The sequence below is a fragment of the Nicotiana sylvestris genome, chromosome 11 (genome assembly GCF_000393655.2).
Source record: "Nicotiana sylvestris chromosome 11, ASM39365v2, whole genome shotgun sequence".
Lineage (NCBI taxonomy): Eukaryota > Viridiplantae > Streptophyta > Magnoliopsida > Solanales > Solanaceae > Nicotiana > Nicotiana sylvestris.
Genome location: NC_091067.1, coordinates 160,051,203 through 160,123,291, shown reverse-complemented (window position 1 = coordinate 160,123,291; position 72,089 = coordinate 160,051,203). Strand labels below are relative to the sequence as shown.

The window sequence follows — 72,089 nt, the reverse complement described above, 5'->3', positions numbered from 1 at the left end:
TAAGGTAGGTCAAGAGTAAATTGGAAGAAGTGGGATCGGATAGTAATGGATTAAACGAGCATGATTGCGGCAATGATCAGTTCCTTCGGCGTGTTGAGTTATACATGTGATTTGTGATTGTACATATGGGCTTAATAGCCACCATAATTTGATTGATTTTGGAGGTATTTGATTCAAATGGCCTTGTTATGTGTAAATGGATCCCGAAAGAATTATGGCGGTTTATACCACGACTTGAGGTTTTTATTTTCTACGGTTATAGAAATTCAATTGCGGGTTGCAATGGTTCCTCTGAAATGGGTTAAGTAAAAGTGTTCTAGCCAACAAAGTGTTTATTCTACTAGTAGTTCAGGGGTTATAATGAATTATTGTACTCTCGTGTAGCGGCATGATAGGTGCAGTGGGAGACATAGGAATTGGAAGTTGAGGATCAAGTTTGAGGCTCGGTGTTGATAAGAATGTCACTAGCTCAGATGAGCAGGGAAGTATTCAGATGTTAAGAGTAAGATGGCATTATCTTAGTGTCGCCTGAGGATGGTGTTCTGTGGAAGAGTCATTGTGTATTGATTTGCGGATTCTTGATTTGCTTTACAGAATTAGAACGGTTGAAGGTACAGATGGGTTGGCTTTGCTACCTGGTGCGGAAGGTCATGGGAGTGTAGCCCACGGGAAGATCGTAAAAGCATGACATGTTATCCACTTGATTGTTATAGTTTGAAACCAAGTATGGAAATTCTGGTACTGTCACTAATGTGAGAGTTTATGCCTGAAAGGCGCTCTATTCCTTTGGTTGTGGACTGTGGGAATTTGTTTCGGATTGGACGGCTGCTAGTGTGTGTCGTGAATAGGACCATTGTGGATCCTTGAAAGGCTATTGTCACGACCCAAAATCCAACTAGTCGTGATGGTACCTAACCCATCCCGCTAGGTAAGCCAACTCATCAAGTCCAATACAAATATAACTTACTGAAGAAAAATAAATGATCTCTTATACACCTCTCAAGGACTGGTAGTACAAATCATGAGCTTCTAATAGTTTGCAAAACTGATATAAAACAAATACATCTTCTGTTTGAAAAGTTACATAAACAGAGTTTAGTGAATCTAAGGTTACCATGAACAAGAGGCAGCTACAACAGGGACACCGGTACATTTTCCAAGTCATCTCTTATCGAACACAGCAACGTCGAGATCCAAAATCTGTACGCAATGTGCAGGAAGTGTAGTATGAGTACAACCGACCCCGTGTACTCAAAAAGTAACAAACCTAAACTTAGGTTGAAAGTAGTGACGAGCTTGTAGTAAGGTCAGAGTCCACACCAATATCCAGTAACATCTCATAACAATATAATTAAAGCATCACAAGGAATAACTCAATAACAAAATGATGCGCTCGTTTACAGTTCCAAAAAAATATTTTCTTTTCAAGTATAATAGTAAAACTCAATTCTTTTCACTGAAATCACCACAATATGAGTAAGTCTGAAAATTATGATCTTTCCCATAAAACTTTCTTTCAAAATAGGAGATTTCGTTTTTCAAATGGCTTGAGAAAAGTACATCTCTATGCATATATTCCAATGTGCATGCCAATGCAATGCAAAATAGTGACAAAACCATATGCATACTCTCAGAGTATCAATTCACTTAGTCCTCCATGTCACTCAATCCTCTCAGTCACTCAGTCCTCCCAGTCACTCAATCCTCACAGTCACTCATGCCTCACAATCACTCAATCCTCCCAAGTCACTCGGCACTCGCACTCGCACTCAGTAGGTACCTGCGCTCATTGGGGGTATGTACAAACTCCGGAGGGGCTCCTTCAGCCCAAGCGCTATAACAAACCATCTCATGGCATAAATCAATCAGGCCCTCGGCCTTACACAATCATAAATCAGTAACAACATGTTGTGGCGTGCAGCCCGATCCCATAATCATCCTCACAATTAGGCCCTCGGCCTCACTCAGTCATCAATCTCTCCAGTCTCTCAGGCTCAAAATGTCATGAAAATCAGCCCAAAAATGATGATATAATGTATCAATATAAACAACTGAGACTGAGATATTATATGAATAAATGAATATGAATGAGTATGAAATATCAATGAAATCAGTGAGATGACAGCAATAAACAACCACTATGGGTCCCAACAATATCGGCATAAAACCTAAACATGATATCTACATGATATACAACACAATTTACTTATCACATGGTGAAAACACAGATATCAACAAAGTAGGACCACTACACAGTGTCCTGGAAACAACAGAGTCACCATTCACAGGGTGCACGCCCACACGCCCGTCACCTAGCATGTGCGTCACCTCAACATCAATCATATAACACATAATTCGGGGTTTCATACCCTCAGCACTAAGTTTAAAAGAGTTACTTATCTTGAACAAGCCGACTCCAATGCCGAGTAAGCTAACAATACTCCGGAAATTCCATTATATGCGTATCAACCTTTGAACGCCTTCCAATATCCTCAATTCCAAGCCAAACAATTCAAAACTAGTCAAACAACGTGCAAATTAATCAAAACATACACCAATTCTTACAATTTAACCATTTATGAAAATTCCCAACTCCGCTCAAAAATTTGATAGTGGGGCCCACGTATCGGAATCTGATAAAACTTACAAAATCCAACAACCCATTCAATTATGAGTCCAACCATACTAACTTTACTCAAATCCGACTCTGGATCGATGTTCAAATCTTGAAAATTCATTTTTATGGAATTTTAGAAAATTTCTCCATTTCTCTTGAAATATCAATAATCTAACTCCAAAAATGAAGATTAATTCATGGAATATAATCACAAGGGAGTCAATAACACTTACCCCAAGTTTTGTGGTGAAGTTTGCCTCTGAAAATCGCCCAAACCGAGCTCCATAGCTCCAAATGTGTAAAAATGGTCGAAACCCCCGTTTTATAGCATTTTACCATTCAGGCGCCACAGATGGCGCCGGGAACTGCCTGTGACGCTGGTTCCAGTAGCTAAAAAAATCTAGGCGCCAGGGATAGCGCCCAGCGCTACCCTGGGCACTGGCGATGAGAAATTATTTTTCCCCGACACGAAATGGGCATAACTCTCCCATACAATATCCGAATTCGACGATTCTTTTTGCTATGGCTCTGAAATTTTGATACGGATCTAATGCTTCAGTCAAAACAGAATTTGGAGCTCGTTTGCTTAATGTGATACCACTTATTCTTGAAGAAACGCGTTGAAACGTTCTTGAAATGCCCAAATCCAACCCTGTTACCCATCTGAAGTTCACCTGAGGCCCTCGGGACCTCAACCAATTATACCAACAAGTTCTAAAATATCATACAAACTTAGTTGATATCTCAAATCACATCAAAACCCAATAAAGCACAAATCACACTCCAATTCAAGCTTCACAGAAACTAACAAATTCCAACTTCTACATTTGATGCCAACACCTATCAAATCAATCCGGAATTGCATCAAATTTTGTACACAAGTCATAAATGACATAACAAAGCTATTCCGATTTTTGGAATTGAATTTCGATCCCGATTTTGAAAAGTCAACTCTTGGTCAAACTTCCGAATTTCATTTTTCCAACTTTTGCCATAATGATTCAATTTATTCTACGGTCTTCGAAATAAATATCCGAACACACTCCTAAGTCCAAAATCATCATATAGAGCCATTGAAACCATTAAAACTCCATTCCGGTGTCATTTACACAAAAGTCAAACTCCAGTTAACTCTTTAAACTTAAGCTTTGAACCTTAAATTTCATTCTTTCAAACTAACTCTGAAATTACTGAAAATCAAAATTGACAATTCTCACAAGTTATAATACATCATTGGAGGATATTTAAGACTTAAAATGGTTGAAAGGAGTGTAAATGTCCGAAACAATTGGTTGGGTCGTTACAGTTATTGGCCTAGTATGGGATGATCGGAATCAACTTGAGGTCTATTGGTGGGTCTACTGTGAATGTGTGCTCTACATATGGTCAAATGTTTTTATTCAGCATAGCGTCATTTACGGTAGAACCTTCGAGCATTGAATGTTATGCCCATCGTTAGCTATTCTATGCAATGCTCTATTGTGCTATGTGGGTTGTGAGACAACTTGATTATTCGCACATGTGTTTCCCGTGTAGCTTGTGGTGTTATATGAGCAAGATGGCTCTCGAGATGTAGGTTATTTATTGCACCTTTGTCTTGCTTGGGTTTTTGTAGCGTATGACACTATCCATCTCCCCAGGGTTGTATTATGAACTTGGCGTGCTTAAGGTCTACATTCGGGCATTTCATAAGTATAATCATTACGGCTTGATGGGTGTTTTCTTCTTGATTGTTATGTGTTGTCGGGTGGCATGCCTCCACGAGTATGTTGTTTGGATTGAGTGGCACGCCGCCATGGGTACATTGTTTGGATCAAGTGGCATGCCGCCATGGGCATATTGTGTGGATCAGGTTGCACGCCATAATAGAATCATATTTGAATTGGGTTGCATGCTGCAACATTGTCATATTTGAATCGGGTTTCACGCCACAATAGTGAGATATTAAGTACTGTTCCTTATTCTTATATTGTGTGCCTTGTTTCTCATCCTTGAGTTTAGGCCATAACATCGGTTTGGCAGTTTTATTCGTTACGCGGGCTGGATGGTTCTTTGCCAGAGTTCGTTCTTCCCTATGGGTCATATTCAAGTTGTAGCTTGTTGGTGCTTTGATAACGCTGTATGAGATTTTTAATGTTGTTTGAGGTAGCTTATTTCTCGAGTAGCTTGTATTGGGTGAGACGAGGTTATTGGATCTGAGATCAGTGAGATTGGATATAGGCAGGGTATATTAAAGAGATAATATCATTATTTAGTTCAGAATGAGCTAATGGTTCTTGTCAGGTGGAGAGACTCCATGATTTATTGATTTGGTACGTGGTTATGAGTTTTTACACATCTCTTTCATCGTAATAGTGTTTTGAGAGTTAGAACAGGGCTTGTATATGTTATGAGGTGTATTGCAGGCATCAGATTCGTGAAATTGCAGCTATTTCGGTCGGATGGTGGTATTATGGGCAAATGACATATGTGGTGCATGGTGTGATTTCAGCATAGCTCCATGATCATTTTTTGGTACAATGTGTGGTGATTGATGCGGTGTTCGTAGGTTAGAATCAGGTCTCGTGGAGAATTTCGGATGCTGGAATTTGGTTATAAGGCTTGTGGTCTAAGGTAGTAGGATGGATATTCAGTCTAGCGTGAGATAATGTATTCCCATGGGTTGTGGTGGCACAAGTAGGTGCACATGGTGTTAAAAACGGTTTTGGGCAATTCCGAAACTGTTCTTAGCACGTTCGAGGATGAAGGTATGTTTAAGTGAAGGTAAATGTAACGGCCCAACATTTCATTTTGAGCTATAGCGCATTGTTTGGCAATTTGAGGCAATGAGTAGCTTTACTTTAGGTATTATGACTTGTACGTGTGGTCGAAATTGAATTTTGGAAGGTTCAGAGTTGTTTCGGAAGAAAAATTCTCAATTCAGAAGCCTTAAGTTAGAAGAGTTGGCCAATGTTTGACTTTTGAATAAACGACCTCGAAATCGAGATATATAGGTTCTAATAGGTCGTATAATGATTTTGGACTTGGGAGAATATTCGGGTTGAGTATCGGTTGGCTTGGGAGCATTTCAGCCCTTATTATGGAGAGTTGACATTTTGAAGGATTTAGAAATTCTTAAGTTTGGTTTGAAGTAGACTTTGGTGTTATCTATATCCGTTGGGGGTTTCGAGCCTTAAAATAGGTTCGTATTGTGATTTGTAATTTGTGCATAAAGTTTGGCATCATTCCCGAATGTTTAAGTATGAATCGAACGTGTTCGGTGAAGTTTAAAAGTTTAAAAAGGTTTTCGATCGTCAATTTGTAATTTTGATATTTTTTGACGTGATTCGAGGCTTCGACTAAGTCTGTATCGTGTTTTGGGATGTGTTGGTATATTTGGATGCGGTCCCGAGGACCTCAAGGGTGATCCGGTTTGACGACGGGTTAAAATTTGGACTTGAGGGAATGTTGTTGCTGCAGAAGGAGTGGCCGCAGGTTCGGTCACGCAAGTGCGAAGGGGTCGTAATAGGTGCAAAATTCGTGGAGGAGACTTGGGAGCACAGACCCGAGGAATCTTCCGCACCTGCGAGGTCGCAGATGCGGGCAGGCGGTCGCAAAAGTGGACTTTGATGGGGACGTTGTTGTTGCAGAAGCGGAGGGTTCTCCGCAGGGATGGTCCCACAGAAGCAGACCCACATAAGCGGGATTTTTGGCCGCAGAAGCAGCTGGTAGGATTCTTAGTGACCTCCACAAAAGCGGAACCACAAAAGTGTCAGAAAGTTCCGCATGTGTGAAAAGTCATCTAGGCAGATTGTATTTTAGCCAAGATGGGATTTGCTCATTTCATCTCATTTTTCTCTCTTGGATCCGACTTTGGGGTGATTTTTGGAGGGCTAATTCATCCATCTCTTGGGGGTAAGTGTCTCTAAAATACTTTTGATTATATTTCATGAATATATGTGGGGGTTTTACATGAAAAATTAGGGAAATTGTGGGATTTTAAGAGAAAACCTAAAATTAGTATTTTTGAATTTTGACCATAAAATTGGATGTGAAATTTGGAATAAATTATTTATTTAGATTCGGGGTGTTATGGATAATGATTATCTTCAAGAATTTTCAGAATCCGGGCACTTGGGCTCGGGGATTTGCTTTGTTTATTTTCGAGTGGAGTTGAGAATTATTATAAATTATTAAATTATACGTATTGGTGTCACGACCTAAATTTTCCACCGTCGGGACCGTGACGGCATCTAATATTGTACTCGCTAGGCAAGCCAACGTTACTGATATATTTATCTTTTTCTTTTATCTTTTAACAATTTACAAGTTAACATAAGAAAAACAGCGGAAAAATAAATGTGGAAGAACAGAGTTTAACAGATTAACTTAATACACATACGAAACCGAAATAAAACTCCACCTAGAACTGGTGTCACAATCTCACGGACGGTTTACGAATACTACAAACAAAGGTCTAAACAAGGAAATGTACTTCCGTTCGAAAGTAGATAAACAGAAAAGAAATATGATAGAAGGGGACGCCAAGGCCTGCGGACGCCTGCATGACTACCTTGGGATTCCACTGGAATGAAGGCAACAACCTCGAACTACAGTGCATAGGGTCCAATACCGAGATCTGCACAAAAAGTACAGAGTGTAGTATCAGTACAATCGACCCTATGTATTGGTAAGTGCCGAGCCTAACCTCGACAAAGTAGTGACAAGGTTAGGACACGACAAACATCATGAACCCGTGCAGTTAAGCAGTATAATAACAGAGTCACAAGTAATAAAAACTAAGCAGAATGTATGGGAAGGAGAAACATACTATGGGGGTTCCAACATAAAGAATTACAGCAGTAAAGGAATTTAAACAGTTAAAACACTTGAACCGATAACAACAAATGAACTCAGCAAACAGAAAATGCACGACATCACCCTTCGTGATTTTACTTTCAATCCTCACTATGCAATAAATAATAGAAATGTGCACGGCATCACCCTTCGTGCTTTATCACTCTTCCTCACCATATGAATAGTATATACGTGCACGACATCACCCTTCATGCTTTATCGCTCTTCCTCACCATATGTATCAATATAAATGTAAATGTGCACAGCATCACCCTTCGTGCTATTACTCTTTCCTCACCCAAACAGCAGAAACAATAACATCCTGGGAAGGGAATCAACAATAGAAACAAATACATCCCGGCAAGGGAATCAGCTATAACCAATCTCGTTCCAACAATTAACTTCACAAATTAGATCTCAACTTGAGCCAATACTCAACAATGTTCGATTACCAAGAAATTATCATAAGTATTGTTCAACATGGATAATCATCAATTTAAGCATGGACAATACATAATAAGAGTCACAACAGTCATGGTATAAGACTCATGGGCATGCTCGACACCAACGTATAGATACTCGTCACCACACCTATACGTCGTACACAACACTAACACGTAGCAAATAAGACACAACACATATTCCCTCAAGCTAAGGTTAGGCCAAACACTTACCTCAAATTCCACGGCCAAACTCAAGCCTCAAATACCGCTTTTCCTTTAGATTTTGCCTCCAATTCACTTGTATCTAGCCATAATTAACTTAACAACATCAACAAATGCTAAAGAATTCAACTCCGATGCTTAATTATAGGTTTTCTATCATTTTCCCTAAAAATTCAAAAATCGAACCCAGGCCCACTTGGTAAACACTCGAGGTTCGGACCAAAACCCACTCACCTATTCACCCACGAGCCTGAATATGTAATTAGTTTTGGAATTCGACTCCAAATCAAGGTCTAAATCCCCAAATTTCTAAAATTCTCAATTCCCCTAAGATCCCTGATTTCTACCCTTAAAGAACAAGATTTTTGGTTGAAAGTTGATGAAATACAATGGGTAATTGATAGAAAATGGTTTAGAATCACTTACCAATACTTTGGGGAAGAAATTGTCTTTTGAAAATCGCCCCTAGGCCGTTTAGCTTTTGAAAATTTGAAACAATGACCTAAGTCCCGATTTGGGACTGTTTATGAATTGGGCGACAGTGTTCATCGCGTTCGCGAGGACAGTGTCACATTCACTAAGAGCTACCTTGCTAGGCTTACGTGATCGCAAAACTCCCGTCGTATTCATGAAGTCTTTGCCCACTGGCCTTCGCGTTCGCAAGACCAGCTCGCATTCGCGTAGAAGGAAGTCTGACCCCTACCCCAGGTTCCCAATGTTTTGCATTGGCGATTAGCCGGTCGCGTTCACGAAGGATAAAGCCCCCATCACTCTGCGTTCGCGACCAGGCCTTCGCGTTGGCGAAGCAAAAAAACACACCCGACCAGCCCTCCTTTCGTGTTCACGAGAGTAGCTTCGCGAACGCGAAGAAGGACACACCAGAACACCTGTTGCAGCAAAAATTACTAGATTTTCTAAATCTAAAACATCCGGTAGCATATCCAAAACTCATCCGACCCCCCAGGGCTCCAAATCAAACATGCACACTAGTCTGAAAATATCATACGGACTTGCTCGTGCGATCAAATCGCTAAAATAACACCTAAAACTATGAATTTAGCATCAAAATAAGAAAAATCTCAAAAACTCTTAACATTACTATTCCACAACTGAGGGTCCGAATCACGACATATAAACTCCGTTTCTTACCAAATTTTACAGACGTAACTTAAATACAATAATTAAATCTGTGTCGGGCTCTGGAACCAAAATACAAGCCCGATACCATCATATTCAAACATTATTCAATTTCTAAACTCCTTATATCTTTCAGTTAAATAATTTTCTTCAAAAATTTATTTCTTGGGTTAGGGACCTCGGAATTCAATTCCGGGCATATACCCAAGTCCGTCCGGGACCGTCAAATCATCGCTCCGGGTCCGTTTCGCCCAAAATATTGACCGAAGTTAACTTAATTTAATTTTAAAGGCAAAATTTAGCATTTTCTCAAATTTTCACATAAAGGCTTTCTAGATATACGCCCGGATTGTGCACGTAAATCGAAGTGAGACAAAAAGATGTTTTTAAGGCCTTGAAACATAGATTTGACTTCTAAAATAATAGATGACCTTTTGGGTTATCATAATTGGAGTATATTTTGATTGATTTGCTTATTGTTTGACTAGTTTCGGATCGTTTGACTTTTAATTGAAGAGTAAAGAGTCATTTGGAGCCGGTTATGGAACTTCGGAGCGAGGTAAGTCTCCTCTCTAACTTTGTGAGGGGGAAACTATTCCCCTATGTGTGATATAGTTATTATATGTTACTAGTTATGGGTGTTACGTACGCACGAGGTGACGGGAGTCCGTACGTAGCTAAAGCATATTTCTGTTCAGGTAGACTCAGGATTCTATTATGTAATATTTGAACTATTTGAACTCCATTTACTAGCTTAATTAATTGAAATTATAATTGAAACTGATTTTAGAAATATATATATATATATATATATATATATATATATAACACCTTGAGTTGTTGGCAAATTATTTGAGAAACGGTAAGGGTTATATCCATTTTATGCTTATGTAAATGTATTGTGAGCACGTGACTTGTAATTCAAGAAGTTTCTTCTTTCTTGTGGACCAGGCCGAATGCCTCGGCAATATATTGAGATGCATCTCTTCTTCTCGTCGGTCGACCCTCGGCGGTGTACATACCACTCTAGATCGGGTCGTACGACCTCAGCATAATCGTGCGTATTACCGCTAAGAGTCCTAATAATTGTGAGATTCCCTTTTATTGAGACCCGACATTTATGTGGTGTTCCTTATCCATTTGAGAATTCATTTGATATTTCTGATATGATGAGATAACATATGACCTTCGAGAGATTTATATTGCCAAATGAAATGTTGGAAGATTATGTTAGTTATCGTTTTACCTCATTATTACTGTTGTGCTTCATATCTGTTTATGATTTATTGGACCACTAGTAAGTGTCGATGTCGACCCCTCATTACTACTTCTTCGGGATTAGGATAGATATTTATTAGGTACGCGTTGATTTACGTACTCATACTGCACTTCTGCACTAAATGTGTAGGATCTGACAGGTTCATTTGGTGGTTATCTTGGCGCATAGGCGCAGTTGCCGAGGAGACTTTATGGTGAGCTGCATTTCAAGCTATGTATCACAGCCCACAAAGTCCCTATCGTACTATTTACTTTATCCTATCTTATTTACATTCCAGACAGATGTTGTATTATTATTGTACTCTTTAGTAAATACTCATACACTTGTGACACCAGATTTTGGGATACTCTAGTGGTTGTTGTGGTTCATCTTGGTATTGTCATCTTTTATTTTTATATCTTACTAATAGTTTAAGTATTCATATTTTTTTAAACGCATTGAATCCTTTACTTAATAAGACTTATGATTTTAAAAACAATAAAATGACTAATTGAACTGATAGTCCACTGTTGGCTTGCCTAATAGTGTCGTTGAACGCCATCACGACCTATAGTGGAAAATTAGGCTGTGGCACAACCCTTTGGTGATGAACCAGTTGGTTTGGAGTGTGGTCATTCATACAGATGACCTGGAGTCGATCCCCCCTCAATACCTTCTGGGTCGAGTATGTCGCACGGGGTTTGCCTAGTACAGTTTACATCCCCTATGTGGTTTGCAGGCTATTACTCAGTGAGGGATTTATCTAGTGTGCACAGAGTGCTTTGCGGGTTTTCTTGGGATTTCATTTTAACCATTTTGCCTCCACTATCACAAAAGAAAGAACTGCGATCCTAGTCTTGATCAAGAAGGTCAACTCCATGAGTACGAAGTTGTGGCTCGCGATAGAGGCAGACATACCTTATACAATAAAGGGTCATCGACACTCCTAAATTTCGATAAAAATTATATATATACATGTATATGTTGTTAAAAATGGTAATATATTAGTTGTGGCACCCTATATATAAAGCAAATTTTGGTTGAATGCATATGTGCACCCACTATTTCTAAATCCTGGGTCCGCCTCTGGCTCGAGACTGAAGGGGTTCGACAAAGCCTAAGTTTGCGATTAGAGAGTTGTGGATCGCGATCATGGAGGTCAATTATTTATGCATATATAGTACAAATATATATCAGTACGGTAAACAAAGTATGGATTGTTATGAAATAAAAGCAATTTAGTAAAACATGAGCAAGAAATATAGATAGAGAGAAGGAAGAGATTTTCTTCTTCAATTGTGTGTATCTTTCCATTGCAATTACATAGCCTTTTATAGGCATAAAGAGAAAAGATGATGGACATAAAGTAGGAGATTTAATCTTTAAGCTATTCACAACATGAGCATCCAATGTAGCATCCAATGTACAAACTATTCATAACACTCCCCCTTGGATGTCCATGTAAGATAATGTGTCTCATTAAGAACTTAAAAAAATATTGGGATGTACATAGTTATTTATAATATGCATTGCTTGCTGCCTCATTAAAAACCTTACCAGGAAAACCCAGTGGGACAAAATCTTGGTTAAGGAAAAGAGTGCATCGTGTAGTTACTCCCCCTGATGAAAAATCACTTAATGTCTCTTACATGATGCATTTCAATCTTATATATCAGTTTTTCAAATATTGAGGTTGGTAATGCCTTAGTGAACAAATCAGCCAAATTATCATCTGAACGAACTTGTTGTACATCTATTTTACCATTCTTCTGAAGATCATGAGTGGAAAAAAATTCGGTGAAATGTGTTTTGTTCTATCTCCTTTGATATATCCTCTTTTCAATTGAGCTATGCATGCAGCATTGTCTTCATACAATATTGTTGGAATATTCTCTTTCGAAAAAAGACCACATATTTGCTAAATGTGTTGAGCTATCGATCTCAACCAAACGCATTCTCGACTTCCTTCGTGAAAGGCTATTATCTCTGTATGATTTGAAGAAGTAGCAACCATAGTTTGTTTTGTTGAACGCCGTGATATGGTTGTACCTCCACTTGTAAATAAATAGCCTGTCTGAGATCAACCTTTGTGTGGATCAAATAAATATCCTGCATCTGCATAACCAATCAATGATGGCTTGGATTTATTTGAATAAAATAAACTCATATCAATGGTCCCTTGGAGGTATTTGAATATATGTTTAATACCATTCCAGTGTCTTTGTGTTGGCGAAGAACTAAATCTTGCCAATAAGCTTAGGAAGAAAGCTATATCTGGTAGGGAATTATTGGCAAGATACATTAATGCCCCAATTGCATCAAGATATGGTACTTCGGCACCAAGAAACTCTTCATCATTTTCATGAGGTCGAAATGGATCTTTCTTTATATCAAGTGATCTCACAACCATCATGGTTCTCAATGGATATGTTTTATCCATATAGAATCGCTTTAAAAACTTTTCGGTATATGTTGATTGATGGACAAATATTTCATCTTTCATATACTCAATTTGTAGACCAAGACAAAATTTTATCTTTCCAAGATCTTTCATTTTAAATTCTTTCTTCAAACAGTCTACTATTTTTGGAATCTCCCCAGGAGTTTCAATGATATTTAAATCATCAACATACATGGCGATTATAACAAATTCAGATCCAGACCTTTTTATAAAGACACAAGGACAAATTGGATAAGATTTCTTTCAACAGGTATTCACTCAGGCGATTGTACCCCATACGACCTGATTGTTTCAATCCGTATAAGATTTCTGAAGCTTTATTGAACAAGTTTCTCGAAAACTTTTATATGCTTCTGAACAATTTAAATCCTTCAATAATTTCCATTATACGCATATCAAGTTTTTCATGTATTGCCAGATTAAAATCTTAAATGACTACATCCACCACACGAGAACATGTCTCTATATAATCAATGCCAGGATATTTACAAATATTCTTGTGACACAAGTCGTCTTTATGTCTATCGACTTGACCTTTTTCGCACAAGAACACATTTACCTCCACTGGATTTATACATTCAGGTGTTGGGACTCCATCCAACTTTATATTTTTCAAGTGAAGTCAATTTTCATTGCGTATTTTTCATTTGGCCAATTATTTATCTGTCCAAATTTCATGACAGATTTGAGCTCAAGATCCTCGTCAATATTAATAATATTGAGCGCTACATTATGTTAACAATATCGTCGACGATCATGGTTCAATTATTACACAATAAAGACATAACTTATTGAGATCTCTTTATCTCATTATTTTTCAGGTACCTGAGCCTCTCACATGAGGTTTTACGAAGTGTTATGTCGTGGTGCTCTTCTAGAGCACTTGCCTCCTTATTATGACCATTTTGAATATTTGCCCTTCTCCTTCTTCAAGGAGTTTTATCTTTGGAACCGATTGGTTTGTTACGCTTCATGCGTACCATAGACTCTGTTCCTCATGGACTTTATTCTATTTGGAGCATTAACAGTTGAAATATGACATTTAGCTTTGGGTCAGCAAATGCGTCTGGCAATAATTTGTAAATGAATTATCACTTGAACTTCAAGTTCATATTTTCTTGTACGAGGATCTATATGTATTCATAATAATTCATTTCACGTATCACTTTCTCAACTGCCCATTTTCTCCCCCTAATGTTGGGATCACCAACACATTTTCCAACCTTCTTTGGGAACTCATCTTTGTGCATTTTGTGGCATAATTAAATCATATAGTACATATATATTTCTATATAGAAATTATTTGGTTTCTGACCCTGAACCGATTGTGATAGGGAGATTTTTTTTTATAACTTGGCTAGATGCGTACTAGTGCTGTTGTATATTATATAATGCATCTCATATCAAATTTCGTTTTTGGGAGTTTTGTTCTCATAACCAATGATTTAGCTATAAATGGAGGCATACAATTTCTGCTAAACCAACTTGGATTTAAACCAGTATTATTAAGATAAATCGTTATAATTTATATTCTAGAACTGTGCTCTAATAACTTGAGCAAGCAATCTTGCAAAAGTTAAACTGCAAGTTGATAACAAATGCACATGTGACCAGATAATAGATGCATATATTAAAATCATATAATAGTAAACGGTCCACATGGCAGGTGACTGGGCCCATATTTATCACCTTTTAATTTTTCTAGAAATCAAGGGATTCAATCCCAACCTTAACTGGTATATCATGAGAATAAGCAGCACAAGATAATTCTTGAAGAATCTTTCTATTCTTCAATATATGTCAATGTAATTCTCAATTAATTTTTCGCATCATAATTGAACCAGGATGGTCAACCGGTTATGCCAACTAATATTTGTTTTAGTAAACCTCTAGTTTACTTGTGGCATATTATTCCATCATCATGCTTTTATTTGTGTAGTATAAATAGAAATAAAATCGGGTAACCTTTCATATTTACCCAGTATGATTATAGAAATATGAAGATATTAAATCTTCCTTTCATTTATAGTCTCAATATGCCAAAATTCGGGTAGTAACAAATTAGTTTTTCCGGAGCTCTTAATAACTTTTGTACTACAAGATATTTTATCATACCATTCATATGGTAAATGTATCCTTCACGGAGAAACTTATATCATAATAAATTGTCATGGTCAAAATCATCATAAGCAAAATCATTTCTTGCTTTAATTTTGCCTTTAATAACTTTTATAAGGCATGACAAAATAATATTTGGCGTATCACATGTACGTGACCAATGACATATTCATGTAACCACACAATAATATTTATTCTCTTTATTCATCATTATATCATCGGTATGGTACAATGGGACACAAAACCCAATGTCCTGCCTCTATAAAGGCATGTTAGGCGATAATAAATTGGGATCCAAACTCAACTCTTATTATTATGGAGCATCAAGACTTGATCTCGATGTCTTACCCTCAATCAATGGTATAATAGGCTAAACAATATTGAGATTCACTCTCAAGCCTTAATTTTAATAACATGCCAAGAAAGTTGTACACAACTACATTTGCAACTTAGCAAATCAAATTTGCTTTCTTAGATAAGTGTACAAATCTCAAATCAGCGTAAAGCTTTATTAATTATTTGTAGCATCTGTATGAAATACAATTGTTTGTAGTCAGAACATTTCTTCTAAATTCTATTAGAGTTTAAATGGATCATAAAATCATTGTCATAATATGTCAAAGTGCAGTATGACTAACCCTTGAGCCTTTATGAAAAATATCAATTATCAATCTTGTGGTCATCAGTAGAAGCGGGATTATTTATAAGTATATAATCACTTTTACAAGTCATGTATATCATGAAACTTTGCTATAATTCAATTGTTATTTACTAATGCAAGATTTTCAATTTTAAATAACTATTATATAATAAATTTTAGGTCGTGATAAACTATCAGCAAAGTAGTAACAACCATATAGAAATCGATTAAGAAATTATTATGATCCATTGACAATTAAATCTCATAATTAAGCATTGACATCTGTCAGTTACCACTTTCCAAATAAAATGAATCTTAAAATCCTCTTTTCTAAAAGAGAGAGAGAGAGACATCTTCAAAATTATCAATATATTTATAGGTTGCAAATTTACATGCAATAACTTGTAATAAATCATGATAGTGTTTGATAAATATTATAGAACACATAAAAAATCACTAAGTGTTTACATGATATATTAGTAGCCAAATTAATAATGTATGCATGTTCAGTATTTATTGAATAAGTCAACACACTTGATCAAGCTATTTCAATTACACAAAGACTAAAATAGTTTAAAGTGATCAGAGAGGTTCAAAAGAAATCCAAATTGATGAAAAATTCAAACAAAAATTAAAGTACTTAAAAAAACTGAATATTCAAACCACAGTAAGCAAGTTCTGTTTTGAAAGCTTACATATGAAAAGCTTAGCTATTATTAAAAATCAATGTAACTAAGAATATTATTAATAAATGATGATATAAGAATTCCAAAGCGGACCACATATACTTGTTAGGCTAAGAAGATTAAGTGAAGGAATCATATCTCACATATTTTACAGAGAAGAATCACATCCTTGAAAGCTTTGGAAAATTTTCAAGTTCAATAAATGAAAATTAGTAAACTGTAAACTTACATATGTTTCTTCTTGATTCAACCCGCTTATTTTCTGATTTTAGGTATTCAATATTTTGTAGTTCAACGATGAACTTGGTTATCTTCGTACTTTATAAGATGATGGCTGAAATAAAAATTAGAGTTTCGTACTGATAACGTGTTATGAAATAAAAGCAATTTAGTAAAACATGAACAGGAAATATAGATTGAGAGAAGGAAGAGATTTTCTTCTTCAATTGTGTGTATCTTTCTATTGCAATTACATAGTTTTTTATAGGCATAAAGAGAAAAGATGATGGACATAAAGTAGGAGATTTAATCTTTAAGCTATTCACAACATGAGCATCCAATGTACAAATTATTCATAACATGGATGCATTTGTTTGCATAGCATGATAATTTAGATTGACTATGGATGGCTAGTGTTTCACCCAATATTTAATGGTTTTTTTTTTCTGTTGTCAAAGATTTGAAGAATAAAAATAGATAATAATTGGTCAGGTCATATAGGCCATAGTACGTTGAGTTATTTTTTTTTTTTATTAAATTCCGCTATGAAGACTGTTTTATTAGTATATCCTTTTCTGTTAGGCTCTAAGGTCAAACAATTTTGCCACCAAGTTAATTCCTCCTGAAATCAATCGTACATACCTTTGCTTAATCCCTAAAGTTAAGAATGCGCACACCATCCAGCAATACCGGCCAATTAGTTTGTGTAACACTATATACAAGCTTATCACAAAGATTATTGCTAATAGACTAAAGTCTATAATTTCTAAAATAATAGGCCCAACTCAAGCAAGATTCCAACAAGGAAAATGGGCTTCGGATAATGCTATAATAGTTCAAGAAACTCTTACACACTTTCAAAAATGAAAGGAAAAACTAGTAACACGCTTTTAAAATTAGATCTTGAAAATCCTTTGATCGCCTAGAATGGTCCTCTATCCGAAAAGCTCTTCTATAATTCAATTTTTCAAATTCCTTAATCAATTTAATAATGTCTTTTATTACTACTTTTGCTACTTCTATTTTAATAAATGGAACACGTAGTTCCTATTTTAACCCCTATAGAGGCATTCGCCAGGGGAACTCTCTATCCCCGTACCTTTTCATAATGTGTATGAAAATATTTGCACGAAGCATTACCCTATTAGTGGAATGTCTCAGCCGGCAACCTATCCGTTTTTCGAAAATGGGCCTCGAACTTTTACATCTCTTTATTGTCGACGATATAATACTGCTTTCTAAGATTACTACCAAAAGTTGTCATGCTATTATCTATGTAATTGACCACATTACAAAACATTCAGGCCAAAAAATAAATTTTTAAAAATCGAAGATCTTTTTCTCTAAAAATTGTTCGCAAACTAACAAGAACTTTGTTCTTTAATCCTTTCCAATCAAGGAAGGGAACACCTTTGGTAAATATTTAGGCTTTCCTATATTTCATTCCTGTCCAGAAAAGAGTGACTTTCAATTTCTATTGGATAACTTCAAAAATAGATTAGCTGGTTGGAAAACAAAATTCAAGACCTTGGCGGGGAGAACTACCCTCATCAAATCAATCCTGAATACTCTCCCCAACCATGCCATGCAATGCATCCATATTCCTACGACTATCAAAATAAAATAGAATAGTACCAACACAATTTCCTTTGGGGAACAACTGTTGCAAGGAAAAAATTACATCTTCTTCAATGGAAGCTGGTTACATCCCTACGGAAAGGGGACGACTGAATATTCAACCACTGAGAACTAAGAATAACACTTTGCTTGCTAGCTTCGCTTAGCAACTTTTTCCCTCTCATAATCTCTATGGACTAAGACTTTATTACACAAATATCTTCCTCTCACCTCCGTCACTAACCAATCTCTAATTTGGCGCAATATTTTCAAAGGGTGGGACCATTGTCAACTTGGTCTCCAATGGAAAATAAGGACAGGACAACATATTAACTTATGGACAGATTCTTGGATTAAATCAGGGACGCCTTTTGGGCACACACTAATAATGGACAGTTTACTGTCCAAACTATGTATAAGGCCCTAGTCAATACCAAGACTCACATCACTATTTCTTCACCCAACCTCTTCACAACACTAATATGGATGGAATAGAAGGAGTCATTCGAAATCACCTAGGTAATTGGATAGTGGGATTCGCCGGTCTCGTCACACATTTACATTGGATCACAGCAGAATCGCAGGCCCTCATACGAGGCCTAAGTCTAATAGTGTGCACGAGGTAATAACACTAATAGCTACGAATAACATTAGATATACTAATATGATTTTTGCTTGCAGGCACCTCCTCAAGAATCTCTATTATCCAGTAGTTTTACATGCGTACATGAACAAAATAGTATAGCAGATCAACTTGCAAAGTGAGATAGTAGGATGTAATGCCTCTACAAGTTTTTGTTGAACCACCACTTTTTGTATCAAGTCAACTTCAAGCAGATCAAATAGGAGCCACCACTCAATGCACAGTTACAGTCACAGGAGCATATGAAGAGGGCTGTCAGAGTACCCAACCACATTTTGTTAGTAACTTGATAGCTCAAGATACTCTTCAACCTACTATTTTGAATACGGAAAAGGGTCGGCCTTGCCCCTAAACTATCAAATTTGGTCTAAAGTTGCCCTCTTCCCATTTTGGCTCACAACGGTCCTTATAGTTAACAACCCATATCAGATAAAAGATTAATATTATTTTTAATGACGTGGCATTATCCTATTGGTTGATTTAAAACTCATCCCAAATATGTCTAACCCACCCATTCTACCTGACCCATCAGACCATTACCCATTAAACTCTCTAACCCACCGATGATTTCTAAACCTATCGTTAAGATATCTAATTTCTTGATGATCAGTTAACCATTCCTCCAATAGTTAAGATTTCTCTGGTATGTGTAGATTTCTGTGAATCAGTTTTTTGAAGCACGCAACAGAAGATTTCACCAAATTAGATGTTCCATTATGCTTCTTTGGTTCATTAAATTAACGTCATTTTTCAGTGTGCTTTTTTGGTTTTTAAAGTTATAAAGAAAGAATGTTGGGATACAAATTCCAGTTTTTCTAGTGTGATTCTTTGGTTTGAAGTTTTTCCTTTTAACTTAGTATATAAAATTCTGCAAACATGGTTATTCCTTTAACCATTCCTTTAAATTTTTTCCTTTAGCTGGGTTTTTCCTTTGACCAAGCGTGGTTATTACAATTCAGTAGATTTTTTTCAATTGACAATCAAAACAATTATTCTAAAACAGCTAAAATCTACAAATTTCCTTTTATTAACCAACCAAAATAACTGATCTAAACAACTAAAATTTATAGATTTTCTTCATTTAACAACCAAAACAACCAGTTTAATTTCTTCAATTTCTGCAAATCTTTTCCATCGCTTCAATTTCTGCTCTAATTTTAATAGATGGAGAATTTTGAAGCTAGAAATAGAAGATTCAGACCATATCGCAAGTCTTTAACAAGATAGATTCTGACCATATTGCAAGTCTTTACAAGATGGAAACCACATCGCAAGTCTTTAAAGACCATATTGCAAGTCTTTGCAAAAATAGAAGATTCAGACATTTTAAAGCTAAAACAAGATGGAGAATATCTAAGAACTCTGATTTTCAGATTTGGGAGAGGGAAGAAGAAAAAAATACCCTAATTTACAGAGAGAAAGTGAGTATCAGTCGTATTTTACGAGGAGGATAGTCTGCGAGAGGAATTAGAAATTTTAATGTTGGGTTTAGAAATCATGGATGGGTTAGAGAGTTTAATGGGTACTGGTCTGATGGGTTGGGAAAAATGGGTGGATTAGACATATTTGGGTTGGGTTTTAAATCAATCAATAGGATAATGCCACATCATTAAAAATAATATTCATTTTTAATTTGATATGAGATTTTGTTTCATTTTAATAAAACGAATACTTTTTTTATGATGTAAAACAAGTATTTCTTTTCATTTAAAAAAGAATGAGTATTTTCTTTTTATGATGTAGGAAAAGTATTTTCTTTCGTTTTAACAAACTAAGTATTTCCTTTTCCTGGAATAGAAAAATATTTTTTTCCAACAACACGAGTATTTTCTTTTTATGAGGTAGAAAAATATTTTTTTCATTTCAAGAAAACGAGTACTTTCTTTTATGATGTATAAAAAATATTTTCTTTCATTTCAACAAATTAAATATTTTTTTTCCTGATGTAGAAAAAAAAATTCTTTCATTTAATAAAATGACTAGTTTCTTTTCATGATGTAGAAAAAATATTTTCTTTCATTTCAGCAAAATCAGTATCTTTTCATGATATAAAAAAAGTATTATCTTTAATTTTCAACAAACTGAGTATTAAATGTTCATGATGTAGAAAAATTATTTCTTTCATTCAACAAAACGAGTAATTTCTTTTCATGTTGTAGAAAGGGTGCTTTCTTTTTCAATAAATATTACTTTTAGTTATCAAGCTCAAATTTCAATGTTGTTCTTGTGTGAAAAAGTAAAGTATCACATTAGTTCCTTTAGATTTGTGTGAATTTTGAAAAAGAATAATTAAATTCTTGAAGAAAATAGAGTACCAGAGGGGGGGCGGGGCACATGAAACATGGGGATTTTGGGGAAGGTGGATTAAGGAGAGTAGCATACAAAATTATTTTCCTAAAAATAATTTATACTCTCTAATCAAACAGTAAAAAAATATTTTTTCACTCACCAACCAAACAAGGAAAAATAAGTGATAAAACCACTCATTTTTTATTAAAATATTTTTCATAGAAAACATTTTCCTTCATACCTAACGCTCCCTAAATTGTCACAGTAAATGTAGGTTGTAACTCACATTAATGTCCAAGAAATCACATCATTAAAAGATATAAATTTCTTCAGCTCGAGACATGGGCTGTTGGTGTAGTAGCAGTCGGCCATTAAAGGATTTGGTGTGAAAAGAGAAGCATTTCTGTAATTTAACATTAAATCGATTGCGTATTCTTTTTTTTTTGGGGGGTTTGGGGGTTGGGGAGGGGGGAGCAAAGTCCAGTTAAAAAATTATATAATGTGATTATTAATTCTACCAAAGGGGAGAGGATGAGAATCCAATAATGCAATAGCGCATGGGCACACAGATATCGGGTGTTTACATCAAACTATATTAATTTACTATAGTTAAGTGATTTAGTAGGTAAAATTGTATATTAAATTATGTTTGACTTAAGTACTAGAAGTGTTAGTATAAATATATAATTTGTATTTATTGATTTGATATAGATATGACGGTGCGAGTACAAAAAAGAATTCATTGAACATGCCGTTTAAAGGAGAATCACTTTTTGTAATACAGCATAAATTAAACCAAAATAAAATCAAAAGGGTTTTTAAATTGTTGGAGGAACATACCGAGGAGTATATTATATACCTGTTTTTTAACTAAAACTTTATTATTGTTACGGTGGAGTTTGAACAATTCTTTAACTAAAACAAATTTTTAAATGAAACTTTTGATATGCTTTTTGGTAGGAAAATTAATTGAAAGAATTTTTGCACAACATTTTATTTTTACTATTTCCTTTTTAAAATAAAATTAGTTATTTTTTTCAAATTTCGTTTTTTCTCAAAATTTAATTTAATTTATATTATTTATTTATTTAGCGAATGTGAGGTAGGTGAGAAAGCAAAGGCCTTAGTGGTTGGTGGTCCATAAATTTAACAAAATAAATCAAAAGAACAATAATTGCTACTCCACGTGATACTATATAATTTAAATAGTTGGACAAGAAGGACAATAATTGCTGTTCCACATAGTACTGTAACAACTTTATATTATAATAAAAAATAGAAATAGATTCGAATTTTCACGTGTGGTAAATCTAAAATTGACTTCTTCACAAATGAGCAGTGAAATAGGAACAGAAGAAGGAAAATAGAAGAGAGTTTCACATTATACATTTCACACCTCCGAAAACTATGAACAGGTCAGCTAGTGACAGCAATGTGTTGACGTGGGGCATTTTTTTGGTTAATGTTCTTATATTGAGACGCTAAATAAATAAAATATTTCGACAAAGAATATTCATTATATGTTATGTACGTCTAAAACCTAATATTTTACTTGTATACACAATATAATTTTTTGATAAAGAATGGTCAATTGACCATCCTAACTTAAGTGTGGCTTCGCCCCTATTCAGACGGACGAATGTTGTTAGGAGAATGCAAAATAGATAGAGGCGGATTTAGGATTTAACTTCTATGGTTCAACTTTTAAGGTTTTTATCGTTAAATCCCTTATATTTTAAAAGTTATGAGTTTGTATGTATTATTTATTTTTAATGATCTTTTACATATAAATTGATACATCGTATCGAAATTATTGGGTTCAAATGAACTCGGTATCCTAAAGCTGCATCTTTTCCTAAGATAGACCACTTGAAGATCAGGGGCGTATGTATGATCTTTTGTTAAGCGGTGTCAATATTTATATAAGAGTATAAAATAACGTTAATTATCATATTTCTATTTTCTAAACGATAATCGTCTTAGTGCATTAGTTTTGTGAAGTCTTAAGTTAGAAGAGGTCTTGTTCAAATCTACTTAACTACAATTTTTAACAAGAGTCTCTTCGATATTTGTTAAAAATATGTTCTAGTTCAGATTCAAACTTTCGAACTCTTAAAGCAAAACCAAGAACCTCACCAGTATGTTAGATAAGAATATATGTCAAGTGGTACCATTTTATGTTTATTATTTGTTTCGATATAGTATAATTATATATGTATATTGGGAAAAATTGAGTTTGCATATTAAAGTGGTGTAAAGATGATGTGTCATGACACATAGACTGGTCAAAGAGTTGCAACTGGAAAAGAGGCATGAGTTGCAACATATACGAGCAGAGGCAAAGGAAGAGGCACGAGCGGTTATCCAAAAGACCCAGCGCTCGTACTTATTTAAGTCCAAGAATCAAGGGGAATGAATCTGACACTACATGGGAGTACATATACAGTATTTAATGAGCCTTAAATACTAAAAGATTAGAGAATCTGTATTAAATACAATGATTATGTAACATAGCATTTAATGTCTTTAATTGTCCATAATGGCCTTATTATGACAAAGGCAAAACGCATATCTCCAAAAAAAAGCTATAAAAGGGAGAGAACAGATCAATTGTATGGACACCAAATACTATCTGAATATACCGATTTACTTGCTTTTCTTCTGATTATCTTATTGCTAGCCAAATTACTTTATTTCATATATTCTTCTGATTATCAATAACCCGAGTTCTTCTAAATTAAAGTTTTGACCGAAATCCCATTTTTTTGTTAAACAAATTGGTTCCGTTACCGGGAATCTGATAATCTATCCTCTTTTAGCTTAACTTTCCTTGTTGCATCAACCATGTCGAACAACAATGACAACATTCTAGGAAACCAACAACTTCAGGGAAATCCACAGGGTAATCAAACCCCGGTCCCTTCTCCATGAGGCTCTCCTCGGCGGTCTCGTGAAGGCTCTCCTGATGGATCTCATACAAATGGAAACGCTCAATTTGAAAATATTGAAGCTATCGATGAAGCTTTACAGAAACTAATTGTTGCACAGGTCAATAAAGCTCTTGAGGCTTTTGCTAGCCAATTACCTGCTGAATCACCACACCCACTCCAAATAACAACACTTTGGAGAATCATTCTGGGCTTATAAATTCAGGTAGTGGTGGAACCCCCAGCGAATCACAGAAGGGAGAACCAGGTAACATAGTCAATTCTGATTTACAGAATTTAGTGCTAACATTGCAGAAACAGCTCAAGGAGCAAAGTGACCGTATAGAGCAAATATCTGGGGTGCCGCCCGTAATCAAAGGGATAGATACGGATAAATATTCGCAACAACCCTGGAAACCAAGTGTTGCTCCCCTCCCAATTCCAAAGAAATTCAAAATGCCTGATATTCCAAAATACGATGGAACAACAGACCCACGAGACCGCGTGACTGCATTCACAATAGGCGTAAAAGGCAAAGACTTGACCAAGCAGGAGATTGAATTAGCATTAGTCAAAAAATTCGGTGAAACACTCACCAAGGGTGCATTAACATGGTATTCTCTTTTACCCGAAAGTTCTGTAAATTCTTTTGCTAAGCTTGCAGATTCTTTCATCAACGCAAACTCGGGAGCGCAAAAAGTCGAAAAAAGAATGGAAGATATTTTCAAGATCAAGTAAGGGGACTCAGAATTGCTTAGGGGGTTCATGGACAGATTCCAACGTGAAAGAATGACATTACCACGTGTACCTGATAATTGGGAAGCTATAGCTTTCACAAATAATTTGAATGAAAAGAGCTCAGAAGCTATGAGGCGACTCAAGGAAAGTCTTCGTGAATTCTCATCCACAACATGGAATGACATTTACAACAGGTATAGCACGAAGCTAAGGATAGAAGAAGATACTATTCCACGATTCCAAAAAGAAGAAAAAGTAAGTTCGAGACGGGCGGAAACTGGAAAAAGGTCCGGTAAAAATAGGTACGAGCCATACATGGGACCTGCGAGAAAAGATTCACGGTCAAAACAGGACAATCAAAGGTATGATCACAGATCAAGGAATAGAGAGTTAGGCTCTTCATCAAGGTTTAAGAATGATCGAAACACCCATGAGTCACGAGATGATAGTAGAAATTTAAAGGCGAGATTTGGCGGTTACAATTTCAATGTGAGCACTTCCGAGCTCGTAGCTGTTTTCAGAAGCATGAGTGACAAGGTATGGTGGCCAAAAGAGATGAGATCGAATCCAAACAAGAGCAACCCTGATCATTGGTGTGAGTTTCATAATGATCACAGGCATAAAATAGCAGACTGTAGATTTTTACAAAGTGAAGTTGATCATTTATTAAAACAAGGGTATCTCAACGAGTTATTCAGTGAGAAAGGTAAGCAAGCTTATATGAAGAATAGGCAGGAAACCCCTAAACCACCTTCTCCCAAAAGGACCGTCAACGTTATAAGCGGGGGTGAATACATCAATGGCATAACATACACTGCAGCTAATAAAATTTCCAAAGTTACAATTACCCAAGGGAAACGGGTGCGACATGTATTAGAGGAAGACAACATTGTATTTAATGATGCTGATGCGGATGGCGTATTATCTCCTCATAACGATGCCCTGGTAACATCTTTAATTGTACATGATACTAATGTGACACGAGTTTTGATTGATCTAGGTAGTTCCGTGAACATTATTTTGCTAAGAGTATTATGTGAGATGCAAGCTGAGGATAAATTAATACTAAAGGCGCATACTTTATCTGGATTTGACAATTCTAGTGTTGTGACGAAAGGAGAGGTAACACTCACCACATTTGCAGAAGGAGTTGTTAAAGATACAAAGTTTCAAGTAGTAGATATGGAGATGGCTTACAATATGATCCTTGGGAGACCATGGATCCACAAAATGGATGTCGTTCCTTCAACCTTGCATCAAGTTATTAAATTTCCATCACCATATGGAATATGTCAAATCCGCGGGGATCAACATACATCCAGCAACATCAACTCTGTAGAAAAATCAAGTACGAAAAAAGACAAAAAATAGCAATCACAGAAGACAGTTAAGGGCACCACAGCACAAACCTCAACTGAACAAGGGCGGACAGATGTGGATTCAAGGCCTGATACCATTTAAGAACCAAAAGAAAACGAAAATATCAAAACAACAATTGAAGAATTGGAGGCTGTGGTGTTATTTGCACAATGACCTGATAAGAAAGTCTACGTAGGGGCCAATCTAAGCCAAGGCATGAGAGGTAAGTTAATTGATTTTTTGAAAACTAACGTGGACTGTTTTGCTTGGTCCCACTCTGATATGACAGGAATACCACCAGAGTTAATGCCTCACAAATTGAATGAAGACCCAATGTACCCTCATGTCAAACAAAACAAAATAAAGCAAGGAACTTTCAAGAATCAGGTGATTCAAGAAGAGGTTCAACAATTGCTAAAGATTGGATCCATCCGCGAGGTGAAGTATCCTAATTGGTTAGCCAATACTGTTGTAGTTCCAAAGAAGAATGGTAAGTGGCGAGTTTGTGTGAATTACTCATACCTTAATAAAGCTTATCCTAAAGATTTTTTTTCCACTACCACATATAGATCAGCTAATTGATGCTACTGCATGGCATAAACTATTAAGTTTTTTAGATGCATATTCAGGGTAAAATCAGATCAAAATAGATCCGGTAGATGAGGAAAAAACTTCATTCATAACAGACAGGGGGACTTACTGTTATAAAGTAATGTCTTTTGGTCTCAAAAATGCTTGTGCAACATATCAAAGACTGGTTACTAAAATGTTTCAAGAACATCTAGGAAAAACCATGGAGGTTTATATAGACGATATGCTCATTAAAACTCAGCATTCGAGAGATCATATATCACACTTGTCTGATACATTTCAGATTTTGCGCAAATTTAATATGAAATTAAATCCGGAGAAATGTGCATTTGGTTTTGCATCAGGTAAGTTTTTGGGTTTTCTTGTTTCTAACCGTGGTATTGAAGTGAATCCCGCACATATTAAGGTCATTGAAGAAATTCCTGATATGCTTTCAAGCAAAAAAGAAGTGCAGAGGTTGACATGAAGAATTGCAGCCTTGGGAAGATTCATTTCTAAATCATCAGAAAAGTGCTTTAAATTCTTTTCAGCTCTTAAAAAGCAAGATCACTTTTAATGGAACGAGGAATGTCAGCAGACACTCAAAAATTTGAAGACATACTTATCAAATCCACCATTACTCGCAAAACCAAAGGCTGGGGAAAGACTGCTCATCTACCTTGTTATTTTAGAAATAGCGATAAGTGCTGTTTTAGTCCGTGAGGACCAAGGTAAACAATCTCCGATCTATTATGTTAGCAAATCTTTGTTAGATGCGGAGAAAATTAAGGCCTTATTTTCAATGTCATCCTATTGCTATAGTAACTGCTTATCCATTACGCAATATATTACATAAGCATGAATTGTCAGGTAGGTTAGCTAAATGGGCTATAGAATTAAGTGAATATGATATCACCTACCAACCTAGAACTACTATAAAATCTCAAGTGTTAGCTGATTTCATGGTTGATTTTAGCCAAGGGATGCAATTAGAAGCAGAAAAAGAGTTGCAGGTGTTCAACGGAGCTAACCCAGGAACTTGGACCTTGTTTACTGATGGTTCATCTAACGTAAAGGGTGCTGGTTTAGGGATTGTTTTGGTACCACCTACGGGTGAAACCATTCGACAAGCCATAAAATGTCATTCTATAACTAACAATTGTCACACCCCTTTTCTAACCCCGAGAGAATAAGATATGTGTTAAGGATTGTGGGTTAAAGGGTTTTTCCAATTAAAGTGACAATTTTGAAATAGGGATTATTTTATTGTTCAGAGTCGCCACTTGGAATTGGTTTTCGGTGTTCCAAATCACCTTTTATTTAAATACCTAGTCAAAGGAAAGTTGACTCTATTTTTATCGGTCTGCAAAAACAAAGTTCGGGTAAGGAATTCTGTTGACCGGGGAGAAGGTGCAAGGCATTCCCCGAGTCCCGTGGTTCTAGCACGGTCGCTTTATTGACTTAAAATTTGGCTTGAATTAATTTTGGAAAAATTGATATTTATATGCTCTATATATTTTACCTTGCCACTTTTATATCAAGTTTATTAGGTAATTTAAAGAAAATTTTGAATAATAAGATGTCATAACCATACTACGCAAGCGAATGCGTGATCGAGACGAATTTTATTAGTTTAGTCATAATGGCGCTACACAAGCGAATCCACAGTCATGACAAAGAATTATTAGCACGTTATTATTTTTGAAAAAATCACTACAATTGTGCTTTTGTGGAAAAATTAGCTTTTGAAAATTTATTAAATATCGCTACCGCGCTCCGCAAGCGAATCCGCGATTTTTAGCAAAGGATTAACTAAAACTAATAGGTATGGTATGAGATTGTTAAATTAATTTACTGAATATTAAATATCACGCTACGCAAGCGATTCCGTGAAGTTAAAGCGTGTCTACTAATTGCCTAGCATTTAAATTAATTACTAAAAAATGAGTTGTAAAATTATTTTAATAAAAGATTAATTAACTAAAAAAATGGGCTAACTTGTTATTTTAAAGAGGGGGCAACCGTTGATTTAAATACAACTGGGTCAACAACTTTTGGGAAGATATGGGCAAATGAACTTTAAAAAGCTTTGGGCATGTTTCCTTGATTTATAATAGAGTAGGTCTAGCATAATTTTTTTTAAATTTTTGTCTCAACCTTCTTTTACTTTTTTATTTTTATTTATTTGTTATTAAAGAAAATCGTCTTACATTAGCGAAAATCACTGGCCTACTTCCATTTTAATGTCCAAATTACCGGACATTTTAAATGCTCAATTTCCTAGTTGCCTTATCAAATAAGGCTAATGAATACTCTAGAAAGAATAACCAATACTCTTAGAAATTCTATAGAAAAAAAAAAGAGAAAAACAAATAAAGTTTAATAAAGATTAACCGGAATAGCTAAAACACAATATATAAAACATAACTCCACTTTTCTCTTTCAAAAAATGAATCACGACTTTACACTCATCTTTAGTTACTGTGCTAATTTTATCTTTCATAAAGTCGAACTTAAGAATCCTATATTGCATGAAGGTTCATCATTAGGCAGTACACAATTACACAAGCAGAGATCAAACTTAATTTTACGGGTTGATAAGATCTAGTATTTGAAGGAGGCCAGCGTAAACAATAAACCAGGCATAAAACTCTTCATTAAAAGTAAATTTTAGCATTTATCTGTTAAACAAAAGATAGAACTCGACTGCTTTTCAATCGTATAACCTTTTCTCATGCTTATTTAGAGGATACACATAACTCATTCTACTAACTAAACTTATTTGCAGACACGATAAAAAATAAGCTATACTATCTAAGCATAACGTGAATGTATAATTTTTAGCATTCGACATTCATCTCTAAACAAGTTAGATGAAACTTACTGAAGCAGGACAAGAGCATACTAATAACAGTCAACACAAGTAATACTTTTTTAAATAAAAGTGTCATTGCCACTCATTTAAACTGAAGCTTAACCACGTGATGAAAAATTACCTAAGTAGCAAAACTGGTGACTTAGTGATGAACTCAAGCGTCCACAACTGTTGAACTCAACACTTTCCAGCCAACAACAACAACACAACCAATCAAGAAAACCAGAGAAAAAATGAACTCCAAACTCAAAAGAACTACTTTAGAACTAAGAACGAACTTGGAAACTTTTTGAAGGGATTTTCTTAGTAAGAAAGGGCTTCCAGATCTCTTTTGAGGTTCCAGCTGCTCTCATTTACACTCAAAGTTGTATTCTTTTCTAAGTGTATAAGATGTGTCCTCTTTTAGAGTAAAAGATCCTTTTTGGTGTTAGGGCCTTCAAGAAAACCCCTCCATAATTTAAAGAAAGACCTCCCTTTTATAGGAGAGGGTGACCATCAATTATTATTGCAAACCTATCCAAAGGATAGATTTTCTACCAAAAATTTGTCCCAATAGTTCAATGGACAGATTTTTGGTGAAAAATCTGTCTAAAGGACAATTTCTTTACCAACTGTTATAGTGTTTGGAATAGTGTGCTCAAAATAGCTATTAAAACAGTAAAAGCAACCAAACATGGGCCCTACACTCAAGTATCCTCTGACTTTATCAACAAATAGATGAGTTCAAAACTCACACCTTCAAACTAACCAAACTATGAATTGAAATAGCAGAAACAAGACTTAAAAGATAACCGAACTAAGTATTCAAACTAAATAGATTGAAATCAATTCAATTCATACAAACTAATATGAAGCGACTGAGATAACAAACTGAAGCACAAAATAAAAGTTAAACGAGAATTGTTAAACTAACAAACTAACAGAGAATGATTAACAACAACTAAACAAACAACTAACTAAACGAACGATTCAACCAATCTTGTTGGTTGATAACAATATGATAAACAGAGATAACTAATCAACATACACACTAATTCGACACTCTAATTAACAATAATTGACCAAAAGAGAAATCAAAGTTGCAAACTAAACCTATCACTATTAAAAATCAAAACTTCGTAAGGGAATGAAGGTTATACCATACAAGTGTGCTTGAACTGATTCGAGCCACTAGAGGATTCCCGGTGGTGGCTGTCCGACCCCAAGACACACGGTTCTTTTTCGAAAACGTTAAACAAAGGAATTGCATCATCTTGCCAAGAAGAACAAGTGCCTTTGGATCGAAAAATAGGCTAAGATGGAGGGGCAGTGGTGGTTTTGGCGCGTCGCAGCAGTGGAGTAGTGGTCGCCGGAAAAAGGTTTGCCAGAAAATGACTATCAAAATTTGGCTCCAATACCAATGACAAATGGTACATCGAGTCAAGTTATAAACATCCATGTAAGTGGTACGAGGTGAAGTGGCCTGAAAACTCACAAATTTGGAAAAATATAAAGGGTTAGGGTTTCGGGTTTTTGCCTATTCGTGGAGATTGGTGAGGTTTTGGGGGATTTGAGTTGAAGATATGGAAATAGGAGAGAAAGATGAGCAGATAGTGAATTTTTGAGGGCATTTGGGCCACTGCCCGTGGCGGCGCTGCCGTGCGGGACGGGCAATCGCTCGAGAAGAAGAGAGGAGAAGGGCTTCTAGGGTTTGGGTTATGGAGAAATGACAATTTTCTGATTTTAGAGGGCTTATATACCTCTTGGGAGATCAAATGAGGGCCATTGGATCAAATACCATGGATGGATGAGATTGATCTTTGTCACTTAACTAAAGCGACATAGTTTCGATATAAAACTACGTTGTTTCAACCCTCCTATGGCAGCCCCCATTTGGACCGGATCTAGGCTCTTTGGGCTTCTAATTTTGTGCCAATTTTGGCTCAATTTCAATTGAAATATACTAGCCCAATCCCCTAACCCCTAATTATCTTATTTAGTCCTAAAGAAAATATATAAGTAGAAAGAAAAAATCTTTTGGAATATATAATTTAAAGATGCAAACTAAAATATACAAATAAAAGGTAAAAATATTTTTGGTATTTTTAATAAAGGAAATGCAATATAAAAAATGCACAAATAACTAAAAATCATCTAAATACTAGTATTTCTAGGAGAATTAAAAGCATGCAAAAATTAGGTATTCACAGCTGCCTCGCTTTGCTCGAGAACATGAAGAGTTTTCGTGCAAAGAAAAGTGAACGTCATGGCTAATTTTTGCTCACATATCACTCCAATGAAAGCATTTTTTTTGAAAGAAAAAAAAAAGAAAAAAAAAGTGACTGAACCTTGCTTCTGAGGTTGCCTACATATCCTTGGCTATAAAGGAATCAAGTCTGTGTAGTTCTAGGAAAATTTGGTAGCTGGGACTACCGGACACTAGAGTTAAGACTGTTGCGGCTGCTGCTGTTGCTGTTACTCACTTCTTACATCAAAAGAAAAAGACAAGAGCACTATATATGTCTACAAACTAAGAGTACAAAATTCCTATCTATGTATCTTCTGGGTCAAATCTTGATTCTTGACCTGCTCGCTTGTGTTGACCTTAGATTGGATCTTGATGCCTTTTTGAAGAAAAGATTATGGCATGTTCTCGATTGCTTGATTTCCTTCTCAGAACTTGAGAAGATGAATCTTGAGAAGCTGGGTTGCTGACACATTATCAAAGCTAACTCCGACTATCTTGTGATCGAAGGAATTCTTTTTTCTGATGAGAAAATGAAAGTGCAAGCTTTAGTTGTCACTTATGCTATACGGCAGAGCCTGCGAAGCCATCAAAGACAAACAAAAACGAACAAAATTTTTTTGCCCTAGTCTGGCACTAGAAAAATTTTGTGAGTTATTAGAGAAATAAGTAAATTATCTAATTTATTGAAAAGGCAGACAAAAACAATAGTATAAACTAGCTAAAAGAGATAAAATTTGGTAACGAATGATTGTGTAACCAGGGATCGATATCCTGTACTACTGAAAGGAAATGTAACCAGGGGTCGGTACCCTATCTTTTTAGAAGGAAATAGAATCAGGTGTTAGCACCATGTATTATTGATAAAGTGTTGAATCCCTCTAGGTGAAAAAGGTTCTACCTGAGTTAAACTGTATTAAACAACCTGAGCGAAGATTACTTCTACCCATAACTATGAGCTGGATACCTCTAGGAGAAAAGATTCTACCTAAGTTAAACTGCGTAAAACAACTTGAGTGAAGAGTATTTCTACCCGGAACTATGAGTTGGATCCCTTTAGGTGAAATGGTTCTACCTGAGTTAAACTGCGTAAAACAACCTGAGTGAAGAGTACTTCTACCCGGAACTATGAGCTGGATCCCCCTAGGCGAAATGGTTCTACCTGAGTTAAGCTACGTAAAATACCCTGAGCAAAGAGTACTTCTACCCGAAAATATGAGCTAGATCCTCCTAGGTGAAATGGTTCTGCCTGACTTAAGCTACGTAAAACAACCTAAGCGAAGAGTACTTCTACACGGAACTATGAGCTGGATCCCCCTAGGCGAAACGGTTCTACTGAGTTAAGCTACGTAAAACACCCTGAGCGAAGAGTACTTCTACCTGGAAATATGAGCTGGATCCCTCTAGGCGAAAGGTTTCTACCTGAGTTAAGCTGCGTAAAACACCTTAAGCGAAGAGTACTTCTACTCGGAACTATGAGCTAGATCCCCCTAGGTAAAACGGTTCTACCTGAGTTAAGCTACGTAAAACACCGTAAGCGAAGAGTACTTCTACTCGGAAATATGAGCTGGATCCCCCTAGGTGAAAGGATTCTACATGAGTTAAGCTACATAAAACACCCTGAGTGAAGAGTACTTCTACCCGGAACTATGAGCTGGATCCCCCTAGGCGAAAGGATTCTACCTGAATTAAGCTACGTAAAATACCCTCAGCGAAGAGTACTTGTACTCAGAACTATGAGCTGGATCCCCCTAGGTGAAAATGATTCTACCTGAGTTAAGCTACGTAAAATGCCCTGAGCGAAGAGTACTTCTACCCGGAAATATGAGTTGGATCCCCCTAGGTAAAAAGTACTCTACCTGAGTTAAGTTACGTAAAATACCCTAAGCGAAGTGTACTTCTACTCGGAACTATGAGCTGGATCCCCCTGGGTGAAACGGTTCTGCCTGAGTTAAGCTATGTAAAATACCCTAAACGAAGAGTACTTCTCCCGGAAATATGAGCTGGATACCCCTAGGCGAAAGGATTCTGCCTGAGTTAAGCTACGTAAAATACCCTGAGCGAATAGTACTTCTACCCGAAAATATGAGCTGGATCCCCTAGGCGAAAGGATTCTACCTGAGTTAAGCTACGTAAAACACCCTAAGCAAAGAGTACTTCTACTCGTAACTATGAGCTGGATCCCCCTAGGTGAAACGGTTCTACCTGAGTTAAGCTACATAAAATACCCTGAGCGAAGAGTACTTCTACCCGGAACTACGAGCTGGATCCCCCTAGGCGAAAGGATTCTACCTGAGTTAAGCTACATAAAACACCCTGAGCGAAGAGTACTTCTACCCGGAACTATGAGTTGGATCCCCCTAGGTGAAAAGGATTCTACCTGCGTTAAGCTACGTAAAATACACTGAGCGAAGAGTACTTCTACCCGGAACTATGAGCTGGATCCCCCTAGGTGAAAAAGATTCTACCTGAGTTAAGCTACGTAAAATACCCTGAGCGAAGAGTACTTCTGCCCGGAAATATGAGTTGGATCCCCCTAAGCGAAAGGATTCTACCTGAGTTAAGCTGCATAAAACACCCAAAGCGAAGAGTACTCCTACTCGGAACTATGAGCTGGATCCCCCTAGGTGAAATGGTTCTACCTGAGTTAGCTACGTATAACACCCTGAGCGAAGAGTACTTCTTCCTGGAACTACGAGCTAGATCCCCCTAGGTGAAACGGTTCTACCTGAGTTAAGCTACGTAAAACACCCTAAGCGAAGAGTACTTCTACCCGGAACTATGAGCTGGATCCCCCTAGGTGAAAAGGATTCTACCTGAGTTAAGCTACGTAACTGGAAGGTGTGAACAATAGTTATGCATGCTGAAAATAAAAGAAAATGGAGATTTTAAGGAGCTTACGTTTGGTGACCTTCGTTCTTTTAGAATCACCATTCTGCACTGCTTTGTTCCTACTTCAAACAAAGAAAAATTTGTGAGTTTTCAAAGTTGTGGTTGGTTTGTGGCCTTGATTCTTGATGCCTTGATGCCTTGAGTAGTTTGATTAACGGCCACTACTATCGAAGAACGGATTCTATTAGCGAGGTACCGAGATGCTCGGCTGCTTTGTATCATTTTCTGGAAACCTTGGCTTTCCAATGTTGCCCCCAACCGTTTTATACCCAGATGTCCATGGTACCGCTACCCTTGTCTCTAAGGCAAGGCTATTTTTCTTTAAAATCAAACTCAGTTGTCTTGTACCCAGTATCAGTTTGTGTCCGTAGTGCTTATCAACTTTTCTCATGAAGGAGGTCTTGCTTAGGCTACCTTTTCAGTTTCTTTGAGACACTTTGTTCGCCTTATCAAATAATATCACAGATGGATTCTTGCCTTTGTCACTGCCACATATGCCCCGAATTGTGCTCGATATTACGGGGAAACTGTAGCCAATTTTGCAACCCTTTCTTTGCTTCGATTTTAATGCAGGATATAGATCGAAAGGGACTCAAAGAAAAGTTATGGGTAAAAATAGAATAATAATTGGAAGCGAAAAAGAAGTGTGCTTAAACAAAAGGTGTCCCTTTCGGGGAAAGGAATAGGGAGGCTTATCTGGAGGTATGTGTCAACTTTAATAAATCATGACATGCATTTTGGACTGGACGCCTGATCCGTCCGAGCTATCTAATTCTCAAAATCTGCCACAAACATTCAACTTGAAATTGTCTTGGTTGTGCTCATGCCGGAGAATCAAAAGACCCTCATTCGGCTAGTAGCGCCCTTTGTAGGTTTTCGCTAACTAACCTCTCTCATTTCTCTACTACCGTCACCTTATGGTGCCCATCTGGGTTTTCACCAATAAGTCTCTCTCATTTCTCTGTTCATTGTCTCCTTATAGTGACCGTATGAGTTTTCACTAATAAGACTCTCTCATTTCTCTGCTCACTGTCGCCTTATAGTGCCCGTATGGGTTTTCACTAATAAGAGTCTCTCATTTATTTTTTTTCTTTTCTTTTTTTTCTCGATTTTTTTTTACTAAGATACTGCATAAGGGAGGTTACCCAATGCCTTTGGCATGGGGACTTCAAACATTCTCAAAAAAACATCGATCAGAAGTTCTTGAAAGTAAAAAGGCGAAATGAACCTTGAACTGAATTACAACTTTTGGAACCATTTTTATAGAAAAATTGTGAGATAAAACAAACTTCTACCCCAGTTTTGGAGTATTGGGAATATGGATTTTTTGTTCTAATGGAACCGAACCCAGGGTAAGGCTACCTACATATCCTTTCGGAATCAGGTCGGACGTAGTTCAATGAATCAGGTCGGACAGGTTCCAAAAAGTGAGAAACAAGGAAGACAAATATGGCTTAAAAGGATTAACAGAAGGGGTTACACCTATTTGAAATAGCGATCAAATGACAGCCTTAGTCACTTCAATCTGAGAAAATCAATGCGTGAAAATTCTACAGTGGGTATATATCAGACATAATATCTTTTGACTGCATCTGCGTTAATAGTCATGTCTGGTACCCGTCCCTCTTCATCTACCAAGTGCAAGGCCCCTTTTGGTAACACTTTCTTGATGATGTAGGGTCTTTTCCAGTTCAGGGCGAACTTTCCTTTAGCTTCTACCTGGTGCGGAAGGATGCGTTTCAAAACCAGCTGGCCTACCTCAAACTGCCTTGGGCGCACTTTCTTATTGTAAGCGCATGCCATTCTTTGCTGGTATAACTGGCTGAAACACACTGTTGCTAGCCGTTTTTCATCGATCAATATCAGTTATTCTAATCAGGTCTTGACCCACTCAGTATCTTCAATCTCCGATTCCACAATAATGCGGAGAGAGGCAATTTCGACTTTAGCGGGTATTATAGCTTCAGTTCCATATACAAGCAGATACGGAGTTGCACCAACAGACGTGCGAACAGTCGTGTGGTATCCCAAAAGAGCAAAAGGCAACTTTCTATGCCATTTCCTGGAACCTTGGATCATCTTCTTGAGAATCTTCTTGATGTTCTTGTTTGCTGCTTCAACGGCTCCATTGGCTTTTGACAGGTAAGGGGTAGAATGGAGATGCATGATTTTAAATTGTTCGCATACCTCCTTCATCAAATGACTATTTAGATTGGGTACATTGTTAGTGATAATGGTCTTTGGGATACTAAAGCGACAGATGATGTTGGAATGAACAAAGTCTACCACTGCTTTCTTGGTGACTGCTTTGAAAGTGACTGCCTCTACCCACTTGGTGAAGTAATCAGTTGCAACCAAAATGAATCTATGCCCATTTGAAGCCTTTGGCTCGATCGGTCCAATGACATCCATTCCCCAAGCAACGAAAGTCCAAGGAGAGGACATGGGATGCAACTCCGAAGGAGGCGAGTGAATCAGGTCACCATGAATCTGGCATTGGTGAAACTTGTGAACAAATCTGAAGCAATCTCGCTCCATAGTAAGCCAATAATACCCTGCCTGCAGAGTCTTTTTTGCCAAAACATATCCATTCATGTGAGGTCCGCATACCCCTGAATGCACTTCCCTCATGATCCGCTCTGCTTCTGTAGCATCTATGCATCTTAACAAGTTTAAATCTGGGGTCCTCTTGTACAGAATTTCCCCATTCAGGAAGAAACCACTGGCGAGCCGCCTTATAGTTCTTTTTTGATCTCCTTTAGCATGCTCTGGATGTTCTCTTATTTTTAGGAATTGTTTTATGTCATGATACCATGGTTCACTATCTAGTTCTATCTCAATTGTATTGCAGTAACTGTGTTGATTCCGAACTTGGATTTCTAGTGGATCAATATGAGTGTTGCCTAGATAAGGGAGCATCGAGGCTAAAGTAGCCAAGGCAACGGCTAGCTCATTGTGAAACCTGGGAACGTACCTGAACTCGATGGATTTGAATCTTTTGCTCAAGTTTTGCACACATTGTCTGTACGGAATAAGCTTGATGTCCCGAATATCCCATTCGCCTTGGGTTTGCCGGATAAGCAAGTCAGAAGCTCCCATAACCAATAGTTCATGCACATCCAGATCGATGGCCATTTTCAAAACCATGATACAAGCTTCGTATTCTGCCGTATTATTGGTACAGAAGAACCGAAGTCGGGCCGTTGCAGGGTAACAATGTCCAATAGGTGAGATAAGGATTGCCCCGATCCCAACTCCTTTGATATTGACAGCCCCATCAAAATACATTTTCCATACAGGGTGATCGTCTGGAACCACTTCCTCTATTGAGTTGACCTCTTCGTCTGGGAAGTATGTGCTAAGTGGCATGTACTCATCATCAACTGGATTCTCTACCAAATGATCTGCCAAAGCCTGTGCTTTCATCGCGATGCGAGTGATATAGACGATGTCGAACTCTGTGAGCAGGATTTGCCATTTTGCGAGCTTGCCAGTGGGCATTGGCTTTTGGAATATGTACTTCAAAGGATCCATTCCAGATATGAGGTAAGTAGTGTAGGCCAAAACATAATGTCTCAGCTTCTGAGCGACCCAAGTCAAGGCACAACATGTCCTTTCTAGAAGGGTGTACTTAACCTCATAACTGGTGAACTTCTTGCTCAAATAATAGATTGCCTATTCCTTTTTGCCTGTTGCATCATGTTGCCCCAGAACGCATCCAAAGGAATTATCCATCACCGATAAATATAAAAACAAAGGCCTACCAGGTTCAGGTGGGACCAGTACAGGGGGTTTTGACAGATAATCTTCGATCCTGTCAAAAGATTTTTGGCAATCGTCCATCCACTTGATAGCGGCATCCTTTTTTAGCAACTTAAAGATGGGCTTGCACGTGGTTGTGAGCTAAGCAATGAACCTAATGATGTAGTTCAACCTCCCGAGCAAACTCTTGACTTCATTTTTGTTCTTCAGGGGTGGCAGATCTTGAATGGACTTTATCTTAGATGGATCCAATTCGATGCCTCTACGGATGACTATAAAACCGAGGAGTTTCCCAAATGGAACCCTAAATGCACACTTGGCTGGATTAAGCTTAAGGTCATACCTTCGAAGCCGTTCGAAGAACTTTTTCAAATCACACACATGATTAGCCTGTGTCTTTGATTTTATGATGACATCATCGACATATACTTCAATCTCTGTGTGTATCATGTCGTGAAATATGTGGTCATGGCCCTCATGTAAGTTTCCCCTACATTCTTTAAACCGAATGGCATGACCCTGTAACAATAAGTACCCCATGAAGTGGTGAAAGCGGTATTTTCTGCATCATTCTCATCCATTAGAATTTGGTGGTACCCAACATAGCAATCCACGAACGATTGTATCTCATGCTTTACACAATTATCTACAAGAATGTGGATATTTGGTAAAGGAAAATTATCCTTTGGACTTGCTTTGTTCAGTCAACACAGACTCTGGTCTTTCCATCTTTCTTCGGCACAGACACAACATTTTCCCCCAGGTAGTGTATCGGACAGCTCTGACTACATTGGCGCTCAGTTGCTTCATTATTTCCTCTTTGATTTTGTCACTCACGTCTGTTTTAAATTTTCATTGCTTTTGTTGAACTAGTGGAAAATCAGGATACGTAGGAAGCTTATAAACCACTAGATCAGCACTTAAACCCAGCATATCATCGTAAGACCAAGCAAACACATCTCTGTATTCAAATAAAAATTGAATCAAGGCATCTCTCACTTCTTCATGACTTTCGATATTAATCAGTTCAATTTTATTGAGGTTAGGCTTAGGCTTGTTTTCAAATTGTTCCAACTCTCTTTTATTTCCTCAACAACCTCATCTTCATCATATTCAACCTCTTGATGCATTATTTCGATATTAGATAGCTTTATAAGATCTGGGCGTGAATTCTGTATGCATGTCATATTATTAAAGCCGGCATTAACAAAACTGAAATGGAAATAAAATGACAAGAATTAGGAAAAAGAAAAGATATGAAACTTAATAGGAAACTAAACTGCATTTCATTGAATTCGAAAGGATAGAAGGGTTAACATCAAAACATAATAATCATACTGAGATGTTTGGATTACAACCTTGAAAGTAACCCAAAATACAAAAAAGAAGCTGCAAAAGCAAACTACCAAGACTCCTTCCTTGTGGGGAGAGGAGTTGCTTCCCAGTTGGTGAGCATGGTGTCTAGGTCAATTATTTGCATATCGGCACAACTAGTGCCTTCACCAGCCTGGATCATATTCACTTCAGAAAATATCTGGCTAAGGCCATGGCAAATTTCATCAATGTTTGCATGCGCCGAGGAATTTTGACCCTCTTGGAGTCGTGGCTTGACAAAAGTGTAGAAAATGTAAGGGATAGGTTGTTGCAAGACCCATCCATGCTTTTTGCGGTGCTTGGCTTTGTTTTTGTCTGCTTGTGTTGGCCTGAAGCCTAAGTCAAAAGTACCCTGGTTACTGAATGGAGAAATAGGCTCCGAAATTCCTTGCAATGATGCCCCCATGCCTTTTCATGGCTCATAACCTTGTCTCAACATAACTGCAGCCACCATTACAGATGTGGCGGAAAGACGAGGATGCAGAATGGGCTTTCCTTCCTCAACATGGTCCACATCAACCACTTCAAAAGGCTGATAGACAATGGACTCACACCCTTCCTTGGCCTCAATATAGGGGATTAACGGGTCTTTATAAATGGAAAACTCGTCTTCCCCGTGAACAATAATTTCTTGCCTGTCATGTTCGAATTTGAGCATCTGATGCAAGGTGGATGGCACAACTCGGACCGTATGGATCCATGGCCTTCCAAGAAGAAAATTATAAGAAGTGGCCATGTCCACTACTTGGAAGACAATCTCAAAGTCAATTGGCCCAATTGTCATGGTGAGGTTGATCTCCCCAATAGTATCTCTTGCTAAGCCATAAAAGGCCCGGATGCGAACATTGTTGGGTCGGATTCTATCTGTATTGATCTTCATGCTTTGCAAGGTAGAGAGGGCATACATCTACACTTGAGCCTTCACCAACCATGACTCACTTTACATAATTCCCCTCACATTTGACCATCAATTTCAAAGCCCTATTGTGCCCGGCTCCCTCCTCGGGAAGTTCATCATCAGTAAAGGAGATTTTGTTCACCTCAAAAAATCTATTGGACATCTTCTCTAACTGATTCACTATGGTCTTCTCTAAGATATGTGCCTCGTTCAGGACCTTGATTAGCACACGGGCATGCTCTTTGGAATGTATGAGCAGAGATAGTAGAGAGATTTGGGCAGGAGTCTTCCTTAGCTGGTCAATGATTGAGTAATACTGAACTTTCATCTTTTTCAAAAACTCTTCCGCCTCTACTTCAGTGACTGGTTTCTTTATTGGCAATTGGCCTTCTCTGATTTGCTTGGCCTTCCTCAGCTCTACTGGAGAGTAACGCCTCCCCGATCGAGTCAAACCTCCAGTTTCCCCCACTTCCTCTATGATTTCCTTGCCTTTGTAGGTCATCATAGTTTTGGTGTAGTTCCAAGGAGTGGTTTTTGTGTTGGTCACAGGGGGTTGCACGACAGGTTTGATTATGATCGGCTCTGTTATACCTTTTGTACCTCCCTGCTTCTGCCTTGTGACGGGGTGGCCTCCAAGTAAATATAACCTTGGGCTTGGAACACTGGAGTGAACTTCCAACCTCGAGATTTTCGGAACAAATAAAGTTGCCTTTTTTAGCTCTGGGCGCCTTTCACAATCAATGGAACATCTCGGCTGGGACTTACTTCCAGACATGTTCCTTCTTGAATTGTACCCACTGTCATTTCTGCTCGACCGATCGACTTGTATTATTGATCTCGGCCAATCATTCCCACAAAATGAACATCATTGTGTGCTGGCAATGGGTTGTTTGTCACATTATGAGGGTCCTCGCCATTCGTTACTACAATCAATTTTTCAGAAATAAGCCTCTCTACGGCTCGATTCAGAGTCCAACAGTCATCAGTGCTATGCCCCGAGGCACCTGAATGATATTCACATCTAGCATTCACTTGAAATCCATGTGAATCAGGATGCATATGGTGGGGAGCGATGGGTCCAATCATGCCCATTTGCTTCAGTTTCTGGAATAGACTAGAGTATGATTCAGCCAATGGAGTTAATTTTTCTGCTGGCCTCTGCTCTCGACCATAATCCTGCCTTGGACGAGCATTGTAGGGTGCTCAAAAATTTTGTTGCTGAGGTTGGGGGGCTCGGAGCTGGTGCCCGTACCTGCTGATTGGGAGGCCGAGCATATGATTGAGCATTAAACACCGTATATTGTGGTGGGCCCACTGAGTGTTGAGGAATTGGCGGGGGGGTAGTAATGTTGAGGGTAGCTGGATTGCCCCTGCTGAACTTGCACATAAGGGTGCGATGCCCCTCTTTGAACTTTCCTAGATCTCGAAGTCATCATGGACCCTTCATCTCTCTTCTTTCTATTTGCCAAACCCCCCAACCCATTTTGGATAGCTTGGGTGGTAGCTTTGAGAGCAGCTTGACTTATAATTCTGCTAGTCTTGAGGCCATTTTCTACTATCTCCCCTATTTTGATTGCTTCTGCAAAAGGTCTACCCATCGCAGACATCATGTTCTGAAAGTAATCAGGCTCTTGAGCCTCCAAAAAAATAGTGATCAACTCGTGGTTATCCATGGGTGGCTTAACTCTAGCCGCTTGCTCCCTCCACTTAATGACATACTCCCTAAAATTTTTGGTCGGCTTTTTCTTCATATTGGACAAGGAATTACGATTCGGCACAATATCAATGTTGTACTGAAATTGTTTGACGAAGACCCGGGCCATGTCATCCCAAACATGCCAGTGAGAGATATCTTGGTCAATGAACCATTCAGAAGCTACCCTCACAAGGCTTTCTCCAAAATAAGCCATCAGCAACTCTTCTTTTCCTCCTGCACCCCTCAGCTGGTTGCAGTACCTTTTCAAGTGGGCGATAGGGTTGCCGTGTCCTTCATATTTCTCAAATTTTGGGGTCTTGAACCCTCGTGGCAAATGGATGTGAGGGAACATGCATAGTCACTGAATGAAACACTCTTGTGACCACTTAGTCCCTGTATATTCTTTATATTCTGTTCAAGACTTTTCATTTTCCTGGCCATCTCATTTGGCCTAACCGTTGTGGCAAGCTTTTCATTTTCCACTGGTGACTCGTACTGAGGAGTCTGATTGTATGGAGTCGAGACCCCGAAAGCTATATTTGGAGGGTAGTATTAGCCATCATAAGCATGAGATGGTGGCTTATTGTTTGGCCTCGTCACAGGAGGTGGTGGCGGGATTGTATATACCGGTATGCCAGACACGACGAGATGGGTGTTCCTGACTGGTGCGACTGGAGGTCGCATGTTAGAGGTACTGGGGGCAGCATGAAGGCTGTAGTTTGGCACATACCCTGGTGGTAGAATGTGATCGCTCATTGCATAGATAGGTGTTTGAGTAGCCTGGGGTATGGTGGAAGTTCCTTCTGAAGGACCCTGGGGTGGAGGTCGACCGGAAACCCAAGCTTGATATACATCTGACAGTTGCTGTCTCAATTTTCTTACCTCCTCCGACTCTTGCTCAACTGACTGACCCTGCGGATTTTCACTGACCAACTCGATTTCATCATTGTTATCCATTACCACTGCTCCCTTAGATCTTATGAAGTAATGATGTGTTGTCAGTTTCACCACAAACCAACCACCTTAAGCTTACTAATAAGAGGTAACAAATGTGTTAGGGTTAAGCATTTTACAGATAGGAATCACACGTAGATATGTTATGCTCCTAAAATATTACCATCTCTAACATGCTTTTAGAAGACTTCATGTTTCATACCGTCTTATCAGCTTGTTGCTTATTGACACTGTTATTTCCTTCTCTCTTTTTTCCGTTTTTTTTTGCCTTATTTTGATCCCTTAATTTAGATTCATTAAAAAATATTTGATCGAACCTTTTGTGGGTTGTCTACGTATCATGTCGCCGCATAAATCAGATCATTACGTAGTTCAGGTACATGACCATTTTTTTTTACAAAACAAAACATCTTTTTGGTTCATTTTAAACAAAAATCTTTTTCATTGATTTTCAATATAATTTTTTTTGATACAAGACACAAAAACAAGAGTTACATAAAGATAAACAAGACCAAATAGCTATTAAAATAGTAAAAGCAACCAAACATGGGCCCTACACTCAAGTACCCTCTGACTTTATTAACAAATAGCTGAGTTCAAAACTCACACCTTCAAACAAACCAAACTATGAATTGAAACAGTAGAAACAAGACTTAAAAGATAACCGAACTAAGTATTCAAACTAAATAGATTGAAATCAATTCGATTCATACAAACTAACATGAAGCGACTGAGATAACAAACTGAAGCGCAAAACAGAAGTTAAACGAGCATCGTTAAACTAACAGAGAAGGATTAACAATAACTAAACAAACAACTAATTAAACGAATGATTCAACCAATCTTGTTGGTTGTTAACAATCTGATAAATAGAGATAACTAATCAACATACACACTAATTCGACACTCTAATTAACAATAATTGACCAAAAGAGAAATCAAAGTTGCAAACTAAACCTATCACTATTAAAAATCAAAACTTAGTGAGGGAATGAAGGTTATACCCTACAAGCGCGCTTGAAACTGATCCAAGCCACTAGAGGATGCCTGGTGGTGGTTGTCCAACCCCAAAGCACACGGTTCTTTTTGAAAGACGCTAAACAAAGAAATTGCAGCATTTTGCCAAGAAGAAACAAGTGCCTTTGGATCGAAAAATAGGCTAAGACGGAGGGGTAGTGGTGGTTTTGGCACGTCGCAGCAGTAGAGTAGTGGTCGCCGGAAAAAAGTTCGCCGGAAAATGACTATCAAAATTCGGCTCCAATACCAATGACAAATGGTACATCGAGTCTAGTTATAAACATTCATGTAAGTGGTACGGGGTGAAGTGGCCTGAAAACTCACGAATTTGGGAAAATATAAGGGGTTAGGGTTTCGGGTTTTTGCCTATTCGTGGAGATTGGTGAGGTTTTGGGGGATTTGAGTTAAAGATATGGAAAGAGGAGAGAAATATGAGAAGATGGTGAAGTTTTGAGGGCATTTGGACCACTGCCCGCGGCGCCGCCGCCGTGGGGGACGGACAACGGCGATAGGAGGAGAAGAACAGAGGAGAAGGGCTTCTAGGGTTTGGGTTATGGAGAAATGGCCAATTTTCTGATTTTTAGAGGGGTTATATACCTCTTGGGAGATCAAATGAGGGTCATTGGATCAAATATCATGGATGGATGAGCTTGATATTTGTCACTTAACTAAAACGACATAGTTTCGATATAAAACTATATCATTTCAACCCTCCTATGGAAGCCCCCATTTGGACCGGATCTGGGCTTTTTGGGCTTCTAATTTGAAATATATAATTTAAAGATGCAAACTAAAATATACAAATAAAAGGTAAAAATATTTTTGGTATTTTTAATAAAGGAAATGCAATATAAAAAATGCACAAATAACTAAAAATCATCCAAATACTAGTATTTCTAGGAGAATTAAAAGCATGCAAAAATTAGGTATTCACAACAATGAGGCAGAGTATGAAGCTGCGATTGCAGGTTTAGAACTGGCACGAGAACTTGGCATAAATCAGATTATAATTAAAAGCGATTCACAGCTCATAGTTAATCAAATGCTGGGGACTTATACGGCCAGAGAAGCAAGGATGCAGCAATACTTAGAGAAGGTACGGGATTTGATAAGGCAATTTCCAACCTGGAAAGTTACAAAAATACCAAGGGATGAAAATCTTGAGGTCGACGCCCTAGCTAATCTTGCATCTGCGGCAGATGTGGCAAGCAATGAAAATGCTTCAGTTATTCATTTGTTTCATTCTGTTCTCGACCTCGATAAGAATGAGGTAAATTTTAATAACTTAACTTGGGATTGGAGGAATGAGATTGTTGCTTTTTTGCAGTATGGTACTGTCCCTGAAGATAAGAAAAAAAAGCTCATGCGCTTAAGGCTGCTCGGTATTGCTTAAAGCAAGGCAATCTTTACCGAAAAATGTTCGGTAATCCCTTAGCAAGATGCCTCAGACCTTCTCAGACGGAATAGTAATGAGAGAAATACACGAGGGGCATTGTGGGAATCACATGGAAGGAAGGTCATTGGTAAGAACCTTAATTAGGGTAGGTTATTATTGGCCCAAAATGGAAGAAGAAGCGGAAAGATTTGTGGCTAAATGTGATAATTACCAAAGGTACAGTAATAATATGCATAGGCCCGCGGAGTTATTACATCCGATCATTGCACCATGGCCATTTATGAAATGGGGGATGGATATCGTGGGTCCATTACCGCAAGCAAAAGGACAGGTAAAATTTTTGCTCGTACTCACTGATTATTTTACTAAATGGGTAGAGGCAGGAGCATTTAAACAGGTGCGAGAAAAGGAAGTTAAAGATTTCATTTGGAGGAATATCATATATCGATTCGGTGTGCCAAAGGAGATCTTGTGTGATAATGGTCCTCAGTTTATAGGCACTCAAATCACAGAATTCTTTCAAAGTTGGCAGATTAAAAGGATTACGTCTACACCTTATCATCTGGTGGGTAATGGGCAAGCTGAGTTAACAAACAAAATCATTATCAACAATTTAAAAAAGCGTTTAGAGGAATCTAAAGTTAATTGACCAGAAGTGTTACCTGGTGTTTTATGGACATATCGTACAACAACAAAAACAAATACAGGAGAAACACCATTTTTCATTGGTTTATGGAGCTGAAGCTTTAATTCCAATTGAGATAGGAGAGCCGAGTACATGATTTACACGGGCGACAGAAGAATCTAATGAAGAGTAAATGCGTTTAAATCTTGATTTACTTGAAGAAAGAAGAGAAGCTGCACTAATAAGAATGGCAGCACAGAAGCAGGTCATAGAACGATACTACAACTGAAAAGAACACCTCAGATTCTTCAAAATTTGGGGACTTCGTGCTCAAAAAGGTTTTTCAATATATGAAGGCAGCTAACTCGGGGAAATTAAGTCCAACATGGGAAGGACCCTATAGAATTCATGATATTGCAGGTAAAGGAGCATACGAGCTGGAAACAATGGATGTCAAGATACTACCTTCACATTGGAATGTTGTTCATCTGAAGAGATATTGTTTCTGAGGAATACTCACGGTCAGGTATCCATATTTTAAAATTTAATTTTTGGATTGTTAAAATTTTACTAACGATTTTAGATGATAGGCAAAATGCTAGCCCGTACTAAATGATGAGTCAAGACCTGCAAGGCACGTGGAATAAATTAAACTTCCTGGCCTAGGGTTACAATTATTCTGATAGAAATTCAAACGGGTGAAGCAGTCTTCATCTATAATCGTACCTCTGAGTCCTGTATGTTTTTCCTTTACAGGGAAAGGACCAAATGAGAGGAACAATCAAGTGCTTGAGGCTTCATACTTCAACGCTCAAATACTTGGGGGACTACATAAAATACACGGGCATGTGAATAAGGAAGCAAAGAAGATCAAGCCCTAAAAAGTTCACTCATTGAATGAGTCAAGTGCAGAGCAAAGTCACGAGCTAAGGCCAAAGAAAAACCTTACCATAGTTAGGGTAAAGGCTATGTACTGAAATGGGTTATAGATAAAAACCTCATGTTTATTTTTCTTTTTTAAATATGTTACAAGAAAAATAGTTACGAGAAAATTATAGATGTAATTCAAATACGTGTAAAGTGTTATTCAAAATTAGACAAAGTTCAAATAAAAACTTGTCAAAGTTATTTCAAAGAAACATGTGTATTCCTATTTTTTTATCGTATGTTAACACCATTGTGAAGTTGAGACGTCTTCTTCATTAAGTGTCGAATATAAAAGGGCTCTCTTTTATAAAATTCATGATTAATGTAAATATTCATGAAGTTAATAGAAGCATTTTTGAAGAATAAAAATGCAAATTATTCTATAAGACCTTAGAAATAAAAGCAAGAATAAACTAAACGGAAGTTCAAGATAGTAACGAAAAAACTTCTTAATATTAAAAAGCTAAAGACTAAGTACAAACTTAGTCATAAACTGTGAATTATTTATACAAATTGCCCCATGAAAGGTCCGGGGACTTGAATTTCCAAAACAAACCCTCAAATGAGACCAAAACCCCAAAAAATAAAACAACACAAAGAAATTCAAATGACTTAAACCTATCATTAAGAAGATCTAGGAACTGAAGTAGGTGCATCAACAGCAGCGGGGTCAACTTGGTTTACAACAGCGGGCTCAACTGGGCTTGAAGGAGTTGGGATACCCGTATCAACTCAACATTCATGGAAGCTTTGGCCACGGGAGAAGGAAAATATTGAGTTTGCTGAGCCTTCTCAATAGTTTCATTGATTTTAGCTAACTCAGATTCCAAGTTAAAAGTCTCTTGGCTAGCTTCAACTAGGGTATCACGGCGGGAATTCAAAAATTCCCAACTCACTTCAATGGCAGATTTATCCTCAAGAATTTCATAATCCTTTTCCCAGTCAGCAATTTTATTCTTTAATTTCTCATTTTCAGCCAAGGTAGAAGTGCAAGAAGCTTGAAGAGAGGCATGGGAACTTTCCAAGATGCAAACCTTATCAGAAGGAGTTGTGCTTGAGTCAAATTCAGCACGAGCTCTCCAACATAAGCCTCTTTCTCACCCAAGAGAGCCTTCAACTCTCTAATCTCTTCACTTGCCTTGGACAACTGCTCGGAGAAAGAGGTTTCAAGACGAGCCTTTTCTTTATCCGCTTGACTTGAGGAAGCCTTTTCAACTGTCAACTCTGAAGTCAAGGCCCGTACCTACTGCTCCAAGGTACTCTTACTTTATTCTAAGTACTCCACATCAATCTGAAGGTTTTCATACTGTTCCTTCTAATTGCATGTCTCTAATTGAGAATCACGCACTAATTGCTCAGAGAGGGCAACCCTTTTCATAATCTCCGTGCCGATAAGATTGGCCTATAAAAAAAAGGAAGGGAAATGAGAATCTCAAAGATAGAAAAATTTTAAAGCATAGCGAAGGAAAAAAGAGAAGGGGAATACCTTTAAATAAGCATGTACAATATCATTCATCAAAGTCAAGGAGCTATGGCTTTCTAGCTTGGCTCTTTCAATTGGTCCAATTAAGGGCTTTAGCCATACATCTGCTTGACCCGATTTCCTTAAGAGATTGCCCTCAGTGGGGACTTCAATGATCACTTGCCTCATAGCACCACTCCTACTTGAGGAGCCAACTTCAACACGGTGAATGATTGGGGAAGGAATTGTTGAAGGGGGAACAGTAGAAGTAGGAACAGTAGAAGTAGGAACAATAGAAGTAGTAAAGACAGTCTGGGAAGGAACGGAAACAGCCGAGATCGGCAAAGAAGGAGTCATAGACACGGGTGTAGAAAAAGAAGCTAGAGATGCTTCATCCAAAACTGGGCCTAAGCCTTCACCACCAAACCCGCTGATAAAAAGCTGCTCAAGAGAGTCATGAGCAACAGCGGGAGCAACATCATCGTCAGGAATCACTATCGAGGCCTCAACTGATTCGGTTAGGGGAATAGAACGGCGGGGGGATGCTTCCTCTTCATCATCAGAAATGATGCGTCTTCGAGCCCGTGGCCTTGTTACCAAAGCGCCCCCGTCTTCCTCTTCTTCAGAATCATGTTTATCAACGGTTTTTCTCTTCGATGAAGAACTCAAGATTATTTCTTGGGCCCTTTCCAAAGAGATACGAGAAGCCATGACCGCCTCGGTAGTAACTCCTCGAATAGCAAATCCTGATAGAAAGAAGGATTGAAATTAGTTCAGAGAAATAAAAATATATGTAAGATAAAATAAAATAAAAGTTCTTACCATGAGTTTTTACTTTCCAACCAAATTGTTGGGAAAGGGTATTCCAAGATCTACCATCCATTGGAACAATCTTCAATAGTTTGTCTACCCCATCACGGAAATTGGGGAAATCTTCCACAACTCCCATGGTTGCTGAAAAAGAAAAGAAAAATTAGAAGAAAAATCAACAAACTTGAAGAAAAAGGTACGAGAAAGCCAGAAGACTCACGTGCAAAATTTCACTTCATAGGGAAGGGAACGTCCTCATCACCCACTAAACCAACAGTGGGGGCAGCAACAAACCTGGCATACCAGCCACGGTCTTTGTCATCTTCAGGGCTCACCAAAACTCTTTTGCTCCTGGCTACTAGTGTAAAAACACCATTGCGAAAGAGTCTAGGGGAGTAAAGGTAGAACAGATGTGGGAAAGTAAAAGGCACACTAGATGTGTTGGTCAAATACCTCAAATAGGCAACAACCCTCCATATTATTGGGCCAATTTGACCCAAGCAAACATTAAAGAAACGACAGAACTTAAGGATAACAGGGTCAATAGCTGGTTTAAATCCTAAAGTAAAAGGGTATGTATAAACAAAGGAAAATTCGATTAAGTAGGAAGTAATTCTTTGATTCGAATTGGGAATGATAATAGGAAAATCATGACTCCAATGGCAGTCTCTATGAACTATAGAAATCAAACCTTCAGTAATTTGAGTAGGATAGATATCAACACGATCTAAAGAAGATACTTGGTTTCTAAGAGACTCTCTATCATGATAAAAAGACAGTTCCGCAGGAACTATCTCTTCTACTAAAGGCTCACGAAGAGGTTCAGAAAGTTCTTTACCCCTAGAAGAAGATCTTTGTGAAAGAGAACCTTTAGTTCTAGAAGAAGGGCAAGAACTAGGTGAAGGAATAGAAGAACCGCGTGCAGATCCTAAACTACGGAGCCTACCTCCTCTTCTGCTCCTACTGGGGGCATTAGGGAAAGTATCAACAATGGGAACCCTTCTAGAGTTAGGTTTTGATGAAGACATGATGATACGATGAAGAAGCAAATAGAGATTTGTGAAAATTGGATGTTCAGAAAACGTTATGTGGTAAAGACAAAGAAGGAAGTTATATTTATATTGATAAGCAACCGCCAAAGGAAAATGCGCGATGATGGAAGGACCATAATAATGATAACTGACGCTTCGTGAATAGTGAAGCCGTGAAAAAGCCTTAAAAAGTACTGCAAAACTGCAGAACTAATGAAAAGGTAACACATGTGAAAAACATTAAATGGAAGTGACAATTGAAGCATCGATTCTGTCATAGCATTAGTGGTGACAAAAATCCTCATTTTAATGAAATCCACTTCCCAAATATTCAATCGATGAATAAATGACAAGTTGGGGGATTATCTGTATTAGAAAAAATTGAGTTTCATATTAAAGTGGTGTAAAGATGACATGTCATGACATATAGACTGGTCAAAGAGTTGCAACTGACAAAGAGGCACGAGTTGCAACAGATACGAGCAGAGATAAAGGAAGAGGCACGAGCGGTTATCCAAAAGACTCAGCGCCCGTACTTTTTTAAGTCCAAGAATCAAGGGGAATGAATCTGACACTACATGGGAGTACATATACAGTATTTAATGAGCCTTAAATACTAAAAACGTTAGAGAATCTGTATTAAATATAATGATTATGTAACGTAGCATTTAATGTCTTTAATTGTCTATAATGACCTTATTATGACAAAGGCAAAACGCATATCTCCAAAATAGCTATAAAAGGGAGAGAACAGATCAATTGTAGGGACACGAAATACTATCTGAATATACCGATTTACTTGATTTTCTTCTAATTATCTTATTGCTAGCCAAATTACTTTCTTTCATACATTCTTTTGATTATCAGTAACCCGAGTTCTTCTAAATTAAAACTTTGATCGAAATTCTACTTTTTAGTTAAATAATATGCTTAGTAAAAAATTTCAATAAAGCGGTGTTGAATGATACCACTTCATTCAACGTATGTCCGCCCCTGCTTAAGATGAAGGAGTAAACGTTGTCGAACCTACACGCCCGGAAAGCTTTGAAAACGCAATTTCGTATCGGAAATGTTGAGTTATGAGTCATGAGGTAAAGTTCTTTTATATGTTAACGCTTTATCCTCATTATAAACTTATTAAACGTGAACTGAATTATGTGACTAAAAGAGTTCGAATATGGAATGATTAAAAACAGAAGAAAAAAAAGATTTTATCTTGGACAAATTACACGTGGAAGAATTTTCTTTCACGGGTGAGATTCGAATTATGTGAAAATAGACATATTGTTAATTTTAAAAATGAAACGTGAAAGGAGTTTAAAAATAAAAATTCCTGGCATATTTTGGTATGATTTATAACTTTTAGTAATAAAGTTGCCCTCAAAGGCTGATGAAGTTATGAGTTATTCGTTCGTTCAAACTCAATAATTTTGATTCAAACTTTTATATGTGTTTAAACTATTACGGAATTAAGTATAAATAATAAAATTTGAACCAGTAAATCAAATGGATTATGGACTAGAACCAGTTAATCAAATGGGTTCTGGATCGGTCTTTGATTATCATACGTATGTGAGCTGATTTACTTAAACTCTTCAATTATATGGTATGTACATGTCTTTGACTAGATTTGAATCTTAAATATATTAATATTAGTATGGCTTTCATATTAGTATATTAAAATAAGAAAATAATTTAAATAATGGCTAATTTTGTGCGAAATTTAAACTTTTACGAATAGATATCACAAAAAAATTACAAAATATAAATACCAAACGTTTTTTTCCTTTGAAAACGACAAAAAAGAGAGTAAAAAATGAGTTTGAGCGGAGAAAGAAGTGCTCCTAACTTTTTGCTCATGTCAGTGTCTCGTCTCATTATTGACCCAATAAAGTTTTGAGATTCACATGACTCAATCAAACAAAAGAAATAATGTCAAATCAAATCAAACTATGACAAACAAAGTGAAAGAGAATACAAATAATTAAAACAAGTTACTGAAAATAAGATATACTAGTACTTATTAGTGTGTGTTTAGACATAAAAATGGTAAAATTTCAACAAAAAGAAAAGTAAAATTTATTTTTAAGTGACCATGATATTTGAAATTTAGAATTGTGTTTGGACATTAATATAATTTTGGGCTATTTTTGAATTTTTGTGAGTGATTTGAAGTGAAAATTTTAAAAAATAGTTTTTTTTTTGGAGTTTTCAAATTTTTTCAAAATTTCGAAATTTATCTTCAAGTAAAAATAAATTTCATGGCCAAACACTGATTTTGAAAAAAAAAGTGAAAAATTTCCCAAAAAAAAAAAAGAATCTTTTTGTATGGCCAAACGGGCCGTTATTATACCGAATTAAATTATATTACTAGAAAAAAAAAATCTTTACACTATCTGTATATTTAAGTTCAATCTAATTAATTAAAGGCGCTAAGTGAAAGAAAATGCAATGAATGAAATATACTCGTACTTATCTGCGTATGGAATGTGATTAGTTGGGTATCCTTGTTATGTTCAACAGGGAAACAGAGAATGTTTAAATTATTAGATATTTAAGTGAAATAAATAGTAACGTCAATTTTTTTTATAACCTCATAATGATTAAACTATTAAATATTTATTTTAATACTTAATAAACAGTGGAATGTATTCTCATTTGAACTTTGATGTTCTTTTGTTTAGTTATCTACCTAGTTTTTGGTGACTTCGTTAGGATAATTTAATTAGATCATGGTGTCTATTTCAGACAACCAGTTCGGGTTCATGCCGGGGCGATCTACCACAGAAGCTATCCACCTTATTAGGAGGATGGTGGAACAGTACAGGGATAGAAAGAAGGATCTCCACATGGTGTTTATTGATCTGGAGAAAGCGTACGATAAGGTTCCTAGGGAGGTCTTATGGAGTTGCCTAGAGGATAAAGGGGTCTCGGTTGACTATATTAGGGTAATTAAAGACATGTATGCTGGAGCTAAGACTCGGGTTAGGACAGTAGGAGGCGACTCTGAACACTTTCCAGTTATTACGGGGTTGCACCAAGGGTCTGCGCTCAGCCCATTCCTATTTGCCCTGGTGATGGATGCACTGACTCATCATATTCAAGGGGAGGTGCCATGGTGCATGCTATTTGCTGATGACATTATTCTAATTGACGAGACACGAGGCGGCGTCAACGAGAGGCTAGAGATTTGGAGACATGCTCTTGAGTCTAAAGGTTTCAAGTTGAGCAGGACGAAGACGGAATACCTCGAGTGCAAATTTGGAGTTGAGCCGACGGAAGTAGGAGTTGAAGTGAGGCTTGACTCTCAAGTCATTCCCAAAAGGGGTAGTTTCAAGTACCTTGGATCGGTTATTCAGGGGATCGGGGAGATTGACGAGGATGTCACACACCGTATAGGGGTGGGGTGGATGAAGTGGAGGTTAGCGTCGGGAGTCTTGTGTGACAAGAAAGTGCCACCGTTACTAAAAGGTAAGTTTTATAGAGCAGTGGTTAGGCCTGCCATGTTATATGGAACTGAATGTTGGCCGGTAAAGAACTCACACATCCAGAAGATGAAAGTAGCAGAGATGAGGATGTTGAGGTGGATGTGCGGGCATACAAGGATGGATAAGATTAGGAATGAAGATATTCGAGAGAAGGTGGGCGTGGCCCCCATGGAGGACAAGATGCGGGAAGTAAGACCCAGATGGTTCAGGCACATTCAGAGGAGGAGCACTGATGCCCGGTGAGGAGGTGTGAGCGACTGGCTGTATTGGGCACGCGGAGAGGTAGATGGCGACCTAAGAAGTATTGGGGAGAGGTGATTAGACAGGACATGGCGTGACTTAGGATTACTGAGGACATGGCCCTTGACAGAGAATTATGGAGGTCGAGCATTAAGGTTGTAGGTTAGGGAAAGTTGTGAATATTTCTACAGCACAATAGAGTGAGACTAGCCAGTTAGGAGTTAGACTAAGAATGTCATTGGTCGTCTATTGATGCAGAGCTTTACCTGCTAGTTTTACTATACCAGTCATCTATTTCGTATTTCGTATTCTGTATTTCATATCTCTTATATTGATGTTATTTTATTATGCATTTTTATGGTACTAATATATCGGCTCCTGTTGCTTTTTTGAGCCGAGGGTCTCCTGGAAACAGTCTCTCTACCCTTCGGGGTAGGGGTAAGGTCTGCGTACATATTACCCTCCCCAGACCCCACTTGTGAGATTATACTGAGTCGTTGTTGTTGTTGTTGTTGTTGGTGGTGTCCATTTTAACTTATACATAAATCTTTTCATTTCAAGACGGTCTAAATTGTTTGAAATTATTTTATTTGTATATAAATTCTATAAATTTTAAGAATTCAAATTCAAATGTGATAAGTTCTTTACTAAACTAAGTTTTTAATTATTATTTTAATATTTTCTACCATATTTAAACTTCATGCAAGTAGAATGCAACATAAAAATGTAATGGACCCAAATAACTGCTTAGCTAATCTCTTAAACTAAAAATAATCGGTAGGTATGTGTGTGTGGGGGGTATATATAAGTAGTTCATATATTTATATAATTATGTATAATCTGTATATACCGGTTAGTATATACCGGTTAAAGCAGGTCAGCAAGAAATTTGGCCAGCTATTTGTGTAACTGTAAAAGTATAAAACATTATCCAATTGTACGGCCCATTTTGAAACGAAAGGATGTAACTTATTTGCATGTGATATATGTCCTACAGTCACTCTTTTACTACCTACAGGGAGCAGAGTATGATAGCCAACTAATTTACTGTAATCCTACTTACCACAGTAACTATAATAATGACTATATATAGATAGCTCATATCACTTCACTGTATAACACAAACCATTCAGCGAAAAATGGCAACCATGAACAATATGCTCATAATGTTAATGGTGGCTGCATTTTTGTTTTGCAGCCACCAACAAGTGGCCACAGCGAGAGAAGTGGTTGTGGCCGAATTGGCCGTGGCCGATGACAGGAATGAGTTACAACTACTCTTGCCATGGGAAATTCCATGTTATCTGACATGGCCATTCCCGTGGCCACCGCCACCCCCATGGCCATGCCCTCCTCCACGTCCACGTCCACGACCACGACCACGACCATGCCCTAGCCCTCCTCCACCACCACCACGACCGCGACCATGCCCTAGCCCTCCTCCACCACCACGACCACGACCACGACCATGCCCTAGCCCTCCTCCGCCACCACAGCCACGACCACGACCAAGCCCTCCACCACCATCCCCACCCCCTCCCGCCCCGAGTTCGAGCTGCTCAGCTAGTGATGAATCAAATATTTACAGGTGCATGTTCAACGAAACTAAAATTGATCCATGCTGCCCAACATTCAAGAGCATACTTGGTACTAGTTGCCCTTGTTATAAATATGCAGAGAATTTGGATAATCAAGTGTTAATTACTATTGAATCTTATTGTGATGTTGATAGCCCTTGCAAGGGTGTTCAAGTAAGTTATAACCCCCTTCTATCATTTTTTTATATGTCGTTTAAGATTTTGACACACTTTTAATAGCACTAATCATGATGTGTATTTGACTAAATTATCCTTACTTTTTCCATAAGTGAGTGATAAATGATTGTACGTCTTCTTCAAACGTTAAGGGTGGAATTCACTCCAATAATTACAATATTTTTTCAAGTGAAATGCATGTCCAAGCATAATTTCAAATATCATTTTTAAAATTAATTCCAAGTATTACTTTTTTCAAAAAATTACACTTTTTAGTCCAAGCAGTTCATTGTTTTCTTTTTCTTTTTCAAATTGTTTCTATAATTGGTGAAGTAGTTCTTCATTTAATAATATATACAGTGCCTAATGCTGCATTATGTTAATTAATTTCAGGTGATTAAGCTGTCCAAGGAAGAGGAGAAGAAGAAGAAGTAAAAATAAAGTTTTAATGTTTAATTCCAGATCATTTATTAGTAGATGATTTGCTATTAATTATCCTTTATGTTGAAAGTCTCTAGGTTATGTTTTTGGTCTTCCTTGTTGTGTTTCAGAAATAATTTGGCATATATGTCAAAATCTTAGTACTAATAATAAGAATATTATAATATATAAAATCTCTCATCTAGTAGTATCCTTTCATCAAATCTTGTTTATTTTCGTCAACTGTTGATTTTTTCCTGATTCTATACAATGTTGATCAAATTATATTTGAAAAAATCATGATTTACAGTCAAACTTGGAATATATCTTACTATATTTTATCTTTTTGAATATTAATTCTTTTCTAGGTAAAGGTTAACTATAAGCATCGACTAACTCTGTGCCCGCAGTCGTGGTAATACAGATGACGTAAGCGTTATCCGAAATGATTAGGCCTGAAGCGTCTGTAGGGCCTATAATCTTTTTTATTAAGAGGTTTATGATTTATTAAAAGCCTTGACATCCCTCTCTTTTCTTCACTCCAGTTTTGTACCAAAAAAACTTGCACAATTGAAATAAGATCATAACTTAGCTATCAAAGCCGGCTTTTGGGGCAGTTTTACGTGTTCAACTGAATATATTGCATTTGCCTCAAACTATGTTGGAGGGTCTCCTGGAAACAGCCTCTCTGCCCCTCGGGTAGAGGTAAGGTCTGCGTACATATTACCCTTCCCAGACCCACTTGTGGGATTACACTGGGTTGTTGTTGTTGTTGTTGTTGTGCCTCAAACTATGTTGCATATGAAATAATCTGAAAACATAAAAATAAAATAATAAGAACAAACTGAACATGTTGAACCCATTGATTCTAAATTCAGTTCGATTTAGCAGCAAAATCGCGACGATTCATGTTTGACTTTAAGCCAATTCTTCATGTATAGAATGAACAATAGTTTAGGGCAAAGATCACTTCTAGTTTGCGGCCGAAATTCTATATATATATATTTTTCAGTTATTATTTTGAGAGCGGCTATATAGTATCATTTTTTCAATAATTTGAGATAATTTGTAACAAAGTAATGTACAAATTTTATTGCATCTTCAATTATAAATCTAAATTTAGAGGGCAGCTATCAAAAGAATGATGACTATTTTGATAAAGCACATGGTCATGAACCCAATTATTGATGTCATTTATTCGAATTTAAAAGCTAGCCCACTTTTAAAAAAGTAGCCTCATTCTTAGTTAACTACCCGCCACCCGGTTTGTACATATTGTCATATAGCCAAATACTAATGGAAGGTCTATAGACCTTTTCCACCTGTAATATTAATCCCATCGCACACTTTGAAATACCCCTCTTTTTCAAGTCACATTATTCTTATTAGACCGTTAAAAAAAAAATATTTTTACTATTAAAAATAATTTAACTTTAAACTTTTTATTTTATTTATTTTACCTTTAATGTGAAGTTTTTACAACCACACAAATGTCATGACCCCTTAAACTTTTAGGACCACAAATTTCAAGTCTTTTTTTTCTTCTTAAACTCCGTGTTGAATCAAGCTATCTCATCTAAGGGAGTAGTAAAATATGAAATTGCATAATTCTGTTCAAGTTCAAAACAACAAACCCATTAATTTTTTACAAGTAGTGTCCGGGGAGAATGAGATGTTCGCAACCTTACACCTACCCTAGAAGGGCTGGGAAGAAAGACTGTTTCCGATGGACCCACGGCTCAAGTTCAAACCGGAAAAAGAAAGGGAAAAAAAACAAGTTGTAGACACAAAAATTCAGTACCATTTAGACACCTCATTTAAGTCTTCACAAAGGCATAATTTAAAACTGGTAGTTCATTACATAAAAGGTTACATACTAAAGGGAGGTGGAGGATGCATTTTGTTCCTCTATTTTTTTTCATTTTTTTTCTCCCAGTTTCATCAAAAACATAAACCTCCCTTTACTAAAAAGTACAAAACACTAGCTAAATTAACTTAAAATCCATAATACATACTTAAGACTCTTAGACTCAGACCAAACATAACCAAAGATCAATTCCAAATTCCATGTTCAGAGTTTGTTTTTGTACCAGAAAACACCTTTGCCTTGAGATGCTTCATCTTTCTCAACATAGATACACTCTTTTGCTTCCCTCCACATTGCCTTGAAAACCGGAGTTCCGTCAAATTGGTAGTAGTCTCCGAGTAATGGCTTGACTGCTTTTGTTGCCTCCATCGCGTTGTAGTGTGGCATGGTTGAGAACAGATGGTGGACTACGTGAGTATCGGTGATGTTGTGGAAGACCTTGTTTAGAATGCCATAGTCTCTGTCGACTGTTGCCAAAGCTCCCCTTAGCCAATCCCATTCGGATGAATCGTAGTGAGGCAATGACGGGTGAGTGTGCTGCAAATAAGTGATCAAGACAAGGAAGCCGTTCACAATTAGGAGGGGTACGCCATACATACACACGAGCCAAGCTAGCCCTTTAACTAAGGCAATACGATATAGCAGATAACCAGCTCCAAGAACTCCAGCATCAGAAAGGAAGATCTGTAGCCTCTCGCGGTCATTGTAGATTGGGCCGTAAGGGTCATAGTGACATGCAAAGCGATCATAATGTCGGCCAGAAACATTGAAAGCCAAGTACAAAGGCCAGCCAAGAGTAAGGGTGATTGTAAGTGAAATCACCCGGCCTGGTGGATTGTTCAAGTACTTGGAATACCATCCGAGTTGTGATTTCGGCTTAGGCACAAAGACCTCATCACGCTCGAGAGAGCCAGTGTTGGAGTGGTGGCGACGATGACTATATTTCCAAGAGAAGTAAGGAACCATCAGAGCAGAGTGGAGGATTAGCCCGACAGCGTCATCGACCCACTGGTAGTCACTAAAGGCATGGTGGCCACATTCGTGCGCAATAACCCAAATACCAGTGCAAACACAACCCTGACAAATCCAGTAAATAGGCCATGCAAGGTAGCAATACGGGGACGGGAGGAGGTGGAAATAAGTGGTGGCAATGTAGTAGAAGACGGACACCAGTAAAAGGTCATACACAACATAGGAGAACGAACGAACGAGAGACCGCTGAAAGCAGTGAGGTGGGATGGCCTTCTTGATATCACCAACTGTGAAAGGAGGCTTTGAGGTTGGTACCTTTTCAAGAGGATTCTTCTTTTCGCCAGTCTTGCCGGTTACAACAGACATATTACCGCCGGCTCCCATTTTCGCTTCCTTACCTCTTCAATCCCGAACCTGCAAAATGTACATTAATCTTGTTTCACTTAACAGTTCGTCGATTATTATCTTGATATAAGATAATCTGTAAGCAAACAGATGAATGCATAAAAGAAAGAAAATTAAACATTCGCAAAATAAGTGTGGTCCCTTAATGTTTCCACCCCACAATCAATAAAGTCAAGAACCAAATCAGACATGAAAGGTCTTAATTTAGAGATCAAACTATCACTGGCAGAGAAGAAGTACCAAATCAACAATTCAATCTTCTGACAGAAACTTGAGGTCTATAGCAACAGGGTCCACATAAAATTCCAAAACAGAAATATGAGGCCCCAAATTTCCACTGATTTATAACTCAAATACAGAAACATAAATAAGACTAATACATCAAAAGATTTACATTACACAGATACACAATCATAATACAGCACATTACAGCTATTCCTACTAAATGCCCAAATCAAAGTCATTATCACCACAAATTTTCATGCATCATAGAACTAAGGTTGCAAAGATCAAAGATCAGGAAATATATAGATCATAACCAAGTGCAGAGTGCCTAAACCAAAGGGTAGGCCAATGCACAAGACTTCCCGCCAATTGTTAGTGGCTGCTTCCACGGCTCGAACCCAAAGGTACAAAAAATAATGAATAACTGATAATCAGACAGCAAACCAACCACTTATACTGGATGGGGAAAAACTGAATGAATTGAAACTTTTTCATGGAAAAGGAATGTTTCATCATTTGTATATTAGGTTACACACACACACATACAAAAGAAAATTGACAACAAAAAGTTGGCATCAATCATTCATTTTTCATCACTGAAGTAGAGTGTACCTAATGCCTAAAGAATATTAGTCCAGTTTCCACATTTAAACAACTTGACAAGAAGTAGATTAATAAGAGTTTCCTAAAGAAAAAAAATCATCACATGCATAAACTCAGATGACATCTCACCAAACTTTTAGTCATCTCATTCGTGTAACACGAGTCGTGTTCTAGGCCAATAAGTACTACTTTTTTTATCAAATTCAACATATCATTACATTAAGCAATTTCCAAACATACTCAAATCTCTCAACCAGTCAAAACTCAACAACTAATGACTATATAGGTAACTCAATTAAGTTTACTATAATTATAATTAGTGTTTGCTTTCTCTGAAATAACTTGTATATGTAACTTCCATTACTACACGTTATTCTACTTTTTCCAGTTCCTTCAAATTCAAAACAATGCAACAGTGATGTGAAAACATCTATACAACTAATTAAAGAAGAAAAATTAGTCTGGTGCAACTCAACAATAATGAAGGTTATTGACTTTTTTAAGCTAGGACCATTGGACCCTCATCTATTAATTAAAAGGTAAACCATTAATAACATCAACCAACCAACCAATTAAAATAGACAGCAAAAGCAATTAAAAAGTACAGCACTACTACAGCATTAATTTTCCAAGTCATAAATCACTTCTCACAGGAAATCATATCACAGAAGAGAACTAAAATGTGGAAGGTGTGCCACATACTTTTGTTGTGCACTTGTTTACATACCTTTTACAGAGCTGAAGAGAGAGAATAGGCTCTTTTGTGGCCGGCGAACCTATGCTATGCTATATAAAGAGGGGTTATCAGCACCCGTAAAATTCAGCAAATATTCTACGTATACAAGTATATATGTCTTTAGAGAATAGTGATATATCGGACACTCTATATACAAAACAAATTTTGATTGAATCCAAAAGTGCTACTTGACCTTCAAATCCTGGGTCTGGCTCTGTTTGTGGCAAGTATATAGAGTTACTCAAAGAAGTGAAGCACCCGCACCGCGGTACCGGAGATAGCAAGTACCAAGTGGCAAAGTCTAGGTCCACGCAAGCTAACCCAAACCCCACCTTGATTAAAAAGGGAAAAAAAAAGATAAAACTACAACAACGACAACAACAACAACAACATACCCAGTGAAATAGTGTATACGCAATCCTTACCCTACCTCATGAGTATAGAAAGGATAGAGAGGTTGTTTCTAATAGACCATCGGCTCAGAAAAGCATAAGCACTACACTAATGAAAATAGATAGTAAAAATAAAACTACCTACCACAGAAATTTCCCAGCCATTCAAGCTAGGGAACCAAAGCATAGTAATCTTGACCATTCAAAGGAGTAATACTCTGACAATTCCCATTTACTCTCACAAGTCATGTCCCCATCTGAGATATAACATCAGTACAGAATCTCTAAAAACTTATGGTGGCTGTATATCTATAATAGGCAATGGGTACATTGAATCTAATCAAATAGTAAAAATTTATTTCTCAAATTCTTTTTTTAAATGGATTATTACTTTTCAAATTCTATGCAGTAATAATAACAATGATTTTCATAAAAGCTAATGCTTTTTCAAAAATTGATAACCCAAACTGGAAATCAAAACCATTTTTCAATCCTCTTTAGGAAAAAAAATTCAAAATCTTAAAAGAAAAGACTTGTGAGGTCAACAAAAGTAAGAATCACTATTTTTTTGTCATGATGGAAAAGTGGATTTGTCAAAATCATAACGCCCCACATAATGATTTGAACAAATCAAATCGAAATAATTTTTTTTTACTAAAATACGAAAAAAAAAGGACTGATATAAACCAAGATTGATTTGGCCGGTAGCCGCCACCTAAAAAGGATTAAAAATTTCATCTTTCTACCCCCAAAAGCTTTTCAAATTCTCACATTAAACATGCTCCAATATACCAAACTTTGAGAAAAATCTGTACTTACCGCTCTCAAGCAAAAACAAATCCCATAAAAATATCAATATATCATCCAAAAATCATGCATGAAAATTCTATAGTTCTGGATAAAAAAAACTAAAATAAACCCAGAAAATTACCTATCACATAAAGGTTTTAAAAAAACACTTTTTCTCGCCATGCATGCAAAAATTCACACACAAAAACAGAAATCAAAGGCTTATGTGACAAATTTAAATATGTGACTTTGTTTCTGCAAAATATAAAGAGAAATAATCACTCTTGATTAGAAGTCTCGGGTTCAACGCTCCCCTCTAACAAGCCTTACGTAGCACAAATCCAGATTAGCCAGAGCATATAGCTCGAATCCAGATTAACCAGAACCCCAACTAAAATAAACCCAAAAATTTACCTATCACAAAATAGTTAAAAAAAAACACTTTTTCTCAAGATGGCTCATGCATGCAAAAATTCACACAAAAAAAGAAGAAATCAAAGGCTTTTGTGACAAATTTAAATAAGTGACTCTGTTTCTACCAAGTCTAAAAAGAAACCTCAACTCTTAATTAGAAGTCTCGGGTTCAAAAGTCTCCTTTAACAAGCCTCAAGTAGAGCAAATCCAAATTAATCAGAAGATGTATCCAGATTAAGCTCGAATCCAGATTAATCCAAATTAAATAGAGGAGGTATCCAGATTAAGCTCGAATCCAGATTAATCAGAGCCCCAATGGAAGTACCAAACATGGGAAATCACAGAAAAACTAAAGAGAAACCCCATTACAGATCTAGCCAAGAAAAACTCAATGCAGCTAAAATCAAACAAAAAAACTCATAACAAATCAAGAATCATGAAATTAAAAAACAAATAAAATGCAGGTGAAAACAATGTCGATAATTGGAGGAAAAATTACCTCTTTGGCCTTGAGCCTTCACCCCCACACACACACTCTCTCTCTTTCTATTAGGGAAAGAGAATGAGGCTAATTTTTTTGGCTATTTGAGAAAATGGGATTCACAAAAAGGGAGTTGTGTAAATATATATAATAGGCGATATAAGGGGAGGATCCTGCGACGGTCTTTCTTCCTTACATGCATGCTTAAACGTAACAAGCTCTCGAGGTGTCCACGTGTCATAGTTTTATTGGTAGTTTGACACGTCATTCGATATCTTGGTCTTTTAAGTACAACAAAGATGGCATATTTGGAGATCTGATTTTTTTATTTTTTTATTTTTTCTTGATACCCTTGTATATATACAACTATTGCACTTCGCGTACATCTTTTTGTCTTGTTATTAATTAGCCCCCTAATTTTTCTCTATACTAGTTCTATTCTTTTTACATATTAATTCCCTAATATAGAATTAATTGACCCGATTAAATCATATTTGCGTTATGTAAAACCCCTTTTATTCTTTCGCAAATCATTGCAAAAAGAAAGGAGTTCGGGTTGCAACAACAATAACAAACCTAGTAGTTCGGACTATGAAAGTTAAATTACCTAATTTTCTAGCTTAATTCAGACATCAATTTTTTAAATTTAAAAAAATTAATTTTACATATTTATTACATACAAAGTATTACTCCATAAGTTACGACTTAAAATGACTAAAAATATATGAGAACATGTAATAAGCAATATTACGACTCTCAAATAGTAAGAGTGTCATATAGTGAAATGAAAATCTCTTTATTATGAAATGAATTCTTCCTTACTCCTAACTTTTTGACAACAAATATTCAGTACGACAAGCTGATATGAAATCTTATTGCACGAATGTAATTGCTCTAGCTACATGGAAGAAGGCATAGTGATCATAGACATATTCAGGATTTAGATTATGTGAGTACAATATTTAAGTAATATCGAACATATTATATTTGTAAAGTTATGAATTCATATATATAATTTATTATAATTATAGGAGATCTTTACACACAAATTTTTGTTGTGAATCAAAAGTTATGGATTCAATTGAATTTGTCCTTGATATACATTTGCCCTTGATAGTGATGATCATATCATAGTCATTTCACGAAACCATACGTAGATAATTGGAATTAAAATAATCAAGTTACAAGTCACCAACTAGAGATCTCGGGTTCGAGCTCTGGGTATTAAAAAATCTTTGCTAGGGAACGCTTCCCCTTAAATAAGGCCCTACGTAGCGCGAATTCGAATATAATTGAGTTCCAATACGGATACCGTACACGAATCGGAAACAAAAAAGGTACAAGTCACAATCCTAAGATTTAAACAATAAGGTTACAAATTGAGTAAATTTTCATAAGTTAGGGGGTATAAAAGCAACTAATTCAGACTTTTATATGGAAAAAGTTTATGTGGGGTGTGACAAAAGAGAGTTTGCATGTGAGTAAGAAAAGGCCAAAAGTTATTGGGGATGAAAATGGCCATTAGTGGCAAAGATGTGTCCACCTGAGTGTGCCTTGTAATTCGTGAAGCACTGAGAAAGAGTTTGAATATTAGTTAGAATATTTTATCTGCAGCTAAGTATTTTCTCTTTGGGGTTGTCTCCTCCACATATAAGTTAAAAGGAAGTGAAAATTTAGTGGAATTATTTTATTATTATTATTATTATTATTTAACACTTGTCTAATTTGGCAAGTTGTTTGATTCCTCTGATCTCACATATTTTATTACTGATTTAGCAAATTTTTGTTCCTTTTTACGTTAAAAGAAAAATAGTTCGGTGCAGAAAGTACTTCGCAATATGCGCATGCCTTAGTGATTATATTCACGACTCGAATCCGTGACTTATATATCAGACGAAAATAACTTTATCGCTACTCTAAGGCTCCCCTTCAATTCTTTTCTTACATGTCGTAAAAAATGTGTTTAGAAATTTTTATTATTTTGCACTTAAAGGTATGTTCTAGTGTTCAATAAATTAGTTGAGAATTATGATATTTTAGGTTCAAATTCCGAGAAAAAAACTAGGTGATTTCATCTTATTTGTCGAGACATTAATGAATCGAAAACCATGATTATTAGAAAAATATATTATTTGAGAAAAAGGGGCGGTAAGACATTTACTCGTCTTATTCTTTTAAAAAAAAAATTAAACCAAAAGGTTGGTAGGGTATTTGATCCCCTGACCTTAGGCTATTGGAAATAAGAGACCAAAACTAGTACACCACTTAGTCTCTTTTGACCATGAGTTCTATCAAGTATATATAATTATTTTTGTCAAATTATGTACTATCATATCTATATTTTAATCTGAGGACCACGGGTTCACGTGAACCATATTTTACGTGGTAAATCCGCCTCTGCCCGTCTTACAACACGTTCTTGTTTTTAGTAAGTTCTTTTTGGTTATTTCATAAATAGCATAAATAATTAAAATAGTTTGGCTAACACTCTACTTTCTATGTAGGCTATAAATATAAACTTTTCTTTACAAGAAATTAACCCCTTTAGGAGCAACTCAAAAAGATCAAATGATTTCCTTTTTATACAAAGTTGACACTTAATGTGGAAAAAGATGAACACTATTTTGGGGGGGGGGAAATCAGGTAAATTATACACATTTTTTCCCCATTTGCTATGCCTGCATAATTTATTGCTATTTGCTAGATATTTGTTCCACATTAATGGCAGATTTAAAGTATCTGATTACTCTAGATTTTGAATATAACTTTGGATTTAACGATAAATGTTTGTAGTAAATGAACAAAAGAGTCCCTCTAGTTTACGGTTTCATTCTCTATTAACCACGTGTTTTGATTTCCAATATCTACCAATCCCATACTTACTGGTTATTTTTAGCCACGTCTGACCTTTACCGGATTTAACTGAACCTATAAATTTATATGTAAAAGTTTATTAATATTGAACCTTAAAAAATGAATGTATAGAGAATAAATTTTAAATATGCCTCTATTTTCACCAACACCATTCTTTGTTACCCTCCGGCACATGTGGGATGATGGGAACTATTGCACCACCCACTAGAATTTTGAGTTCGAGCCATAAAAATTAATTTCCTTATGGGAGAGGAATAAATCCATCCGATGTAAATTCTGATTAGTCGGACTAGTAAGCCTCGAATACCATATAATTAAAAAATATTCTTTATTTTTAGTTAATAAAAGAACTCATATATGTTTAAGCATTTCTTTGTTTGTTTTTTAGGCTCGAGAGAAAAAGTTGTACTATACCTTAAAAAATATTCAAGACCTTGTGTAATTTGTGAGAATTCGTAAGTTTTATTATCAAGAAATAAGATAAGAAAAAATTCATCTATTTCATGTGAACTAACCTATAATGTATCAAAAAGTTGTCGCACTATACACCATAACACCACATATCCTTGAGCTTGATCTTACACTAGAATGACAAGAGAAAATGGGAAAATATAGAATGTTTTATAGGGACGAGTGCACGGGTAGTCATTCTCAGGGGTGCTATTTAGGAATTGACTAGTATTTATTTTGTTCTGAAATTTTAAATTAAAAATCTTAATTTTAGGACAACTCAGGATATTTTTTTCCTGAACAATTGAATTGAAAAATTGACATTCAGGACGCACTGCCTAATTCTTAAATAACAGTCTTTTAGAATGGCTACCTGGTGTCGTTTCTACGGCTTTATAGGTCTGATGCAAGTTTTAACAACAACAACAACAACAACAACAACAACTCAGTATAATCCCACTAGTGGGTTTTGGGGAGGGTAGTATGTACGCAGACCATACCCCTACCAAAGGTAGAGAGGCTGTTTCCAAATAGACCTTCGACATCCTTTTCTCCAAGAACTCCCCACCTTTGCTCTTGGGGTGACTCGAATTCACTACCTCTCGGTTGGAAGTGGGGGTTGCTTACCATCAGAGCAACCCCTCTTGTATCTGATGCAAGTTTTAAATGAGTTTGAATATAGCCCAATTGAATTGGCCCTCTCTTCTGGATTACTCATACAGTCAAACCTCTCTATAACAACCTCATTTGTTCCGAATATTTTTGGATGTTATCGAGAACATATATTATAACATAATATAAAAATTGGTTCTAGAAAAACTTGGCTTTTATAGTGAAGTATTGCTATATGAGAATACTGTTATAGAGAGGTTTGACTGTACTGGGTGTCACACCTCCTTTTTTCGCACCCGCGAGGGTGCAAGGGAGTTTTTCCAATTAAAGGACAATCGAGACGGGATTGGTTTATTTATTTCAGAGTCGCCACTTGGGAGATTTAGGGTGTCCCAAGTCACCAATTTTAATCCCGAATCGAGGAAAAGAATGACTCCATATTACAGTCTGCGTACCAGAAATCCGGATAAGGAATTCTGTTAACCCGGGAGAAGGTGTTAGGCATTCCCGAGTTCCGTGGTTCTAGCACGGTCGCTCAACTGTTATATTCGGCTTGATTATCTGATTTTATACAAATATGAACTTATGTGCAAATTTTATCTTTTAACCGCTTTATTATTATTGTTTTTAAAAGAAATATGAACATCGCTTAAAACACGTCTTTGGACTGCGTCACATGAAATGCACCCACAATCCGGAACACGTTTTATTTGATGTTTTGGGATTTGGATTCGGGTCGCATGAAATGCACACCCAGGCTTAAGAAAGTAAAATATTAAACACGCGCCTAAAGAGACTATCGCGTTATTATTTTGGGGAAGACCGTGAAATTCGCTAAACGGTCCTTCCGAATTCTAATTAAACCATACATTTTGTGAGGGCCCCGCAATCTATACGTTTTATTTGGCGAGACTCGTCTCATTTTTATTTTTAAAGGATAAACCTACAATGACTATATTTTCTATTAAGTTCGTCTCTAAAATAAAAGAAAATCTCTTAATTATTTACATGCTGAAAAACGTAACTTATTAGTTATTAGTTTACGGCTAATGCGAATGGAAAATTGCGATCGAGTTTGTACAAAGAAAAACTGCTTTCATTTTATATTCTGTTATTCAATAATACTAGAACATGAGATTGACCATAATATCAAAACAGATTAATTATTCTCCGTAATTTAAACTAACATTATTAGATGAAGAAAGTATACATATGCAACCTCATTATTCATTAATCATTCAACTACATCTTTATACGAAGAAAGAAAAATTATATTCAACCACAAATCTAAACAGGAGGAATTCAACAGGAACAAAGCCTGATTAATATTTCATTTTTTGCTTCAAGCCGAGATTGTACAAATGTGTACCTGGAAACAGCAGTACAAGAACAAAAGAAGGAGAAGTCAGCAGCAGTAATAACACAGCAACAACAGATTCAGCAACATCGCAAACCAGTACAGTAGGAATAGCAGAAAACCCAGGAGACTATAAACGACTCCAAGTATAGTGAAGAAGTAAAAGGCAGGAAGGTTCTGACTATTTCAGATCTTAAGCGAGGCAATGAAGCAGTAACTATTCTTTTTCAACTTCAAAACTCTCCAAAATGAATTCTGCCCCTGTATATTCAGTGTATCCAGAATGTATATCGGGTGTATACTTCTCACTCCGCCCCCTCTTTTTTTCTTCTCTCTATCTAGTTTTTCCTCTCTTTTTTTCCACCCTTCTTCCTAAATTTTCTCTTCTATTTATAGCAAAATTTTCGAAATTTTCAGATTTGTTTTTTATTATTTTATTATTTTTTTAATTAAAAGAAATCCCACTTACAAATTGCTTTTATTTTTTTAGAAAAAGAAATCCCACCTTTATTTACTTTTATTTTTAAAATTCCAACTTTAATTACTTTATCTTATTTAAAATCCCACTTTTTATTTTTTTAAAAGAGAATCTCACTTTATTTAACTTTTCTTTAAAAAATAAACCACTATCTTTTCTTTTTCTTTTAAAAATGCTACTTTCAATTACTTTAAATTTTTTAAATTTTCAGATATCTTTATATTTATTTTTTAATTCCAACCTTCTTTTACTTTTAAATTTTTTAAAACTTTTTACTTTTTTTTAAAATTTTCTACATTCTTTTACATTTTTTTATTTTTTTATTTTTTATTTTTTTAAAATCATTTCCGAAATTACTATATATATATATATATATATATATATATATATATATTTAAAATAAAAATAATAAATAAAATAAAATATTTTCGGATTTTTTATATATATATAAAAAAACAAAAAATAAAACTATTAATAGTGATAATTCACTTTTTATTTTTTTATTTTTTTTTTGGTTTTGTTTTGTGTTGGACAAAAATGAAGAAGGGGTGTTGGGTTAATGGACTGGGTCGACCCAGTTCGAAATGGACTGGGTCGTAGGGAAGATTGGGCCATTTTTTGGGCCTATAGCTTGAAATTGAAGAAGAGGCCCAATTCCGACTTTCTTTATATTTTCGCTCTCTTTTCTTCTTTTATTTTTCTAAAACTAAATTATAAAAATACTTAAACTATTATTAAGAACTAAATTAAGTTATAAAGGCGCAAATTAACTCCCAATAACAATTAACGCACAATTAAGTATTAATTAAGCATAAAATTGTATATTTGGACATTAAATGCTAAAAATGCAAACGATGCCTATTTTTGTAATTTTTAATTTTTGTAAAACAATTTTAATTACTAACAATTGTAGAATTAAATCCTACATGCAAAATGCGACATATTTTTGTATTTTTTATTAATTTAGCGAATAAACACGCACAGACAAATACAAATAATTCTTCAAAATATCACAAAATTGTACACCAAAGAAAAATCATTTTATTTTTGAATTTTTTGGGAGTAATTCTCATATAGGGCAAAAATCACGTGCTTACAGCTGCCCCTCTTTGCCCGGAGACACGAAGGGTTTTCGTGCAAAGATAAAGCGAGCGATTTTTGCCCATCCGAGTACTCCGTTGAAGCATTTTTTGAAAAAGATTTGACCGAACCTTTGCTTCAAAGGTTTCCTACATATCCTGGGCTAAACAGGAATCAGGTCAATGTAGTTCGAGAAATTTTGGTAGCTGGGACTACCGTTGGACTGCAATGTTACTGTTGTTGCATGTTATTACTACTGCTTACCGATCTCCTTGTTACACCGTGCTTAAAAAAAACAAGAAGCTAGGCTAGAGTACAATTTGTTTTTGTTGCCTTGCTTCCTTGTCTGCTTGCATTTCTTTCGGTGCTTTACTTCTTTTGACACATGTACTTGAGTTTGTACTGTGACCTCTTGTTGCAACCTTCTGTTTCCCGGTGCCGGGGAATTTTATTGTTTCCTGCTGGGGATTCCTATTGTAACCCTCTGTTTTATTGTCCTCTGACTTGATTTTGAAATGTATGCCTCTGTTATCTGGGCGGGCTCCCAATTTTAATACTTGAAAATTAAAGACTTGAAATGTATGCCTCTGTTATCTGGGCGGGCTCCCAAGTTCAATGCTTGAAAATTAAAGACTGAAATGTATGCCTCTGTTCTATGGGCGGGCTCCCAACTTCAACAACAACTTTAAAAATGAATGTCATTCCTCTCTTCAACCAATACATCGCCATTCTGTTCTTCAGAGGGGGCTCCTGATTTCAACAACTTTAAAAAATAAAATCCTATTCGAGGGCGGATGAACCCGAAATATCCTATTCGAGGGCGGATGAACCCAAAATATCCTATTCGAGGGCGGATGAACCCAAATATCCTATTCGAGGGCGGATGAACCCAAAATATCCTATTCGAGGGCGGATGAACCCAAAATATCCTATTCGAGGGCGGATGAACCCAAAATATCCTATTCGAGGGTGGATGAACCCAAAATATCCTATTCGAGGGCGGATGAACCCAAATATCCTCTTCGAGGGCGGATGAACCCAAAATATCCTGTTCGAGGGCGGATGAACCCAAAATATCCTGTTCGAGGGCGGATGAACCCAAATATCCTATTCGAGGGCGGATGAACCCAAATATCCTATTCGAGGGCGGATGAACCCAAATATCCTATTCGAGGGCGGATGAACCCAAATATCCTCTTCGAGGGCGGATGAACCCAAAATATCCTGTTCGAGGGCGGATGAACCCAAAATATCCTGTTCGAGGGCGGATGAACCCAAATATCCTATTCGAGGGCGGATGAACCCAAATATACTATTCGAGGGCGGATGAACCCAAATATCCTATTCGAGGGCGGATGAACCCAAATATCCTATTCGAGGGCGGATGAACCCAAATATCCTATTCGAGGGCGGATGAACCCAAAATATCCTATTCGAGGGCGGATGAACCCAAAATATCCTATTCGAGGGCGGATGAACCCAAAATATCCTATTCGAGGGCGGATGAACCCAAAATATCCTATTCGAGGGCGGATGAACCCAAATATCCTATTCGAGGGCGGATGAACCCAAAATATCCTATTCGAGGGCGGATGAACCCAAAATATCCTATTCGAGGGCGGAATGAACCCAAAATATCCTATTCGAGGGCGGATGATCCCATTTTCAAAATCTTGGAATTGTCTTACCTCCGACTGTTTTTCTTCGAATCGTGTTGTCTTGCTATCTC

General features: G+C 36.8%; 4 protein-coding genes across 7 annotated transcripts; 1 reads left to right on the top strand and 3 right to left on the bottom strand.

The window, feature by feature from the left end:
* Window positions 1–36,646: 36,646 nt before the first annotated feature.
* LOC104226788 (uncharacterized) lies at window positions 36,647–38,272 on the bottom strand. Its single transcript, XM_070162218.1, has 2 exons — window positions 37,326–38,272; window positions 36,647–37,019 (listed from the first exon to the last, which is right to left on the bottom strand). The coding sequence occupies exons 1-2, from the start codon at window positions 38,270–38,272 to the stop codon at window positions 36,647–36,649; spliced, it is 1,320 nt and encodes a 439-aa protein (XP_070018319.1).
* Window positions 38,273–42,091: 3,819 nt separating this feature from the next.
* Window positions 42,092–42,853, bottom strand: LOC138881915 (uncharacterized). Its single transcript, XM_070162217.1, has one exon. It carries the CDS (start codon window positions 42,851–42,853, stop codon window positions 42,092–42,094), a length of 762 nt encoding a protein of 253 aa, XP_070018318.1.
* A 12,696-nt stretch (window positions 42,854–55,549) lies between these two features.
* LOC104226785 (uncharacterized) lies at window positions 55,550–56,849 on the top strand. The gene is made up of 2 exons (XM_070162981.1): window positions 55,550–56,202; window positions 56,599–56,849. Exons 1-2 carry the CDS (start codon window positions 55,591–55,593, stop codon window positions 56,638–56,640), a joined length of 654 nt encoding a protein of 217 aa, XP_070019082.1. The 5' UTR covers window positions 55,550–55,590; the 3' UTR covers window positions 56,641–56,849.
* Window positions 56,850–58,441: 1,592 nt separating this feature from the next.
* On the bottom strand, window positions 58,442–63,686 carry LOC104226786 (delta(12)-acyl-lipid-desaturase-like). Of its 4 annotated transcripts, none has more exons than XM_009778854.2 (2): window positions 63,528–63,686; window positions 58,442–59,878 (listed from the first exon to the last, which is right to left on the bottom strand). In XM_009778854.2, exon 2 carries the CDS (start codon window positions 59,846–59,848, stop codon window positions 58,697–58,699), a length of 1,152 nt encoding a protein of 383 aa, XP_009777156.1. In that variant the 5' UTR covers window positions 59,849–59,878; window positions 63,528–63,686; the 3' UTR covers window positions 58,442–58,696. The 4 variants fall into 4 exon arrangements, with proteins under 4 accessions (XP_009777156.1, XP_070018432.1, XP_070018433.1 ...); XM_070162331.1 differs by lacking the exon at window positions 63,528–63,686 and adding an exon at window positions 61,425–61,449; XM_070162332.1 differs by lacking the exon at window positions 63,528–63,686 and adding an exon at window positions 60,409–60,432.
* Window positions 63,687–72,089: the final 8,403 nt, after the last annotated feature.

Bases quoted from the DNA above. Each gene is read 5' to 3' on its own strand.
- LOC138881915 (XM_070162217.1), bottom strand. From the start codon at position 42,853: ATGTTCCCTCACATCCATTTGCCACGAGGGTTCAAGACCCCAAAATTT.
- LOC104226785 (XM_070162981.1), top strand. From the start codon at position 55,591: ATGGCAACCATGAACAATATGCTCATAATGTTAATGGTGGCTGCATTT. The intron at 56,203-56,598 runs GTAAGTTATAAC...AATTAATTTCAG, and splicing joins GCCCTTGCAAGGGTGTTCAA to GTGATTAAGCTGTCCAAGGA.
- LOC104226786 (XM_009778854.2), bottom strand. From the start codon at position 59,848: ATGGGAGCCGGCGGTAATATGTCTGTTGTAACCGGCAAGACTGGCGAA.
- LOC104226788 (XM_070162218.1), bottom strand. From the start codon at position 38,272: ATGCCCACTGGCAAGCTCGCAAAATGGCAAATCCTGCTCACAGAGTTC. The intron at 37,020-37,325 runs GTATTATTGGCT...CTGTCGCTTTAG, and splicing joins AAAAAGACTCTGCAGGCAGG to TATCCCAAAGACCATTATCA.